General features: G+C 44.9%; 2 protein-coding genes across 4 annotated transcripts in view; both read right to left on the bottom strand.

The window, feature by feature from the left end:
• Positions 1 to 16,492, bottom strand: part of Cdk5rap1 (CDK5 regulatory subunit associated protein 1) — a 30,483-nt gene extending 13,991 nt beyond the window's left edge. The window contains exons 1-9 of one of the 3 annotated variants that reach the window (XM_028775277.1): positions 16,460 to 16,492; positions 14,045 to 14,364; positions 12,358 to 12,461; positions 11,750 to 11,784; positions 9,709 to 9,809; positions 4,520 to 4,730; positions 2,713 to 2,833; positions 1,805 to 2,035; positions 607 to 704 (exon numbers count right to left, since the gene is read on the bottom strand). In XM_028775277.1, coding sequence (XP_028631110.1) covers positions 607 to 704; positions 1,805 to 2,035; positions 2,713 to 2,833; positions 4,520 to 4,730; positions 9,709 to 9,809; positions 11,750 to 11,784; positions 12,358 to 12,461; positions 14,045 to 14,345 — 1,202 coding nt within the window. In that variant the 5' untranslated portion in view covers positions 14,346 to 14,364; positions 16,460 to 16,492. Of the gene's footprint in view, positions 1 to 606; positions 705 to 1,804; positions 2,036 to 2,712; positions 2,834 to 4,519; positions 4,731 to 9,708; positions 9,810 to 11,749; positions 11,785 to 12,357; positions 12,462 to 14,044; positions 14,731 to 16,362; positions 16,413 to 16,459 lie in introns of those variants that run through there. The other 2 variants (XM_028775278.1, XM_028775276.1) reach the window with 2 other exon arrangements.
• A 3,969-nt stretch (positions 16,493 to 20,461) lies between these two features.
• On the bottom strand, positions 20,462 to 51,020 carry Snta1 (syntrophin alpha 1). The gene is made up of 8 exons (XM_028775286.1): positions 50,624 to 51,020; positions 46,320 to 46,505; positions 27,098 to 27,302; positions 24,912 to 25,119; positions 24,680 to 24,810; positions 22,173 to 22,369; positions 21,154 to 21,341; positions 20,462 to 21,055 (listed from the first exon to the last, which is right to left on the bottom strand). The coding sequence occupies exons 1-8, from the start codon at positions 50,913 to 50,915 to the stop codon at positions 20,963 to 20,965; spliced, it is 1,500 nt and encodes a 499-aa protein (XP_028631119.1). The 5' UTR covers positions 50,916 to 51,020; the 3' UTR covers positions 20,462 to 20,962.
• Positions 51,021 to 71,535: the final 20,515 nt, after the last annotated feature.

Below are 71,535 nucleotides of genomic sequence, written 5' to 3'. Positions count from 1 at the left end.
GGCAGGGGAAGGCAGATCTCTATGAGCTTGAGGCCAGCCTAGTCTACAGAGTAAGTTCCAGGACACCCAGGACTACACAGAGAAACCCTGTCTTGAAAGACCAAACAAATCAAAACAACACCCTACCCCATACACAAAAAAATAAAATAAAATTTAAAATATGTCACCCAGTAAGCACTTATTTTAAAAAAATGTTAAGCAAATAGAGACTCAATCCCTATTCTGTTTAGTGGCTGTACAGCAGCAAGTTAAACTGTCCACAGAAGGGCTGGAGAGATGGCTCAGTGATTAAGAGCACTGACTACTCTGCTAGAGGCCCTGAGTTCAACTCCCAGCAACCACATGAAGGCTCACAACCATCTGTAATGGGATCTGATGCCCTCTTCTGGTGTGTCTGAAACAGCAACAGTGTACTCATATACAATAAATAAATCTTTTAAAAAAAAATTTTTTTTCAACTGTCCACAGATTTACTCAAACAATAATCACTTATTAATTTGCTTCTGTGTGTTATATACTTTATTAGGTCCTAGCAACAAAAGCAATGTATACTTATTCAGGAAAACTGGAAAGGTAAAGAATGCCCTCTTCCCAAGTAAGTCTGACCCTCTCCGCATGGCATCCAGTACACGGTTGCTTCCACTCTGGGCTGGCAGGTGGATCTGCTTACAGATGTTGTGTCTCTCACGAATCAACTGAAGAACCTGATTAAACAGAACACATTATGGGTTACCTAACGCTAACCAAAGAATCATGTAGAAAAACAATATTCTCTACATTCTGGGAGGAGGTTGCTGCTGTTTTGTTTCAGTTTTTGTTTTGTTTCAGTTTTTGTTTTGTTTCAGTTTTTGCTTTGTTTCATTTAAGACCATATTTCTCTATGTAGATAAGGCTGGCATCCAATTCAGCAATCTGCCTGACTCTGTCTGCTTCCTGAGTGCCGGAATTGAAGGCATGTAACACAGTGCTCAGTAGAATACTACTCTTGTTGTTTCTCCTCAAAGGCTAATTTTCCAGTAATTAAAAGTTTGATTGGCCGGGCAGTAGTGGCACACACCTTTAATCCCAGCACTTGGGAGACAGAGGCAGGAGAATTACGGAGTTCGAGGCCAGCCTGGTCTACAGAGTGAGTTACAGGACAGCCAGGGCTATACAGAGAAACCCTGTCTCGAAAAACCAAAAAAAAAGTTTGATTGGGTGCACACATTTAATCCCAGCACTTGGGTGACAGAGGCAGGCAGACCTCTGAGTTAAAGTGAGTTCCAAGACAGCCAGAGCTACACAGAGAAACCCTGTCTTGGAAAAGAAAAAAAAAAACAGAAGACATAGTCTTGCTAAGTTGTCCTAACTGTCCTGGCACTCACTATGTAGCCAAGGCTGGCCTGGAACTCATAATCCACCTGTGTCAACTTCCCAAAGCTAGGATTATAAACATGAATTACACACTGGACAGGAGCTGGGATTTGAGCCCAAGTGTGTCTCAGGCTTTAGTCTAGGTACATCACATTGCCTCCTTCTGTCCTCACTATATCCCTGCCACAATATCACTACCATGCAGCTGCCCACCCTGACAGAACAAGTGGTCCCAGCCTCCCATTCAAAACCATCCCATTGCCTTCCTGACCCTGGGGGACTTTAAAATCTTCCCAAAGGGCCAGTAGGTCTGCAAGGAGATATTGTAATGTAACATAGAATCCTCAAAGCAGAATTCAAGGTCTCTGCTGTATACTACTGGATCCAGGAAATAATATGCTTTAGGGCGCTGATAACATTTGTTACAACACTAAATATCATCAACACTCACCTCATCAGGAAAATCCTTGGGGTGAGGAGAGGTGAAACGGATCCTCATTTCAGGATCTATTCTTGAAACCTGATCCAGAAGGTGAGAAAAACGAAGCCCTCCTTGTTTGGGTTTATAGTTGGTGGTAAAGCCACGGCTGAGGCTGGCAGATCCTGCATTACTGAAATGGACTTCTGAATTGTCCCGAAAACTATTAACATTCTGACCAAGAAGTGTCACTTCTTTTAACCCCTGAGAACAGGAAAGATATGTTGAAAACAAGTTTAAAACTTAGTGAACAGCTTCATGTCAAACCACTGATTAAAACTTAGCTGAATCAGGAGCTGGAGAGACAGCTCAGTGGTCAAGAGCACTGGCTGCTCTTCCAAAGGACCAGATTCAAATCTCAACACCTGCATGGCAGCTGACAACTGTCTGTAATTCCAGTTCCAGGTTATCTGATACCCTCATACATGGAGGCAGACAGAAATGGAGTCAAAACACAAATTTAAATAAATTTTTAATAATATTAGATGAGCCTACCAAGAAACATATAGAAATCTATCTTTATTCCAATAATTTCACACCTGAATATCTTATCTAAAGACCGAACAACAGAATAAAACCTGCAGTAAAGAACATGCATGCCAGTAACCCCAACTCAGGAAGTAAACGCAGGTTTCTATCACCATCAATCCCTTAAACAGAATATATCTATCCTAAAGGAGTTTTGTACTATAGGGGAGTTGAAAATGGGAAAGAGGGAGATAAACTTAGTATTTGGGCAGATGAAAATAGGTTTTACAAGCTATCAGAGATGGAACTACCTGTGGATAGGCGGGGAAGAGATAACATAGGTACATAACTAGAAAAGTTGTCCTAAGCCTGGCCAGAACATGCTCAGCAGAAGAGAGCTTGACTAACTTCACCTGGTCAGAAAGCTTCCTCACTTCATCTAGAATGGAGGCAACCGGCCGACTCCTCTCCCTGCCACGAGTGAAAGGAACGATACAGTAACTGCACATGTTGTCGCAGCCCCGCATAATGGATCTAGGGAAGAAAGGATCAGGACACAGTTAACAAGGGGGCAATGTTGTCTTAGCACATTTCAAGCAATGGGTCACAGCTCTACAGTTGTCTTAAGTTTTTTCTTTGCCTCTAACGTCACACTATCCAATGTGACGTCTGGAAGTGTATAATCACAGACTATGAACCAGACTGGAACTGCTGGAACGTTGGTGAGGAAGCACAGTGGTAAGGGCTGACTCAGCACCTGCAGCGCTGCTGTCTCTTTTTTTTTTTTTGGTTTTTCGAGACAGGGTTTCTCTGTGTAGCCCGGGCTGTCCTGGAACTCACTCTGTAGACCAGGCTGGCCTCAAAACTCAGAGATCTGCCTGCCTCTGCCTCCCAAGTGCTGGGATTAAAGGCGTGCACCACCACCACCACCCAGCACTGCTGTCATTTTTTATAGGTATATTAGTATATACCTATACTAATATTGGAACTTTTACGTAGAAAACTGAAAACAAACTCTCTGTCTATACATGTTATAAAACAGACCCTGAATTTAAAATATAGCTTGCATTTCTCACACAATCTTTTTCTTTGAGATGGGATCTTATGTGGATCAGGTTAGATTTAAACTTGCTTTGTAGCAAAAACCATGGATGATCTTGAACTCCTGATCCTCCTGCCCCTATCTACCAAGTGTTGCATTTACAGATATGCATCACCATATCTGACTCCAGCTTTGCTTTTCTGAGTCAGGGTCTATCAATGGAGTCCTGAATTGCCAGACTGCCTTGAACACACAGCAAGCAATGCTCCTGCCTCCTGCTCCCAACTGTTACGCTTCTTCCCAGCTACTGTTTTCTAATTCTAAACAGATGGCTTTCTAAATAACAGACACTAGCCTGGAACATACAAAATGGCCACAAATTCACAACAATCTTCCTGCCTTGGCCTCAGATTGCAAGCATATATTACCCCAGCTTTTTTTTTTAAAAAAAAAAAAAAAAAAAAAAGGTTTTCTATCAAGAAAGCCCAAAATACTTCCTTAAGTGAAAATAAACATAAAACAATAACATTGAACTGGAGAGATGGCTCAGAAGAGCACTGGCTACTCTTCCAGTGGTCCTGAGTTCAATTCCCAGGAACCACATGGTGGCTCATAATGATCTGTAATGGGATCTGGTGCCCTCTTCTGGCCTGCAGGCATACATGCAAGAATATTTATGTTTTAAAAGGAGGATATAGAAAAGAATCCATATACAAGTATACAAGGAATAGTTATAGAAGAATTAAGCAAGAAAGGACAGGCTGAGTGGTGGTAGCATGCTCCTTTTATCCCAGCATGCAGGAGGCAGAGGCAGGTCTATCTCTGAGTTCAAAGCCAGCCTGGTTTACAGAGCAAATTCCAGGATGGCCAGAGCTACACAGAGAAACCGTCTTAAAAAAACAAACAAAAAAAAAACAAATAAAAAAATCAAAAGAAATAAATGACTGACATGGAAACCTTTGAGAAATGGCGTCAGAGAGCAGGGAGCAGGAATGATGAGTGTGGCAGGGATGACGGTGTAAGGGGTTTTACTGCATCAGAGGTTGGTTTCTGTATGTTGTACCATAACTGTGCAAACTGATTCCTTTTCCTATGCTCAACATAGTAAGATTAGCATGCTACTCCAAAAGCAAGAGAGAAGGGATGGGGCCGCTCACCCCCAGCTCTCAGTGACTCACACAAAGGCAGAGGTGGCACTGGGGCTCGTCTGGACTGGCATGATATCCGCGTAGGTCTCATCCAGAGAGAGAAGCACGTTTGCTGCTTGCTGACCTGACTCCACAACAGCCAGCAGCCGGGGAAGGTCTCGATAGGCATCTGGGCCAGCCAAGAGATCGACCATTTTCTCCCTGTTGAGGATCTCTCCCTTCAGTCTCTCAGCCATGCAGCCTAGGAAGCAAAACAAAGTAGCAGCTTTTCCCTGGCTCGCCTGTTTCCTGGCTTTTGCTCAGTGCACATGATTTATAACTTGCATTGAATACCAAAACACAGAAAACTATTTTAAGAATTTTGTATTACCCTTCAAACTGAGCCCATAGCACTGAACCCATCTCTTCAACTACAAGAACATCATAGAGCAACTCAATCTTTTCATCATTGCTGGAGATGGAACTCAGCACCTACATACTAACCAAGCTCACTGTAAATGACTGAGCAGCATTCTCTGCCCTTCAAAAGCTTCTCAAACAGAAATTGCTTCTTCCCAAAGTTAAAAATTAATTACCATTAAAATAAAAATATTTTATATCAGAAGCCTATTTCTAAGTTTACAACTACACTTACACTTTTTTCTCTTTAGCCCATAATATTTACTAAACCTGAGAAATGATATAATTATGCTGATATAATTCATAAACCCCCCCCAAAAAACATTATTTTATTAAGTCCATAAAACTTTAAAGTGAACTAGTGGCAGCATACACCTTTAACTCCTGACTCAGGAGTAAGAGGCAGATGGATCATGCCAGCCCAATCTATGGAGTGAGCTCCAGGGCTTCACAGGAAAACCCTGTTTGGGGGGGGGGTAGGGGGGAGGAAGAGACATCTTTAAAGTACACCCTTTACAAACTCCTTACACTGATTAGTTGTTTGGGGTTTCTTTAAAGATTTTATTTTTGTTTATGTAAATGTGCACCTGTGTATGTATGTGCACATGAGTGCAGTTGCCTGTGAAATTTACAAAAGGGTATTGAATCTCTTGGATCTGCTATTACAAGCAGTTGTAAGCAGCCCAACGCAGATGCTGGGAACCAAATTTGGGTCCTCTGTAAGAACAGTATATGCTCTTAACTGCTGATACACCTCTCCAGCCCCACAGTTTGTTTTTTTAAGATTTTTTCAAAGATTTTGTTTATAATTATTGGGGTGGGGATGCATGTGACTACAGGTGCCTGTGTAGTCAGAAGGGTGTTGGATCTCAGGGAGCTGGAGTTGAAACCAACTCAGGTCCTGTGGAAGAGTAATATATGTTCTTAGCCACTGAGCCATCTCCCCACCCTAGCCCCATTGTTCAAGCTGTTAAATTTACCCAACCTAGGCTTGCCTGGCGGACACCACACAGGAAGAAGAGAAGTGGGCAGGTGAGCTTCCTGGAGACAGGCCACTGTTTTGCACAGCTGCAATGGCTGTACCTTGAAGAGGCACAGTCCCAGGGGCTTCATCTCAGGACTGCTTCTTGCTACTGATGTGTCTTCTCATGTCTGTCATTGCTATATTCCTCATATATGTGGAATGGTGTGATTCGGTGTGGAGAGACCCTCATTGCCTACAGCCTGGTGTGACTACTTCCTGGGTGATAGCCCATTCTATCGGGCAATTTTCCTACAGGTCAGCATGAAGATGAACTTTTATGAGATAATGCTGTTTAGATGAATTAATGATTTTATGGAATTCTGATTTGACTTAAATAATTTTAGAAAGTTAGGGTAGTTGACAGAAGGTTTAAGGCGACAGTTTAAGTTGTTTTGCCAGAAAAATATAACAAAGTCAGAATCAAGAATAAAATGTGCTCCCTCCATGTAGAATAGTGAGGGCTGCATCAGGTAGAAAAGGAGTCCAGTGAGCTTTCATGCATTACAAGAACATAACTGTACTCAGAGGAGAAAAATAGGCTGGGGACAAAAAAATGACCAAAGAAAACATTCTTTCTAGGTATGGTCTGAGCTCCTGGGTCATGTGATCTAGGGATGTGTCCACAGGTTTTGATGTGTATCTGGAAAAGAGACGGTTATAAATAAAGATGAATAATTCTATTATAAGAGTAGAGAATAGGGGCTGGAGAGATGGCTCAATGGTTAAGAGCACTGACTGCTCTTCCAGAGGTCCTGAGTTCAATTCCCACCAACCACATGGTGGCTCATAACCATCTGTAATGGGATCTGATGCCCTCTTCTAGTGTGTCTGAAGACAGTGACAGTGTACTCATATACAAAAAAAAAAATGTGTTTTAAAAAAAAAAAAAAAAAAAGAGCCGGGCGGTGGTGGTGCACTCCTTACTACCTGCACTCAGGAGGCAGAGGCTGTGTGTTGGCATATTAAGAGTGATTAACTTAACCATACTACAACAGTCTGCTATCCATAAAGTTAAATATATTAACCAAAATCTGGGACAGAAAAAAATACAGTTTTCTTTTGATTAAAGTATTTTTTTACCTTTGTGTATGCGTGTGTGTGTCTGTGTGTGTGTACACACGTGTACACTCCGGGATACAGAAGACAAAGTTGGTTCTCTCCTTCTATCATAAGAGTTTCGAGAATCAAACTCAGATCAGCAGGTTTGATGGCAAGTGCTCTCCCACTGAGCCACCTTACCAACCCCCAGTCATTTATTTTTGAACTGTATCCTGGCTAGCAAGACCAGAACTGTCCAACAGAACTTCTAACACGGAGAAGGAATATGCTAGACGGAAACGACTGCAGGGGCTGTGGCCCCTAATCAGGTGTGGCTACTCAGAAGCTGAAACACGTCTGATGTAAAGGAAGAAGTGATTTTTCTTTTTTTTTTTTCTTTTTTTTTTGGAGTTTTTGAGACAGGGTTTCCCTGTGTAGTTCTGGCTGTCCTGGAACTCACTCTGTAGACCAGGCTGGCCTTGAACTCAGAAATCCACCTGCCTCTGCCTCCCAAGTGCTGGGATTAAAGGCATGCGCCACCACTGCCCAGCCAAGAAGTGATTTTTGAACTCTTATTTTAAATGTGACTACCAGCTACCATATTGGTCAGGACAGACCTGGATTTTCACTTGGGCATGTTCAGTATTTCACATCAAAGATAATTACACTGGAAACTCATGTTGTCCTCCAGACTCCAAGGCTACTCCTGTAGCCGTCACTGTATCACATACTACATCAGGCTAGGAAGCTCATCACTCTCTGAGCACCGACTGCTTCCCAGTATAAAAAGCTCCTGTAGGACCATCACCTCACTTAATCTTGTAACTCTATCATCAAGTAAAAGAGATGCATCGGGAAGGGAAGGTTAATTTATATACCCTGTGATCCAGGCCTCTAGAGCAGTGGGTCTCAACCTGTGAGTCATGACTCCTTGGGGCTTTCACAGGGGTCACATATCAGATAGCCTGCATATTAGATATGTACACTATGGTTCATAACAGTAGCAAAATTACAGTTATGAAGTAGCAATGAAAATAATTTATGGTTGGGGGCCACCACAACATGAGGAACTGTATTAAAGGGTCACAGCATTAGGAAGCTTGAGAGCCACTGCTCCAAAGGAAAAACTCTAGTGTCAGCAGCCTATCCCAGCACTGTTTCCTAAGGAAGGCAGCAAAGGGATACAGAGTAAGCGATCATCACGGCCAACTCTGCTTTATCTTTGGCAATTCTTCTATTTTTTAACTCTTTGCTATTCTGACCAGGCGGTGGTGGCACACGCCTTTAATCCCAGCACTTGGGAGGCAGAGGTGGGTGGATTTCTGAGTTCAAGGCCAGCCTGGTCTACAGAGTGAGTTCCAGGACAGCCAGGGCTACACAGTGAAACCCTGTCTCGAAAAAAAAAAAAAAAAACAAGAAACAAAAACAAAACAAAACAAAACAAAAAAAAAAAAAAAAAACCTCTTTGCTATTCTAAGGCCAAAAGCCTCTGGCTTCTGGCAATTATCTTCTGCTAGAAGCAGGAGGAGATTAAAAAAGAAAAATCTAAGTATTTGGGTTCTTTGTTCTTCAACTCATGGGCCCCTCACTGATCAGATGAGAGGCTTGGTGTTTGTTAAGACTTTATGAGCCAGCCGGGCAGTGGTGGCGCACGCCTTTAATCCCAGCACTTGGGAGGTAGAGGCAGGCGGATTTCTGAGTTCGAGGCCAGCCTGGTCTACAGAGTGAGTTCCAGGACAGCCAGGGCTACATAGAGAAACCTTGTCTCAAAAAAAAAAAAAAAAAAAGACTTTATGAGCCAGAGAGAAAAGAAGAGAAAGAAAGGGGGAATTCAAACACACACATAAACACACACAGACACACATAAACACACTTTGACTGGGCCCAACCACCTGTCTCAACAATTCCAAAAGTGTTCATGTATACTTACATAAAACACATGTAACTATACATGTATGTATGCACATATAGAGACAGTTAGACACATATACATATAGATATATTGTGCATACATACAGACATATATATACAAATATATATATACATTTGGTGGATGGGGCAGAGGCTAGATGCCACACTTTATTTCTTCTCTCTGGCCTTTGTATACCTTCTTAGGCAAAAGTTCTTTATAAAATTACCTCAGATAAAATGTTACATAAATGGGGGTTACAGGAAGATGTCTATAGTAAATTAGTAAGTTCAAAGCAGTGTTTCATTCTACAAGCTCATTATAAGTTCAAAGCAACAATTCACACGGCCTTGCTCTATCATAGTGCACACCTGTGGCTGCATCCTTGGCCCTGACCTAGAATGAATGTGTTTCCTTGATCACAAATCTGTCCCAAGCCCATTTTCTTATCCTAGTACAATTAGCCTATGACACATGAAGGTTTACAGAGCACTACTTGCTGCTTTTAGAGGGCTCAAAATTACTTGTATAAACTTAGGAATTATAAAATCATCAATTTGTCTACACAGCATTACTACATGAGAGTACAAATTCATGTTAATCTGCCCAATAGGGTGGGCTGATGCCCAGGAATTACTAGGTCATGTAACAGTGACAGGAAAGGCATATCAGCAGTGAGAAGCAATCCTGGGATGACATCTCATTTTTAGAGCTCACCTATCACAGGCCATCCAGAATGGTGGCCCATCTCCAGAAAAGTCACTTGCTAGCCTTGGCCCCACCTAGATGGCTTCTGTCACTCAAGTAACACAAGTCTCAAAACAGAATAGTCTGAAAATAACTGGATACCTAGAATCCCAATTCTCAGAGGTACTCGGGAGCGTGGTCGCTTTGTCTTCAGGACTTTCAGCTGATGTAAACGGTTCCAGATGGCCTGCTCAGCCTTCTCCCTGCAAAGATCCAAAGTAGTAAAAATGAGCCAAAAATAAACTATAGAGCAAGACAGGAGAACAGGACAATAGAAAGAAAATAAAAGCCATCTGAACCCTTTCACAGGTCTCTACCTTTAACTCAGGAAAACAAACTGGGAAGCCACCACTTGTTATCCTTCTCTTACCCTGGTGATAGCCTCCCTATACTTCTCAAAATCCAGACTAGCCTTAAACAAAACTCAAGAACCATGTTCTTCACAAACCCTTCCCCAGCTCTTCTGTGAGTCTCCTCCCTTCAAGCACAAGCCACCTTAACTCTGCTTCTCTTGACCTTGGTAATTTGTTTCTGTTGTTTCAAACATTCTGCAGCAGTCCATCTTCCTTGACCTCCCAAATACTAGGATTACAGCCATAAGCCACCACCCTGGCTTGCTTGATGTTTACTTAGTATTCTGTCAGATGTTAGTGGGCTACTTACAGATTTATCTTAGTCCCAATATTAAACCAAGCACTTTAAAGCCTGGATTTATGGAAGGTGCATTTCTAAATCTCTCCTAACAAACAGGTCAGTCAGTATCTTTCAACAGAGGCCCCATAAAAAAATATGTCAGATCAATAAGTTAATGTTAAAGGCAGGTATGGAAACACTAACATGCCTTGAACAAACAAACAAACAAACAAGGGTGTGTTTGCTTGTTTTTAATTCATTTCTTTAATTTGGTATGTATATGGGTATTTTGCCTACATGTATGTTTGTGTACCCAACAGCCATGTGCCTAGTGCCTGTAGAGGGATCATATCTGTAGGGGGTGATTCTGATGCTAAGGTCCTGTTCCCCAATTGGTTCTTGATCAATCAATAAAGATGCCAGGGACCAATTTGCTGGGTGGAAGGGAAAAGGGGGGGGGGGGGACTCCAGGTCCTCCCGGGAAGCTAGGATATACAGGAAGAGAAGGGAGATGTCACCATGCTTCAGAGGGAAAAAAGGTGACCAGCCACATGAGATCTCAGGCAAAGTGACGATAGGCCACTTCCCCAGGCAGGAGATTAGAAGCACACAGCAACTGAGCCAATAAGGCAGGTTGAAAATAAGTTAGTATCTGTGTGTGTATCTGTGTGTGTGTGTGTGTGTGTGTGTGTGTGTGTGTGTGTGTGTGTTTCACCCATGGATCCAAAAGAATATGGGCAGAGCTAGTAGCACAGTCTGCCAGGAGCTTAAAGCCAGATGCCCTGGAACTGGAACTAAAGACAACTGTGAGCTGTCTGTCATGTGGGTGCTAGAAACTGAATGAACTCAAGTCCTCTAGAAGAGCAGCCAGTGCTCTTAACTGCTGAGCCACCTCTCCAGGCTATCACTTTTGATGAATTTCTTATGATCAAGTTCTTCCTAGTCACCTCTGAAGATGCCAATCATCTCTTTTCAGAATTCTGTTTCCCAACCATTTGGCTACACATCAAATCAGGTTCCTACATTACAAGAATATGCCATTAGTGGCCAGAACACATCAGGAAATTTAGGAGCTCAGCACTTTTGGTTTAAAAACTCTATATAATGTATAGAGCTTGGTTTGGGCATTTTTGTGGCTATTCTTTGCATTTTAGGCAGATCTCACTGTGTAATCCAGGCTAGCCTAGAACTCACAATCCTCCTCCTCAACTTCTACAGTGCTAGGATTGTAGTGTGTACTACCAGATAACATGGGTTTTATAAGAGAAACAACCACTCAAATTGCTACTGTGAGAATTAAATTAATACAACCACGTATACTGTTCACATGGAACCCAACAAGCAGGACATGCTTAGCAAATGCCAGCCAGTTATATCAGGACTATCTCTACCACAGGAAAAACTCTTAACTCTCACTGACCTGTGGCCATTGGTTCATCTCCATAAGTAAGCCTCCTTGACACAATGATACACAATATATTCACTTCTTATGGAAAGAACAAAATTGTACCTGATAGAACACGTGACAAGAAGGATCACATCAGCCTAGTAGGGAGCAAGAAAAGAAACTTATAAACTTTGAAATTAGCTTTGCAGATTCACTACCATGCAGTCCACCTGCCTTTTTTCTATTATTACGATAAAACATACATAAAATAAATCTTATCATTTTAACCTTTTTTAAGGCTACAGAGCTATAACAAGAACACTTGAACACTACAATGCAACCACTACCACTGTCTCCTTTGAGGACTTCCCAATGAAAGTTCTTTATCCATTATCCATTAACTTCTTAAGCCTTACCTCCACTCTCCACAAGCAATCTTTCTCAAATTCTACATCCTCCTGCCTCCACTTCCCAAGGCCAGGATTACAGCCACATGCTACCACAAGTTTGGTAACTCCTTCCTCTAGATGAACAGTATCGTAAGAGCTCAAAATAGCTGAACTAGTATATGCCAGTCCTACAGTACATGTCACTAAAAGAAATTCACACATCACTCAAAGGAACTAACTAAGCAGGCAACATCCTCTTTCTGAGATATACCGCATCTAAGAACTTGCACCAAAGCAGAGGAGCCGAAGTCCAGGAAACAAGGAAGCAAGGAATTCAAGTACCTCTTGGAGGTTGCTGGTCCTCAAGTAGCCACTCTTCTGTAAAATGGACCAGGCTATCTCTGTGTCGTTCACATTCATCTGACAGCCATAGGTCTCGAGGTAGACTACAATGAAAAGCATAGTAATAGCCTTCCAGAACAAGGAAATACAACAGCATATACACACACCTATTCATTGTGTAGTATTTGAAATATAAGGGAAATGTACCCCCTTAAGAATCAAGGAAATAGGCCTATAGATGCAACTAAAACCATAAGGACTAATGATCATTTTTATTCATCTAAGAAAAGCCTAAATTCAACTTCCTGGTGTTATAGTTCTCCCTCTAAATAAAGTGGTTCTCTAGCCTCTGGAAAGAGCAGCATTCGCCAGAGGGTACACACTGCAGAATAAAAATAAAAAGACATGGTCATATTATGAAGTAAAAATACAAATTTACACAAAGTTCTAAAACATGAATTTCACACTTCAGTAGGCTCTTTCAAATCATATTTTAGTTACAACTCCATTATCACCAGCAGGCTATAATTCCAAGTGGAAGCCAGGCATAGTAGATCATACCCATATAGCCAACACATGGGAGGCCAAGGCAGGAGAATCATGAACGTGAAGTCAGCCTGAGCTACACAGTGAGCTCCAGGACAACCTGGGCTAAAGAGACAGATTATTTCTCAAAAAGTAAAACAAAAAAGGGGTACAGGAAACATCAGGGTTTTCGTTTTGTCTTGCCAGGGGTCTCACTATATAGCTCTGGCTAACCTGGACTCATTATGTAGACCAAGCTACCCCTTGAACTCACAGAGACCCCACTGCTCTGCCTGTCAAGTGCTGAGATCGAAGGTGTGTGCCACATGCCTAGCCAATTCTTTTATTTATATATTTTGGAAGACAGTGGGCACATATGCCATGGTACCAGTTCGGAGGTCAAAGGATAACTTGGGGCAGTCAGCTCTCTCCTTCCACCATGTGGGTTCCAGGGATTAAATTCACATCATCAGATTTGACAGCAGCAACTTTACCTTCTGAGTCATCTTGTCAGCCCCAAGAAAAAACATTCTAAATCAGAAGAGGTGGCAGACATTAGTGATTCCATCAGTTAGGAGCCTAAGGCAAGAGGATTATTCATTCCAGACTAACCTATGCTACACAACAAGACCTAGCTTCAAAAGATAGGAAGTAGGCTTGGCCAAGATGGCTCAGTGAATAAAGGCTTCTGCCACCAAGCCTGATGACATTTAACCTCTCAACTCACATGGTGGTGGGAGACAACCAAGACCCACAGGTTATCCCGACCTTCACAGCTGCCACACACTGCAATAAATGGTGTAATTCAAACGCAATCCTAAAAATTATAATTAAAACAGGGATTATAATATCTCCACACGTAAACAACAAGAGGACTGCAACTCATGTGTGCATGGCTTTGATTTTTTTCTTGAGGAAATGAGGATGCTGAGGACGGAACTCCCGCTAGGCAATCACCTCTCCACACAACTCTCCGCCAGCCCAGCCCTGGGGTTTCTTTAGAGTAATGCTACTTGGTAGGCTCTGATGATTTTATAGTAAGCAACCCTCCCACACTATCAACTACTTAAAGCCAACAATGTAATAAGAGAACAGTAAAAGCATTCAGGTCACAGATACTGTGGTAGAGCAAAGAAGCCAAAGGGAAAAAAATAAAGCCAACCTTTTCTCTGCCTTCCTAGAAGTTCATTCGCTGAGAGATAGGGAGGTGGGTCCTCCACTTCTGAAGAAGATGGTTTTTCTTGAGGAACTGAAGCACTTCTTAAAAAATGCTGGAAAGTTGGTCCAGTGGCTAGCCTGGAGCTGAAATCCTTCTGAACTCCCTCTGAGCGCCTCTCCTCTGGACTAGGACAGGAAGTGCTGGACACACTATGTGCCCTGCAGGTCCTAAGCAGCACCCAGCACATGGAAGTCAATGGTGCTGACAACCTCTGTGCTTGGAGGACACACTGTAAAGGATGCATGGCACTTGCAGTCCTAAATCTGTAACAGAATGAAACACACCAGGATTTCTGGAACATTCGATAAAGGAGCTGCTCTGGACACTCCTCCTGGCTAAAACAGAAGAAAGTATGCTTCTATCAGGGGAGCAGGATTCATAAGAGGTGCTGAGACTTAATCTCAGGATTATCTTGGGCTGACCTGGAACTCAACTCCCTGTGTAGTCCAGGCTGGGTGGATTGTGAGGTTATGTGAGGTTAGGTTTTGTTTGTTTGTTTGTTTGTTTGTTTTTTGAGATCTTCCCATGTAGCCCAGACTGACCTCCAACTCTCTTCATTCCTCTCACTTCAGTCTTCCAAAAGCCAGACTCACAGGCACATACTACCATACCCATTTCAAAGGTACTGTTGTTTGTTTTGTTTTGTTTTGTTTTGAGACAGGGTTTCTCTGTGTAGCCCTGACTGTCCTGAACTTGCACTGTAGACGAGGATGGCCTCAAACTCAGAAATCTGCCTGCCTCTGCCTCCTGAGTGCTGGGATTAAAGGCGTGCACCACCACCTCCCTTAAGGCACTTTTTGTAATAGTTTACCTTAATCCAAGCATGATAAATCTATATTCCCAGTAATTTGAGAGGCTAAGGCAGGAAGACCATTTGAGCCCAGGAGTTCCAGGACTGCCTGGACAGCATAATGAGGGCTCTTAAAATGTATTGTATCTCTAATTTACAGGTGAAAATAACTAAAGGAGGCCCAGTGACATGGCTTGGTGAGTGAAAGCACTTGCCAACAAGCCTGACTCCCTGAGAGCCACACAGTAAAGGGAAAGAACTTATTTCTATAGATTGTCTTCTAATCTCTACACACACTATGGCACACATTCATGTGTATAAGCACACAAACAAAAACCAAATAAGTAAAACATAATTTAAAAAAAAAAAACCTACTCAACTGTCAGAGACTTTTAGTTTGATTTTTAAATTTTTTTCACATTTTTATTCTTGTGCATGTATGTGAACCATCTTAACTGCCCAGATGTGAGGTTTCAAATCATCTACCTCTGCCCTTTAACTGCTGTGTGACCACGTTTTGGCTTTTTTTTTTTTTTTTTTTTTTTGGTTTGGTTTTTCGAGACAGTGTTTCTTTGTGTAGCCCTGGCTGTCCTGGAACTCACTCTGTAGACCAGGCTAACCTCGAACTCTCGAACTCAAAGAAATCTGCCTGCCTCTGCCTCCCAAGTGCTGGGATTAAAGGCGTGCGCCACCACCGCCCGGCCGTGCGACCACGTTTTACAAGTCAAATTCCCACCTCTGGACTACAAATGCCACATCAATTTTTTTAAAAAAGGAACAATAGGACCTTACCCTTTGCCAGATTGGGGGGTCGTAGAGATTTGGCTTAGTGGTTAAAAGCATTAACTGTTCTTCCAGGGGTCCTGAGTTCAATTCCCAGCAACCATTCACTAACAGCCCACACCTCTTTTCACAGCATGGACCTTAAGAATCAGAATGTCGCCGGGCAGTGGTGGCACACGTCTTTAATCCCAGCACTTGGGAGGCAGAGGCAGGCAGATTTCTGAGTTCCAGGCCAGCCTGGTCTACAGAGTGAGTTCCAGGACAGCCAGGGCTACACAGAGAAACCCTGTCTCGAAAAACCAAAAAAAAACAAAAAAAAGAATCAGAATGTCACTGCTGCCTAGCCGGCCAAGGCCAGGACCTGGGAGCCTTCATTTCTGAGTGTTAGGATGAACCTGGTGGGAGGATCAAACGCAAGCTCAAAGTTTTGCACAGCACAACACGGCAGGAACCACCTACCACATCCCAGAACGTGAGTGCTGGGCGTGGCGGCGGCACTGCGTGAATGCCCGCAAGTGCCCGTAAGAACCCGCAAGAACCCCATAGCCACCCAGCGAGGCCTATCAGACCCCCATCTCTGTTTCACAAGAGGAGGAAACGCTAGGGCTTGGAAGGACGCTGTAACTTGGCCAAGGTCATACAAAAGTAGGCAGCGGTCTTACTCAAGCCTAATACTGCCCAGTGATACCTTTCCCTAGCGCTTCTGGCTTTTCCTGGATGCTGCGAGCCCGCCTGCGCCACAGCAGGTCACTCGCAGGACACCATGTCCCTCTCAAGTCTCTCACCTCCCACAACAGTGATGTCCGCGTCCGAAACCGGAAACTGTCAGCCTGAGTGGGTCCCTACTCAGTAGTCCTCCGCTGCGCTCCTAGGCGTGCAACTTCTGTTCCGCCGTGACTTTCGCCCTCGGTGTTCTAACGGAAGTGTTTCCTGCCGGCCTAGAGTCCCAGGCCACTGGCTTTGAAAAAGAGACGTAAGACCCACTTCTTTAAATGCTAATACCTCCCCTCCCCCAAAATTAAACAAAGCTTAAAACCATGTGGTCAGTCTTAGAGTATCTGTCCTTGCCCCTAAGAGAGTAAAGGATTCTTGGGGGTGTTCTGCCCCTGGAAAATAGGAGCTCTGACTTCTCCCCATGCCTGTCACCGTTAGCTCCCTCATGTCTTATGTACTTTCCTTCCCACTCCGCACCAGGCTCTTTAAGAAAAGGGCCACCATGGGGCTGGTGAGAAGGCTCAGCGTGTAGGACACCTACTGTCAAGCCTGACGATATAATCCCCAGAATTCACAAGGTGAAGAGAGAACTGACTCCGGCAAGCCCTCTGAACTCCACAGATAGGCCATGGGACATGCAACGTCCTCTCCCCCACTCTCAACCCCTACACACACACACACACACACACACACACACACACACACACACGTCTCCCGACACGTTAGCACACTTCGGTGTTCTCAGGAGGCAGAGGCAGGCTGATTCGAAGCCAGAGAGAGCTACATAGTAAGATTCTGTAGATGATTCATAAATGATAGATAGATAGATAGATAGATAGATAGATAGATAGATAGATAGATAGATAGATAGATAGGAAGGACAGGATAGGATAGGATAGGATAGGATAGGATAGGATAGGATAGGATATATGATATGATAGAATAAGTGGCTAAAGAGGGGTCTCTGTGGCTAACTCTGAACATGCGTTTCCTGGATCTCCCAAATGACCCTGAACAGCCAAGTTGTTCCTCACCTCCTCTGTGTCCTATTCCTGTCACATTCCTGCCTTGACCCTCTCAGCCATTCTCCCTTCCCTGTGGATCATGACTCTAGCCAAGGTACCTCTTCTCCCCCAGATCTAACCCATAGTCCCTACACTCAGAAAAAAAGCTGAGAACAGGATTCTACAAGATCAGAGACCTGAGGTCAGAACCACCCTATGTAGCATAAGTGTTTTTCCAAGCTTCACCATAACACCTAGTTGTGTTTTTTTTTTGTTTTTTTGTTTCTCGTTTGTTTTTTTCCGAGACAGGGTTTCTCTGAGTAGTCCTGGCTGTCCTGGAACTCACTCTGTAGACCAGGCTGGCCTCAAACTCTCGAACTCAGAAATCCACCTGCCTCTGCCTCCCAAGTGCTGGGATTAAAGGTGTGCGCCACCACTGCCCGGCTAACACCTAGTTTTAAAATGTAAAATATTTGGTTGAAACAAATTGCATATGGACAGTTCAAATTTTACAAGTATAGTATGAGTAACAAAGAGGCGCCCCCTCCTGGCCTATTCCTGTCATGACTCTCATCAAGAGTGGACTTGGAGGGAAAGAGTGGGGCATTCCAACCTTTCTCTTTGCCAATGGGCTTTTGTTGTTTTGTTTTGTTTTGTTTTGTTTTGTTTTCATTTATGTGTTTATGTATCTGTGCAATAATCTGGAAGCACCTCTGTGTGGAAAGCCAGAAGCTAGAGCTGACTCAGCGTGTAGGACATTTCCAAATGAAGCTAGAGTTACAGGCAGTTGTGAACCACCTGATGTGGGTGCTCAGAATCAAAGTCTAGTACAATGCTCCAAAACCAGCTCAGCTGTCTCTCCAGCCCTCCAATGGGTTTCTTTAATATGTTACCTCTGCAATCTCTGTGTAAGACATTTTGGACCTCACTCTCTACCTCATTCTCCAGTTTGACAGTCTCAGTGTGGGTGTCCCCCTCAAATCCACACAATGATACCATAACCTTCAAGAAAGTGGAAATAGGAAATAGGGTCTTTGCATAGTGATTAGGTCATAAAGGTGGTACCTCATGGTTAGCTTATTTAAAAGGCTCTAAGCTGGGCACAGTGACACATACCTTTAACCCCAGCACTCAGGAGGCAGAGGTTGGTGGAACTCTATAAGTTTGAGGCCAGCCTAGTCTACGAAGTGTGTTCCAGGACAGCCATGACTACACAGAGAAAGAATCGCTGTCTCAAAAAGCAAAAACAGCTGAGCAGTGGTGGTGCAAGCCTTTAATCCCAGCACTTGGGAGGCAGAGGCAGGGCAGATTTCTGAGTTCAAGGCCATCCTGGTCTACAGAGTGAGTTCCAGGACAGCCAGGGCTACACAGAGAAACCCTGTCTTAAAAAAGAAAGAAATAGAGAGAGAGAGAGAGAGAGAGAGAGAGAGAGAGAGAGAGGCAAACACAAGAAGACAGAAAAAGAAAAAAATCCTAGCAGATAAAGAGGGAACTCTATGAGTTTGAGGCCAATCTAGTCTACAGAAAAGGTTTCAGAACAGCTAAACAGAGAAAGAGAAACCCTATCTTGAAAAAAAATTTTTTAAGATTAACTCATTTTACCAACTTAAGGGTGAGAATACGAAAACAGTCATATGCAAAGGCTCACGAAGCTCACAAAGAGCTGTGCTGTCCTTGGGATCCACCCACAGTTCAGTCTGATGCCAAAGCCCTATTCTTAGCACTAACTCAACCTCAGGCTGGCTGGGTTCCCTCTGGGGCTGTGCTGGTTGACAGTTGAATAACCGTGGCCAACTAGTGACTCCTGACTGCATTCTCCATGCCTGTAGCGTGGCAACTGTGTAGTGAATACATTGCGGTGTGGGGAAGAAACAGATAAGGAGCGGGGCCCAAGTATCATAAAACCACACTGGGGCTGTGGCAGTAATCCACTGTGGCAGTAGATCGACTGTGGATTCCCGGGCTAGTGTGGGATTAGGGGTGGTGAAGGTCGAAAAAAGAAACAAACTCCTCTGATTCCAGGAGCTTGGCAACCCCGTGTTCTGCCTGCTTTAGGACCTGAATGTTCTACCCGCCATGATCATCTCTTTCATCTAATTCTACTAGTCGGTGGAAGCCCCCATCGTGAGCACTCACTCCCCTCCACCCCACTGTGAGTGAACGTAGTTTCTCTTCGCCACTGTCGGGCAGATGACCTGAATGGCCTATGTGATCAACTGTTCCTTGCATTCCACAGACCTACTCATACAGCAAGCATGCCCTAGGCCCAACCAGCAGCCTAGAACAAAAGTACCCTGCCCAGTCCACTTTTAAGTAGTAAAACTGTCGATGCACAGGCCAGGCTCATGAAAGTAAATGTCTGTTGTTGCAGGCATGGAGACTGGACTGGGTTTGCCCAGGGTTGGTGTCACAGTACTATCGCAGGAGAAGCTGATTGAAACATGCTTCTCTACACTGCAGCCACTTCAGTGTCTCCTCCTGACAGAAATGAAACCAGGCAAGGGAGGTCCCACTGTCCTCTCTGCTAACTCCCTGTGTCTGACCAATTGGAATCACACATTTGATTGCAGGAGATTTTGATGGATTTCTTCCTGCTGAGGATAAAGACCTGTCAACGTTGCTCTCAACTACATCACTGAGGACTAGGACAGATGTATCCTAGATGCTTCTGGATGAGCTATTGGTTGGTGGATGCATAGGTGAGATGAATGGGTAAGCAAGACTATAAAATCTCCACTTAACCATATCTCCCCATTTCTTATTGCCTAATTTTCTAACCAAGCTAATTAAGTAACTTCATGGGACAGTTTCCTCATTGGCTGAAATTTCATAAGAGACCTCAGACAGGAATACATCCAACTCAGCCATTCTCAAATTTCTGACCCACAGAATGGAAGACATGATGAGCTGCTAGACTTGTAGGGTCATTTGTCACAGAGCATACATAAAGCCAGTATTCACTTGGAGACCCAGTTCTCCAGGAAAGGGGTCTTACATCTTGTTCTGGTTCCTCTGGGACTACAGAGCCACATCAGAGTCCCAGTGTAAAGACACAACCACAGACATGAATCCAGGCTGCCTATGTGCTCACAGGCTGTTTATTATTCAAGATGAAGGAGGAGAAAGGAGGAAGAGAAAACCCAGACGCCCCACGGGGCTCAAGGGAAAGTAGACAGAAAGGCTCCTCTTCTTCCTCTTGCCACTGACCCAGAAGACTCCAGCTGCAGAGATCTCAGGGTGGCTTAGGGGCCTCCAGGAGGCCTGGCAGCTCTGCTGTTGGCTGGGGACAGGATCCCCACAGGGTCAGGTCCCAGGCTCGGAATGGCTTCTGTGTACACAAAATATCTCTCTTCAAAAGGCACTGGTGGAAGTGGGCAGTAGGAAGGCTACCCCATTACAAGCCAGACTCGCTGTCCCAGGTCTGAGTTCTGCTTCCTCAGGCTGGTCTCTGAGGCCCTAGTACCCCTCCTCTCCCTTCCCTCAGCCCACAGATGAGCAGGCAGTCAGCAGAAGGACAGGTCAGGCCACAGGATGAGCGATCCTCTTCAGGGCTAGTGCATCTCACAACTTCTAGGCCAAGAGCCCCAAGCGGGTGACCTTGGCGGACAGGAAAGAGTGGATGATAAAGACCATAGTTTTGGGACACGAATGCAGGTCCAACTGCTGCAGAATGGACAGAGAGAATGGTCAGAGATTCTGTCCAGACTGGCCTCCAGGAGAGCATCCCCACCCCCAAGATGCAGAGGTGGCCCTCCACTTACGATCTCTCCTTCAGCACCCCCAAAGTCCAGGAAAAGGAGACTCGTGCCATCATCTGATGACATCTGAAGTTTCTCGAAGGGCTGTCGGAGCAGCACGGCTCGGGCTGCTCCTGGCTCAGCTGCCCACAGTGTGAAGCCCTTGTCAATGTGCACAGATAGGCTACAGGGACGGCCATTCCACGTGCAGGCTGCAGGAGAGCAGTGAACACAGACCCCAGCACCTCAGTGATCACAAGCCCCACTCAACTCCTAAGGCAGCTCCAGAACCTGGCTGTAACTCCCCCAAGGATAGGAGGCTCACTCTGTCATGACACCTGAACAATCACTGGCCCAGTCACCCTACCCTAAAACACAGGCAGGCCTTCAGAGGATCTATAGCTGCATCTGGCCATCTAGCTTTATTTCTAGCAAAGCCATGTATGTTAGGGAAGCTTGGGCCGGAGTGTGGCTCAGTAGAAGAGTAGAGTTCGGAGCTATCATGTACAAGGTCTTGGGTTCAATTCTCAGCACAATAAAATAAATGGGAGTTAAATTCTTTGACGCACACAATGTTTATCCCATAAAGATACAAGATCAGCAAGTTAAATATAAATTTCGTATAACTAGATCATTTAGATTGACATAAGAAAGTATTCACTGTTTATCTGAAAATCAAATCTAACTGGTGCTCTATCTTACCTACAGCCTCACCCTCAAGACAGGGTCTCACTGTGTAGCCCTGGCTGGCCTAGAACTTGCTATGTAGACCAAGCTGGCCTCAAACCCACAGAGATCCACCTGCCTCTGCCTCCCCGAATGCTGGGATTAAAGGTGTGCACCACCACGTATTCTTACCAGCAGAATCACAGAGATAACATAAGAAAAGACACCAAGAAAAAAGTCTCCCTTCCTCCTGGAGCACCTGCATGCCCCAAATAGGGGCCTCTGAAAAAGCCCAACCTCCATTTGCTCTCTCCCTCCAGAAGCACCAGAGAAGAAACTTGACCGCCTCTCGACACAAGAGGCACCACTTGGCACACCTGTGGACACTTCCTGCACGCCTTCAGCAGCCCGGTGACAGCCGTCCACCAACTGTCGGGTCCAGGCTGCAAGCTCTTGCGGCGACTCCACACTGAACAGGTGAGTGTCCACACCGTGACGTGTACCCGTGCGCAGGGCAAAGGAGAGTTCTGCATCATAGGGCACTGAGCCCTTGGAAGGGCCTGAGTGCACCAGCCTGTGTGCAGAGCAGAGGGCCAAGCATGAGGCCTGGGAGTGGGGTGGGGCCGGGACAATGACCTGCATCCTTCAGTGTCTTACAAGGGACAGGAGTTGCAGGGGGTTCATCTTCTCCATCTTTCTCTGATGTTCCTCACACATGTGCTTTCTCTAACTAAATATTCACGATTTCCCACTGGCTCGGCCTCACTTCCTGTTCAAATATCCCCTCCTCCGAGAAGATCCGTCTAAGGAGTTCCTTGGTCACTACCAGCCTTACTTCTCACCAGGAGTGCAGAAATTATACACTCTGAATGCTTTCTTTGTTTGGACAGGGTTTCACTGTGTCACCTTGGCTAGCCTGGAACTTGCTATGCAGACCAGGCTTGATTCTTCAGCTTCTGCCCCCTGAGTTCTGGGATTGCAGCGTATGTCCCCACACCCAGCTGAAATTATATGTGTATGTATATAATTTAGCCCAGCCAAAATGATACATTTTACTTATTAGTTTCAGAAGGCTCTTGGCTGACCTTTTCACTAGCTAGACTAAGGTAGAAGTTCTTGTCTATTTTATACAAGACTATATTCCCACCGATTTAAACTATGGGCACAGACTAGGTGTTTAATAAGTACTTGTCTGAATTAACAAGTCACTTGATTAGACAGACAATCTAAAACCTGTCACTTGTCAGCTGGCCCAGAACTCAGTCCTGAGAAAGGAGTCGTGGTAACAAGAGCCCCAGAACCCGCAGTTTGATTCTCATTTGCAGTATGGCCTTGAGCAGCTCACTGTCCCTCTCTGGCCACCAAACCTCTAAGTTCTGGCCCTGAGCCCCTCTGTTCCTCACTCCACCTACTTTCAGTTTCCCTTGGGAGTGTTAGCTGAAGCTCCACATCCCAGCCGTGAACCTCGGACCCACCAGCCCGCAGCCTTCTGAGCCACATTCCCTGTGTTTCCCACATATGCTCTAGACATGACTCAGCATCTCCGGAACCTCCTCTATAGACACCCCAACTCCAGTCCCACTGCCCCTACCAACACACACACACACACACACACACACACACACACACACACACTGAATCTCCTACTCACCCATGGCATCTCCTGCCCATCTGGCAAGCACCAAGCCTGTGAGCTCCCACCCATGCACTTTCTACTGAAAATGTCACTGTTCTCCATCTGTGTCCCCACCCACCTGCTCCCCTCAGCCTCAGGTCTCCCTGAGCTATGGCAGCCTCCCAGCTTCTGCCGTTCCCTTCCAAGTGAATGTTCTCTGTGGCAGTCACGGGGCTTCCTCTACAGCACAGCCCCAGCCTCCTGACTCCCCAGCTTAACCCCTCTGGCACACCCTGCCACGAGTGTTAAGACAGTACTGGGGCTGGGGAGACGGCTCGGTGGTAAAAGTGCTGCCCAAGCATGGGGACTTGAGCCTGGGTCCCCGGCAGCCATGTAAAAGCTGGGCCTGCAGTAGACATCCGCAGTCCCGGTGCTGTGAAAAGCAGTGGAGACAGGGGCCACTGACCTCTCCTCTGCCTGTCAGTCTAGCCAAAACAGCAAGCTCTGAGTTCAATGAGAGACTCTGTTTCAAAAAGAATAGTATGAAGTGGCAGTGATAGCACATGTCTCAATCCCAGCAGTGAGAGGCAGAGGCAGGCAGATCTCTGCCAAGTTCAAGGCCAATTCAGTCTGTGTTGCAAGTTCCAGACTAGCCAGGGATACATAGACTCTGCCTCACAAAAATTGTGGGTATGTGTGTGTGTTGTGTGGGTGTGGGTGTATGTGTGTTGTGTGTATATGTTTACCACATATATATATATATATATATATATGTTCATGGACATGTTCTAGCACTTCATGCCTCTGTACCTCTGACCACACCTAAAACCACCCTTCCTCAAAAGACCCACTTTTGATTCACTAAAGTCCATGTTAAATGTCACCTCCTCCTTATGTCTTCCCTGGCCAAGCCAGTCAGTTAAATGTCTCCTATAACCTTCAATGTAATGGCTCTTCTGTGCCTGTCTCCCAACTCTGGATTCTCCCTGAGGGTAGTGACTGGCCCCTGAACCATGCAGTATAAGATGTAGGTGTCAGTAACTGAGTGACAGTTGTCACGTCACATTTTTCTGTTCTGAGCCTCAACTTTATAAATGAGGAAAGTGTAGCCCAAAAGGTGCAGAATGTGCTTCAGAATACCTTTGAAATTCCCTTTGGGGAATAACTAGAGGCAGAACAGGGCTAGCTACGGTTTGGGGCATCTGGGGCCCTTCTGGAATACCACCTTCCCAAGTCTGAATGTAACATAGTTCCCCTGCTCCTTGGTACCTGGTGGCAATGAGCGGGGCAGTACGGGCCGGCCTGCTCAGGGCCTCTCGAGTCTGAGGGAGAGAGCAGTAGAGGAGCAGCTCCTTCTCAGTCAGCAGGGCCAGGGTTGGTGCTGTACCCCCACTGGATAACTGCAAGCAAAATGGTAATGAGGATAGTGGAAAGGAAGAGATCCCAGGGCCAGGAGATAATGGGGAGATAAGGGGTACCAGAAGTGGGGCCCAGCAAGCACCTGTTCTGTCAGCCAGCCAATCTGCTTGATGTCCTGGCTCCCAGCTGTACCTGTGGCTGTCAGCAATGCCTGTAGCTCATCCTTGACCCAAGGTATGAATGTGCTGATCTGGGCCTGGATGGCACCTGCCCATGACCTTGCACTGGCCTCATCCTTGGCCCTCAAGAAGAGAGTGTCCTGGCCATCTGCTGCACAGATCTCCAGATACCTGAAGGCAAAATGGGATAAAAGGCAAGACATGTCAGTAGTCAGCTATCCAGCCTAGACATGTGGCCCAACAAACCCACTCACTGCCAAACTAGAGGAAAAAACACAGGGCATCCATGAGAGGTAAGAACTGAGTTTGTTGCTAGAATCTCAGCCAAAGGTGTTAGAACCTAGCAGGATATAGAGACAAGAAGCTACAACATACACATATACACACAAATTTCTATACAACCACTCAAACGTGTGCTAGGGGCCACAATTATGGTATAGAGGCCTTTCCTCCTGGTTTCTATGAAACTGAGATAACTTTCGAGTCGTCCCTGTTGTCTAGACTCTAATTCATCTACTAAGGGAAATATATTCAAATCTTAAGACACAAAGTTTACTTATAATAAAGACAGGACAAGTGGTATACAAGTACCAAGTAATCAAAGCACTATTGGGCTAAGGCAGGCAAGAACACACTAAGAGACTCTACCCCTGCCCCAGAAATAGCCAGGTCTGGTGACTCACATCTGCAACGTCAGCACTTGGGAGGCTGACGCAGAAGGATCCAAAGTTCAAAGTTATCACTAGGGCAGTCAAGATGACTCAGTGGGTAAAGGCACGTGCAGCCAAGCCTAACAATTCCTGACTCCTGAGACCCAAGTGGAAGAAAAGAACTAATGTGCACACACACACACAGAGAGAGAGAGAGAGAGAGAGAGAGACAGAGACAGAGACAGAGACAGAGACAGAGACAGAGAGAATACAAAGAAATACAATAAAAATTTAAAAACTGAACTATCTAGACTATATGAAACCCTGTCTCAAAAAGAAAAAAAAAAGTTGGGAAAAGAGAAAGTGAGTAGAGAAAAAACAAAGTCCATGCCAGCAAGTAAGAAGAGTTCCAGGGGGTAGCAACAGTGATGCTGGAAAGGATTTCCAAAATGTTTTGGGTTACATTAAAGATTCACTCCCTTTGGATTTCTGTACTATATGGAATAGGGCAGAAAAATGAGGCTGGCTCCCAACACCTAGGCCATCCACCTTTACCCCTGCCTTCCTCTACTGCTGAACTAGAAAGCAAAGTACTTGAATTTATGGCTTCCCTTGCAGCTATGCTTGTCACATGATCCAAGTCTAACCAACAAAGTATACAGAGAAATCTCTGGACATGAGGTAAACTTTTCCTAGATGATAATCTCCAAAGACAGGCTCCACCAAATCTACCCCTTCCTACAGATATAGTCTACTTCTCCCAGCAAAAGTATAAAATTCAAAATGCCAGAAGTGGTGTTACATACCTGTGATCCCATCACTTGCTAAGTGAAACTAGGAGGATCAGAAATTCAAGGTCTTCCTAGGCTATACACCAAAATAAGAATACCTTCACCTACTAGAGATCCTTCCTTTAAAAAATAATTACTGGGGCTGGAGAGATGGCTCAGGGGTTAAGAGCACTGGTTGCTCTTCCAGAGGTCCTGACTTCAATTCCCAGGAACCACATGGTGGCTCACAACCATCTATAGTGAGATCTGGTGCCCTCTTCTGGCCTGCAGGCATACATGCAGTCAGAATGCTGTATACAAAATAAATAAATAAATCTTTTTTTAAAAAATTATCAACGAGAAGCCAGGGCTACTCCCTAGACCAAGTAACCAGGCAGTGGTGGAACATGCCTTTAATCCCAGCACTTGGGAGGCAGGTGGATCTTTGTAAGTTCAAGGCCAGCCTGGTCTGCAGAATGAGTTCTAGGACAGCCGAGGACACACAGAGAAACCCTGTCTCAAAAAGGAAGAAGAAAAAGGAGGAGGAGGAGGAAGAATAAGAAGAAACAAGCAATGTATATCATTACCCCATAAAATCACTCATGCATCCATGTGACCCAGTTGTTAAGAACATGCTACATGCCAGCATGGATGCTGGTATTATGTTCATCACTTATATACATTACAGATATCTTTTGTTTGCATTATGCCCCCCTATTCTAGCCTCACCTGGGCTCCGGGTCAGTGGGAGTACACCTCCTTGAGACATACGCCATCTTCAAAGATATGTGTTTGGCCTCACTGAGGTTCCGGGGTTGAGGGCCAGGGGAAGAAGGCTGCCGCTGAAGAGGTGAGGCAGGAGGTGAGTCCCAGCCAACAGAGGTCCCACCAGCAGAATTCTTGAAATACGGTGAGACTTCCTTCATGTATTTAACTGGTCAGGAGAGAGGTCACCTGTTACCACTGTGGCATGAACTCCATGTAGCAAATATCACAATTGTCACTAGCTAAGTAAGAGCTTAATTTATGACTACTATTCTACGTTTCTAAGCGAAAACCTTTGGTGTGACAGTGGGGTAGAAATATTGGACACATGCAAGTACCCATCTATTCATTTAAGCTGGTTGATGGACACATGACTACCTAGAACAAAGACTGCACTTTCCAGCTTCCTTTGCAGCAAGGTATGGCCAAGTGATAAAGTTCTAAGCAAAGAATCAAAAAGTTTGGGACCTTCAGGTGGCCTTTCAAGAAAGAAAAAACAGACCACAGAGGCAATGGTGGCACATGCCTATAATCTCAATCTGTACTAAGGAGTGATGTAAGAGAGAGCAGGAGAAGGATAGGAAAACAGAGACGAGGAGGGGAGAGAGGAGAAAGGGGAGAAAGAGGTGGGGGGGGAGAAGCAGGGATGGGTGAGAGAGAACAGTATAGACAGGCTCAGAGCACCAAGATGGAAATCAGGATGTGTGGCTGCTAGGCACTATCCTGGTACTTGCTTTTACCTCTCTATATTTCTTATCTGCCAGAAGACAGAATGAGATACTTCTATGGTAGTGTTCATTACTATCCTCCAAAATATTAATAGCCCCTTAAGGACTTCATTTCCCAGGGTCTTTTGCACTTATAAATAGCCATGTTAGTAATTCTGCCCAAGAGCATGAAAGGAGAATAAAGTCTGTGAATAGCAGACTTCTACTGCTAAGGGAAAGTGGTATCCTTTCCTTTCTCCTCTATTTCCTCTTCACTGCCCAGATGCCAGATTGATAGGGTACCATCTACAACATGAGGGTGTGAGCCATACTCTAAGGAAACCCAATTAAAGTAGAGATATTAGGAGGCTGGAAAAAAAGCCTAGCCATTAAGGGTACTCGCTGTTCTTACAGAGGACACAGGTTCTATTCCCTGCACCAGCATGGCAGCTCACAACTGTCTCTAACTCCAGTTCCAAAAGATCCAATGGCTTCTTCTGACCTCAGTGGGTCATTTGAGCACATGATACACAGACACATATTCAAGCAAAATACCCCAAAACATAAAATAATAAAATGAAACTAATTTTAGAAGTTAGATAGTACAGTACAGTCCCAAGAATACATAAACAGATGCAATTATCTCAGAATTACTTACCTAAACATTACATTTGGGCCATCAAGCATAACATGCAAACACTCACACACAAATAAATATTTAAATTTTTTAAAATAATTTTTTGCAGCAAAACATCTACCAGATATGGTGATACCAGCTGCCTGTAATCCTAGCTATACAGAAGGCTGGGAGAGAAGCATCACCAGTTTGAGGCCAGCCTGGCTGACTTGGTCAAATTTTTAAAAAATCAAAATAGGCCACATGTGTATCACATGACTGTAAACCAAGCATTTAAGAGATAGAAAAAGGAAAATCAGAAACTTGAGACTAGTCTGAGCCACATGAGCCCATTTTTACAGAAAAAAAAAATCAGGCTGGGAAGACAGCTTGCCAAGCATACATAGATACTGGTTTCATCTCCCGCACCAAAGAAGAGAGCAGAGGGGGAGGGGGAGAGGGAGGGAGGAGAATTACAGAGGGAGGTGTGACTCCAGTAGAATACTTGCTTTGCATGTTCAAATCCCTGTGTTCAATCCTTGGTACCACAAAAAAAGAAGGAAGGAAGAAAAGAGGGGAGAAGAGATGGAGAGAGAGAGTTGGGCACAGTGGTTTATACCAATAATCCCAGCACCTGGGACAGGAAGATTGCCAAGAATTGGATGCTATAGAGTAAGTTACAGGCCAGCCTGCGCTACAGAGTAATACTCTGCTAAAAATAAACAAAATAAAAAAACAGAAAGGTGAAAAAGAGGAAGATAAAAAAAAAAAAAGCCAGGCAGTGGTGGCGCACATCTTTAATCCCAGCACTTGGGAGGCAGAGGCAGGTGGATTTCTGAGTTCCAGGCCAGCCTGGTTTACAGAGTGAGTTCCAGGACAGCCAGTACTACACAGAGAAACCCTGTCTCGAAAAAAAAAAAAAAAAAAAAGAAGGAAGATGGAAAGAAAGGAAGAACAGAAGGAGGAAGGGAAGGAGGGAAAGAGGGAAAGAGAAAAGGAAAGGAAAAAAGAAAGAGAAACTTCTATTGCATTGTTGGTCTTTTAAATTTTCTTTTTAGATTTATTCATTTATTTTATTTTATGTATATGAAAGTTTTGCTTGAGTGTATGTCGATATATCACATGTGTCCCTGGAGTCCTCAGAGGTCAGAAGAGGCTCTGAGTGCCATGTGGGTTCTGGGAATCAAACCCAGATTCTCTGCAAGAACAATAAGTGCTCTTAACCACTGAGTCCTCCGTCCAGCCCTGCTGATGGCCTTTTTGAAACAGAGTCTCTTAGAACTGGCCCAGGCTGACTTAGAACTCAGTAAGTAGCCCAGGCTGGCCTCCCCAACATTGGAGTTGAGGCATGTGTGATCATGCCCAGCCAATTGTATTACCTTTAAGGCACAATCCTTTATGGTTCTGCTTCTTACATGGGCAGTCAGTGGCTTAAGTAGTATATGTGCCCAGGGGACCCTGGCAGGTCACCCCAGTATCACTGAGCAGGTATAATGGACCTTCTCTGATAGGAATGTGTGGCAAGTGCTCTGTACAGTAGGGTCACCAGTGGCACACATAGCGATGAACACATAAAATGAGACTAGTACAAACCAGCTGAATTGTTTGAAAGATTGATTTATTTATTATTTTGTGTGGATGGGCACCACATGGATGCAGATACACACACACACCAGACACAGACACACACACACACACACACACACCAGAACAGGTAGTCAGATCCCCTGGAGCTGGTATTACAGGGAGTATTACAGAGATCCATCTGATATGAGTGCTGAGATCTGAACCCAGCCCCTATACAAAAACAACAAGTGCTCTTAACCATTGAACTATCTCGCCAGCCCCTAGACAGAATTTTTTTTAAATTTTATTTCATTTTATTTATTTAATGTATGAGTGCTCTGCTGCATCTACATCCACAGGCCAGAAGGCATACATGCAGGCAAAACACTATACATAATAAATAAATCTTTTTTTAAAATTAATTTTAAGCTAGGCAATTATGGCACATACCTTTAATTCCAGCACTTAGGGGGTGCCACATGGTACTGGCTTTAGAGTCTAGAACAGAAGGGACTATTGATGCAGGTTAGCTAAAGCTAAGAAATTAGTGGTGACTAAAAAGAAACCAATATCACTGAGGTGAAATCTTCTGAGAGTGTTTTCTGAGAGTCCCCCCTCACTGATCACCAATAAAATTAACTTTAAAAACCAGTGTGGTAGCACATACCAGTAATCTCAGCACTCAGTAGATAAAAGGTCATCCTTGGTTACATGAAGAATTCAGGGGGGGCTGGAGAGATGGCTCAGTGGTTAAGGGCGCTGGCTGCTTTTCCAGAGGTCCCAAGTATTTGCTAGCATACACATGAGAGCTCACAGCTGTTTGCAACTTCAGGATCTGACACCCTCACACGGACATACATATAGGCAAAACACTAACGCACATAAAATAAATAAATAAATAATTTTAAAAAATAATTCAGAGCTAATATGGGCTACATGAGACATTGTCTTTAAAAAAACAAAGAAAGAAAGAAAGAAAGAAAAAAAAAAAGCCAGGGCCAGCCCAGCAAGATGGCTCAGCAGGAAAAGGCACTTGCCACCAAATCCAACAACCTGAATTCCATTCCCAGACCTACATTGTGGAAGGAGAGAACCATTTCCTAAAGGTTACCCTCCAATCTCACACAAATGCTGTGACATGCCCCATTCCCACTTACCACTAAATAGTAAATGTAAATAAAACTATTAGTCAGTTGTAAGTAAATTCACATAGAGAGCGCTAACGGCAACCACAAAGGACGGGACGGTTCTAGACTATCAACCTAGATCTATTTCTCCATCCAACTCACCCACAAGGCCCTGCTCTGACCTGTGACCCCACCCTACCAGCTATGCTAGGACAGGAAAGAATATCGGACCATGACATTCTTTCCAAAAAGCTCCTCGGACCATGACTCAGAGAGCCTATACTGGGGGGTGGATACAGGAGGATCAGAAGGTTAAGATAATATTCAGCTCTGAAGCAAATTCAAACCAGGATGCCTGAGACCTGCCTCCAGAGAAACAGAAACAGAAGCTTGAGCATGACCATGCATGAGGAATTCAGAGTTATCCTTGAGTACACGGGGAGTCTGAGGTCAGTCTGGCCTATTCCAGAGAGAGACAGAGACAGAGACAGACAGACAGACAGACAGACAGACAGACACAGAGAGACAGAGAGACAGAGAGACCAATCCTGAGAAAGCATTGTGGCTCATACCTATAATCCTAGCACTTGGGAGAGTTTAAGGCAATTAGGTTGCCAAGAGTTCTAGGCTAGCCTGGGTTAAAAAATAAACCCCCTGCCCCCAATCTCAAATGACTGAAACAAAATAAAAAGTTAAGGAAGTAGTTCGGGGGCTATGTGTGACACTAGAATTTGGGCCTTACACTTAGCTTCTCCCTCACAGCCTCAGAATGGCTGCCATAGCTCAAATCGATCATTCCTATGTCACAAAATACAAAGCAAAAAAATAGAAGTCAAGCAGAAAAATGACTGCCTCCTTGCACCTGTCTAATGTGCCTAGAGACCAGAGGTGTTGGATCCCCTGGAGCTGAAGCTACAGGTGGTTGTGAGCTGCTTTACATGGGTCCTGGGAACCCAAGTCCAGTCCCCTGGGGTCAGTGACCCCACCTAGGGAGAACACTGTAAGGTCAAGAACTTCATGAGACTCATCTATGCCCTCAGAGCCCAGCAGGCTTCTCATATGCTACATGCTCAGCAAATGAACATTTGTCAACTCTGAAGCCAAAGAAACTGCTCCCTGAGCCACTGCTCACCCGGCTGCCCCAGAACCAGGTCATCTTTCTCCCTTCCCACAGGAATGTCCTATAAATGAGAAGTGCTCCAGCTAACTGGTGCCAGAAACAGGGCTTGGATTTCACAGGCCAAGTGACCTCCCCCTGAGTGAGGGTGGAGACCTGGGGGCCCCAGAGTTTGGCCATAAATAGCCCAGTTTCAAAGTTGCCCCACCCCCATTTCTGCTTGACTCACTGGAGCAGAGAGGGTGGGACTCTGGCCTCCAGAACTGAGGGCATGACCGTGGCCAGTGGTCAAGAGTTTGGAATCTACAAGGACAGGCCCAGCCAGAGTCCACATTCTCCCCAGCCAAGCCTCTGGTCCAGCAGCCTGGTGAAGCTCGGGAAGCTGAGGCTAGTGAAGGAAGCCGGAGGCGAGCCAGAGGCGAGCCCCAGCTCCCTGATGCAGGAGTAGATTCCACTTGAGGCATTCCACTAGATTCCACCACAGAGCAAGGCCATACCCCTGCCCAATTTAACTGAGGAGCACCGGGTCTCATGTGCCTTACTGAGAGGAGTCACATTGTTTTTGGCTCAATGTAGAAATTTCCAGAATACATCCCAGGGCTCAGTAAATGTCTGTGACTGAATGTCCTGGCCTGGAATCTTGGAAATCTGTTGGCTAGGCTCAAGCTGTTCCCTGTCTGTCCAGAGTGGGTGTTTGCTTCCCCTGTAGAAATCATCCCATGAATTCATCTTTTCACTAATCTGAGGCCTCTCTAACCCAAATGTCAATGCTGTGAACAGAGGAACCCGTTCTCATTTGCCGGGGCACACCCAGCTTCTACTATAGCACTTGACCTATACTAGGTATCAGGAAAATAACACAAACTAAGTGTGGTGATGCTTGCCAGCAATCCCAGCACTGGTGGCTGAGGCAGGAAGAACAAATCAAGAACCATATAGGGGCTGGAGAGATGAATTCGGCAGTTAAGAGCACTTACTGTTCTGGTTGATGACACAGGGTTGGTTCCCAGCACCAACATGATGGCTCACAACTATGCTTAACTCTAGTTCTTAGGGCTACCCCCATCCTCTGAGGCTACCACACACACACAGTACACAAAAATACATGCAGACAAAATATTCATATACACAGAGTAAAAACAAATGCCTTATTTTTATAATGTCCTATATAGTCTTTAAATATAGGCTACATGAGAATCCCTAGTATTGAACAATGACAAAGACACTTGTTTAGTGATGTGGCTGAGGACATTACTCATTGGTGAGGCACTTGCCTAACACACTTAAGACCCAAGGGGAGGAAGAAAGGAAGGAAGATAGGAGGAGTATAAGAAGTTGGGGAAGGCGACATTTGTCAAAACAAAGGGTATTGAAAGGCCTAGAATTTGTGGGCTGGAACAAGGACATAAATGTGGTCTCTGGTGGCTTGGTTTAATGTCTTTATGACATAGCATCGATGATATTTGATGTACTTTCTTTTCCCTGGACCTGCCTTTCTTCCTTTCTTTTTCTCTTTCCTTCTTTCATTTGTAAATGAGGTCTCATGTGGCTGAAGCTGGCCTCAAGTGCATTATGTAGCTGAGGATGACCCTGAACCTTTGATCTTCTTGTCTCTACCTCCTAAGTGCTGGACTTAGAGGTGCAAGCAACCAGGACTAAAGGCATGCATCACCACTGCCTGGCAAAAGGAATTATTTTTATTAGGAGTGGAGAGATACTCAGTGGTTAAAAACACTTGCTGCTGCTGGGCAGTGGTGGCGTATGCCTTTAATACCAGCACTTGGGAGGCAGAGGCAGGTGGATTTCTAAGTTGGAGGCCAGACTGGTCTACAGAGTGAGTTCCAGGACAGCCAGGACTACACAGAGAAACCCTGTCTCGAAAAAGCAAAACCCAAACAAAGCAAATAAACAAAAAAAAAAAAAAAAAAAAACACTTGCTGCTCTTGCAGAGGACCCAGGTTTAGTTCTCAGCGCCACTCGGCAGTTCACACCCTTCCATAATTCCAACTCTAGAGATTCCCACACCATCTTCTTGCCTCTGAGGGTGGCCATGAAGGTGCACTTACAGACATGCAAGCCAAACACACAAATAAATTGTATTTTAACTCTAATTTTTAATTTTTATTATTTTTAAAAATGGCATAAAAGGTATGTGCACCAGAATACAGGTGTTCTCAGAAGCTAGAGGCATTGGGTCTCTTTAGAACTGGAGTTATAGGCAACGTAGGCTGCCAGGGTGGGTGCTGGGAACTGATTTCAGTTCCTCTACAAGAGCAGCACACATTCTTTTAAGTCTTAACATATCTCTCCAACACCTATTTTTCCCAATTTTTTAAATTACTTCATTTTTATTTAGTGTGTGTTAACATACACATATGCACGCTGTGTGTGCCATAGTGCACATGTGGAGGTCAGGGGACAACTTGTGGGAATTGGTTCTCCCCTTCCACCATGTGGGTCCCCAATCTTCGGGCCTGACAGCAGATACCTGTACCTTCAGACTCATCTCTTCAGCCCTTAGTTCCTCATTTTTAAAGGGGGACTAATACGCAACTGCCCTGCAGGATGGCAAAGCCACTGTTTGCCTGTCTACCTTAGGTCTTCCATAGAGGTGTGGTTATGATTCTGCTGCTGTTCTCAGCAGAACAGAATAAGGAGATGGCCAGAGTGGTGACACAAGACAAGAATATGAGTCCTTGTCACTGGGTCTGTGGCCTTGATATCCCTCAAGATCTCCCTGAGCCTGTCACTTTTACTATTTAATGGGCACTAATATGCTAGTTCTCTCAACAAGGCCCTGTGAGGATTCAAATTCCCTGACCTTACATCAGTGGAATAGAGAAGACCTGAGATACCAATAGGCCTGCAAGGACTTTAAGAACCTGCTAGCTTAGCAAGGCTGGACTGAAAATAGTTTCTGGACCCCTGCACACTGACTGACCAGCGATACCCCACACTACTTTGAAGAACACAATCTTATTTTACTTCACCTGTACTACAGATGAGGAAGGGAAGTCACATTTAGTAAGATTCTGCAGGCATCTGAACCCTTTCTTCTAACAGTAGCCCTCTCAGGAACCACACTCCAAACATTTATTCACAGGATCATAAAAAAGGCATACCAGGGCTGTGTAGGATACAAGAGCCCATGACAACATATGTGTCCACAATGATCATTTAACAGCACAAACCAAGATGTGAGCCCCCTAACTGTCGGACACCATTCTGCCCCGGTGTTTGCATCCAGTCCTGGACCCGAAAGAACTCAGCAAATATTTGCTAGATGAATGAATGAGCTAAGCAGGGTAGAGCTTGCCTGTAATCAGGAGGTTACAAGCAATTACAAACCAAAGAAGATGGCAGAGGGCCAATGAGATGGTTCAGTAGACAACAATGTTTGCAGTTAAGCCTAATATCTGAGTACAATCCTTTGGACCCACACAGTGGAAGAAGGAAACGTATTCCCACAAATTGTCCTCTGACCTCATTCATGCTCAGTAATACAGATGCACAAACATCACACACACACACACACACACACATAAACACATGAAATAAATAAAAATGTAATTTAAAAATTAAGAAATGCAGGGTGGTAGTGGCACACGCCTTTAATCCCAGCACTTGGGAGGCAGAGGCAGTCGGATTTCTGAGTTTGAGGCCAGCCTGGTCTACAGAGTGAGTTCCAGGACAGCCAGGACTACACAGAGAAACCCTGTCTCGAAAAACCAAAAGAAATAAAAATAAAAATAAAAATTAAGAAATGAAGACAGTGGTAGTGCACACACCTTTAGTCCCAGTGCTCAGGGGCAGAGCCAGGTAGATCTCTGTGAGTTCAAGGCAAGCCTGGTCTACAGAGTGAGTTCCAGGCTACAAAGTGAGACTCTTTCTCAAAAGTAAATAAATAAAATGAAGATAAATTTTGAGCCTAGATCTCTTAGCAGCAATGTTCTTAAATATTCCCACTGCAAGGCATATGACCTAGTTATGGCAAGATATCCATCACTATGTTATAACAAAATAAATAAGCCAGGCAGAGTAGCACGCTCCAGAGACAGCAGGATTGCTACTGAGGCAGCAGGATTGCTAAGACCAGCCACATAGGATCACACAGGGATAACCAAGGCTACATAACAAGACCTCTCCCATCTCAAAAAGAGTTACATATGTCCTTAACTTATTAACTAATAAGCACAAGCATAAAAAGTACCCTGGGAACTGGAGAGATGGCTCAGTGGTTAAAAGCACTGACTGTTCTTCCAAAGGTCCTGAGTTCAATTCCCAGCAATCACGTGGTGGCTCACAACCATCTGCAATGAGATCTGATGCCCTCTTCTGGCCTGCAAGCACACATGCAGGCAGAACACTATATACATAATAAATAAATAAATCTTTAAAAATAAAAAAGAATACTATGATATAAAAACATCAACAGTGGTTACCACTGTTAAGGGGAAGGGGTTGTTGGTTGTCTTGTTCTTGTTGTTGAAACATGGTCTCATGTAGCCCAGGCTGGCCTCGAACTCACTCCTTCTCCTGCCTCTACCTCTCAAGTGTTAGAATTACTTCTGTTTTGTTCTTTTCTACTGATGGAACGAACCCAGGGTCCTATGTATCTCAGCAAGGACTCTACCACTGAGCTATCTCTCACCCTGACTGTGAGGTGATCACATTAACTCCTTGCTGTTTCATTCTGGTGAGTACATGTTGACTTTTTAATTTTTAAAGCACCAATTTTATTTTTCAAAATGTATCATTGAGCTTTGGAGATGATTCAGCAGGTAATGATGCTTACAGCCTAGACTGATAATCTGATTTCCAAGTTTGTCCTCTGACCTTCACATGTGCACCATGATGCAAAGGCATATATATGCATGCACACACACAAAATATATAAAGAAATAAAGGTTTTAAAAATCCACAAATACGCCGGGCAGTGGTGGCGTACACCTTTAGCACTTGGGAGGCAGAGGCAGGCAGATTTCTGAGTTCCAGGCCAGCCTGGTCTACAGAGTGAGTTCCAGGATAGCCAGGGCTACACAAAGAAACCCTGCCTCGAAAAACAAAAAACAAAAAAAAATCCACAAATAAGGCTACTTTAAACTCAGAAATCCTAGATTCTGAGTCCTAGATTCTTTTAATGTAATTTTGTGAAACAGAGATAGAAACTAAGATGTTGGGAGGCAAAGGCAGGCAGATTTCTGAGTTTGAGGCCAGCCTGGTCTACAGAGTGAGTTCCAGGTCAGCCCGGGCTATACTGAGAAACCCTGTCTCGAAAAACCCAAAAAAAAAAAAAAGAAAAGAAAAGAAACTGAGATGTTTATTTGTAAAAGAGTTTCACTCTATAGCACTGGTTAGCCTGAAACTCACTATGTAGACCAGGCTGGCCTCAAACACACAGATATCTGCCTCCTTAGTGCTGGAAATAAAGGTGTGCACCACCACTTCCAACAAAAAGGTTTATTGATATTGATTGTGTAGCAAGCACCAAGCCCTACTCTCTCACATACTTTAACCTAATGTGATAGCGAATGTTGACTGTCAAAACTGACAAGCCTCTGGGCACATCTGTGAGGAACTTTCTAGACTAGGTTAATGAGGTGGGAAGACCCACCCTTGATGTGGCTAATGCCATTCCAAGGACTAGGGTCACACATCTACATAAATAAAAAGAGAAAGAGAGCTGAACAGCAGCATTCATCTCCATCTGCTTATGAACTGTAGACGCACTGTGACCTGTGACCTGTGACCTGTGACCTAAAACCCTTGCTGCCAGAACTTCAGGATTTCTGTGCCACAGTGGACCGTACAGATCCTTCCTTAAATTGTTTTTTGTTTGTTTGGTTGATGGGTTTGGGGGTTGGTTGGTTGGTTGGTTGGTTGGTTGGTTGGTTGGTTGAATGAAAGAGATTAAAACCCCTTTGTAATGAATAAACTAGACCTCAGAGAGCCAATGTCTTGCAGTGGGAATGTTTAAAAACATCACAGGAAGAGGGGTAGGAATTGCACACACCTTTAATATCAGCACCCAGGAAGCAGAGGCAGGTGGATCTCTGAGTTGGAGGCCAGCCTGGTCTACAGATCGAGTTTCAAAAGAAGATTGCTTCTGAGAAATCTGGGTTCAATTTTTCATGTACATTAGTTTGTTTGTTTGTTGTAAGAGTCTCACTTTGTAGCCTGGAACTCACTGTGTAGATCAGGCAAGTGTGACCTTAGGCAAGTAATCTTACCTTTCAGTGTCTCCATTTGTATAGTAAGATTAACAGTGTGTCTTATTCAAGGGGGTGGCCTTGGGAAAGCAATGAAATGACACAAGGAAGGCACAGCACAGTGCCCAGCACATTGGGGGAACTCAATAAGCAGTGGACACTGCTTATTGTTTTTATTTCCATTGTTTTGTTTTGTTTTGTTTTGGTTGGTTGGTTGGTTGGTTGGTTGGTTGGTTGGTTGGTTGGTTGGTTGGTTGGTTTTTCGAGACAGCGTTTCTCTGTATAGCCTTGGCTGTCCTGGAACTCACTCTGTAGACCAGGCTGGCCTCAGACTCAGAAATCCACCTGCCTCTGCCTCCCAAGTGCTGGGATTAAAGGCGTGCACCACCACTGCTTGGCTCCATTGTTATTTCTTCTCTCACCACCAGCAGGAGGCCATCACAGGAATGGGCCTCAACCTGTGTCTAAAGACCCACAGGCAGTTTTTTTAATGTGTTTGTTGTATTTAGAGGAGATGACAGTGTTTGGACTACTCCCTAGCCCTAATTCTTTTTATTAAATTCTATATATTGTATGTGTTTCTGTATAGGAACAACACAAGTGTGCAGAGGTCAGAGAACAGCTTGCAGGAAATCAGTTCTCTTCCTCCAGCATGTGGCTTCTGGAGATTGAACTCAAATCATTAGGTTTGGCAGCAAGCACTTTTACCTGCTGAACCTTGTCACTGGCAACAGTCACAAGCATTTCAATGGAGTTCTGCAGATCAGGCCAGCACTAGGTCATGTCAAGTTTTGTCTGTGAGGAGTCACATGATCCAAGCTTCTGTGTGTGCAGCCAAAAAAAGTCTCCTTAAGAACAATGGTCAAGCCGGGCAGTGGTGGCGCACGCCTTTAATCCCAGCACTTGGGAGGCAGAGGCAGGCGGATTTCTGAGTTCGAGGCCAGCCTGGTCTACAGAGTGAGTTCCAGGACAGCCAGGACTATACAGAGAAACCCTGTCTCGAAAAACCAAAAAAAAAAAAAAAAAAAAAAAAGAACAATGGTCAAAATAACAGGTCTTTGCATTCATGGGAGACACAGACAGGGATCCCATTCATGCTTATTCCAGGCACAGAAGTCCCCCTGGCACCTAAGGGGCACAGAACCCTCAGCTCAGCAGAATAGGTCACCCCAAATTAGCTACAGCCACTTTAAAGCTGTCAATGCATGAAGCCAAGTCACATGGGACACGGTGTTGTCTATTTCCCAGAGGAGGAGCCAGAGGTTGACTGGCCTCAGAGTTCCAAGGACCCATAACAGAAAAGCTCAAAGTTCACCAGCCAGAATGAGCCTAGAGACCTTCTTAAAGATTTAGGAAAGTAAAAGAAGCCAGAGATATACCCTATTGATTGATCCTCAAACACTCTCAAGATTCAAGATGTGCAGAGCTCAGTTCCAGCCTTAGATGGGGCAGTAGAGCTCAGAAGTATACAGTGGCTTCTGTTACCAGAAAGCTTCCAGGTTGGAGGTATAGCTCAGTGGTACAGTTCTTGTCAGCCATGCATTAGGCCCTTGGTTTGATTCCCAGCACCAGGGAGGGAGGAAGAGTTTCTATTCTAGACACTTGAAATGCGCTGTCTCATCCTAATGAATGGGCTGCCCATGGCTTTACGTGCATTATTCTTTACTCTTGCAGAAAACAAAGCATGGCAGACAGTATCATCCAAGACTGGGACAATCATGGCCTCTGTATCCAGATAGAAATCAGTTCAGTTGTAGTCAGAATCTTCTTAGCTGTTTAACTTTTAAAATAAGTAACTTGCTAGTATAAAAACCAAATAATAATAGCAATTCTTATTATTCTAGACTATCTTTTATCATGAACATTTATTATGTGCTAATGTATACTTATGCCTTTTCTTCTCCTTTGTTTCCTTTGGTTTTCTGGTTTATTTGTTTTTTGATTCAGGGTCTTACTTATCGTTCAGGTTGGCCTGAAACTCATAGTAATCCTCCTGCCTCAGCCTCCTGGGTGCTTAGTATTAAAAGTATGTGTCACCATGCCCAGCCTTTTACTCTTTCTTCTTTTTGTTTTCTTATTTAAAATAAAAAGATTTATTTTTATTTACATCTGTCTGCATGGATGTACACCATGGTCTGTTGGTGCTCACCAAGGCCAGAAGAGGGTGTCAAATCCCCTGGAGCTGGGTTCATAGGCAGTTGTGAGCCACCCCAATGTGGGTACTGGGACTAGAACTCAGGTTCTCTGAGCATTAAGCACACTCAGCCATCAAGCCATCTCACCAGCCCCTCCAAACAGTTTTTTTTTTACATTTCTCTACATTTTATTTGCCAAACCTAATAAAGAAAATGTCTTGTACTTTTCAACTGGGAGAAACTCTAATAAAGTAATTCAGAGTTTTAAAAGAGACCTCCTTGAGAGCAAAGACTTCGCTTATATAGGAAAAGGATTCTTTCATCATGGTCTCCCCAATGCAACATATTTTATTTTTAATTCCTCTAGTCACTATCATTAAATTTTTCAGAAGCATATCAGCTCTATATTTTTTTAATTTCATACATGAATACACTGTATTTATATCATTCCTACCCCACCAACTATCCTCATGTTCCCTTCCAGTATATATATCCCCTTCAGAAATTCATGTCCTCTTCCTCTATAATTACTTTTGTTTGCACACACACACACACACACACACACACACCAGTGAGTCCCATAATGGTTACCCATATGTACACGGGTATAGGACTGACCACTTCAGCTTGGGTGACCTATCAGGGGGCTCATCCCTAAAGAAAACTGACTGTCCTTTAGTAGCAATTAACTGCTTATAGCTCTTCAATAGGATAAGGCCTTCTGAACCTTTCCCCAGTCACTGTTGGCATGTCAACGTGGTGTGCTCTTGGGAGGGAACCATATTGTTGAGAGTTCACGGTTACAACATCCCTATCACATCCAGAAGACTATCTCTGTCCTCGGGCTCCAACAAGCTTTCCACCACCACCACCCCTTTCTCTGTGTCCCTTAGTCCTGGGTATAGGGTTATCTTATAGGTGTCCCATCTGAGGCTGGGCACACCAATGTCACTCACTCTCTGTACCTCGGCTGCTGCGGTTCTCTGAAATGGCCCTTGACCATTGCAAAAGAAGGTTTTTAAAGAGCGATAGGAGCTGCACTGAGAGAGCACATGAATTTGGCATCCCCTCTTTGTATGTTCTTAAGGAGAAGTCTTACTGTGTTGCCCAGGAGGACCCTGAATGTCTGAGCTCAACAGATCCTCTTGCTCCAGTCTCATGAATACCTGAGATTACAGGTTTGTAATCTTTTTTGACCATCTTTTTTAATATATATCTTTAAAAATCATAATCTCAGTGGAGTATGGTAGCACACACCTTTAGTCCCAGCACTTGGGAGGTGGAGACAGGTAGCTCTCTGTGGGTTCCAGGACTGCCAGGGTTACACAGAGAAACTTTGTCTTGAGGGGCAGGGGAATCTCTGCATGACATGTAACTTTCCCACTTGGAATAAAGCACTTAGACTAAACTTTTCTTTATTAGCTTTTACTGTGCCTTAGTATTATTTTTCATTGCACAACAGATTCACTGTCACTGTCAGTATGTTCAGCCAAATTGGAAAAGGGATGAAAGAAAAAAGGGCATTTTCCTTGCAGGCATCCCTCCCTCTCCTCCCCAGCCTGGTAGCAAAGGGCCCCGGCTAGTTCTGGCATTAGCTTTGCACACACAATGGGCCTCTCTAAGCAGCAGACAGAGGCGTGCTGGCTGCCAGCTTGCACCCAGCTCTAGTCACAAACATATCCCTGTGGCTGAGAGCAGGCTCAGAAGATTTGTGCAGATCCTTGACTTAGCAGAAAAAAAAAAAAGTTCTAGGAGGCAAACTGGGGTGGCTGAGGCCTAGCTGAGCCCCCAAGCTTGGGCCAGGGAAAGAGGCTTATGGGAACTGCCTGGAGTTCACTGGTGACACTTGTTCTTCCAGGACATTCTCCGAATTCTATATCCACCAAGCTGCCTTGCCAAGCATCTGGATGACAGGCCTGCCTTCCACGGCTTGTCCAGGTAATCTTAGGAGAAGGCTGAGGCTGGGGAAGTTCAGAACAATGTGACCAGTGATCAGGCTTGCAGGAAACCTTGACTCCAGAAGCTCCTAAGAGTCCTGGTTACTACTTGGGAAAATGGAGTGCCTAACCCAAACAAACTTCTCAAAATCTCAAGGGACAAGCACAACTCAGCATCCTCCTGTCCTCTAAGCTGTTCAAATCACTCCTGCACTAGGCTTTTGAGCCAGGTTCCTCACCCGACACCCCTCCCTCCATACCAGCCTGTTGTGCTGCCTTGAGGAGGCCTCCCCTTTCCATGAGGCAGCTGGCCTAGAGACCAGATCAAAAGACTTCAAGGCTGTGAACAGAGCTAAGTGGTAGAAAAGCACCTAATGTGTGTGACTCTTAAGTTCAGCTCCAGGTCTCTCAGTACCACATCAACACTAAAGCAAGCGGGGGAGAGGGAGGGAGAGAGAATGAAGATTCAAGTAAGAAAAACTGGAAAGCAGAACACAGTGATTAAGGTATATAATCCTCCACAGACAATGGTGGCACACACCTTTAACCACAGTGCTCAGGGGGAAGAGGCAGGTGAATCTCTGAGTTCAAAGCCAGCCTGGTCTATGGAGTAAGTTCCAGGACAGCCAGGGCTACACAGTGAAACCCTGACTCAAAAACAAACAAACAACAACAAACAAGATATATAATCCTGACAGTCAAGGGGCTGGGGCCCGGGATAAACAGTAAGACTACCTCAAAAAAAAAAAAAAAAAACCTAAAAAGAGCCAGATATGGCTGGGCGGTGGTGGCACACGCCTTTAATCCCAGCACTTGGGAGACAGAGGCAGAGGCAGGCAAATTTCTGAGTTCGAGGCCAGCCTGGTCTACAGAGTGAGTTCCAGGACAGCCAGGACTACACAGAGAAACTCTGCCTCAAAAAAAAAAAAAAAAAAAAAAAAAAAAAGGTTGTGTGTGTGGTTTGCCCGGGTTGTTTCTTGGTATGTCTGTGTCTATATGTGCCACATATGTGAGGATGCTCATAGAGGCCAGAAGAGGGCATTGGATCCCTAAAGCAGCAGTTATAGGTAGCAGTAAACCACTGATCTTGGTGCTGGGAACTGAACTTGGGTCCTGCAAAAGAGCATCAAGCAGACAATGAACTGTCCCTCCGCCCTCTCCCTCCCCTCCCTACCAGACCCAAGCTAGCCTAGCCAAGGATGACCTTGAAGTTCTAATCCTCCTGCTTCTACCTCCCACCAAATGCTAATCACCCATCCTTCTCAGAATGACATATGTGCTACAAATAAATCGTTCTCAACCTAAAGACGAGAGGGTATGGATTGGGAACATAGCTCCAGTAACACTATGTCATCTGTCCACTAAGATATCAAACAGCAAGTCACATGATATGGCACATGTCTTTAATCCCAGCATCTGGAAGCAAGAAGCAGGCAGATCTCTGCGAGTTCAAAGCCAACCTAGTTTACATAGTGAGTTCTGGAACAGCCAGGACTAAATAGAGAGACCCTCTTTCAAAACAAACAAACAAAAAGAGTTGCAAACAACAAAAACTAAAGGAGCTTTAACATCAACTGCCATGTAATCCATCTAGATGTGAACAGTCCCATACACGCTCCTGCTCCCATAAACCCAGCCACCTTCCTGCCATTTCTTCCTTTATTCTATCAAACCATAAGCTTACAATAAATCCTACCCCCTTAACAAATACAATAAAATGTGACATTTTGATGAATGCCACTTGTTTTAAATCACATCACTGGCTATAAATATTAAAATCATAAGAGGTCTGAAAGGAAAAGTCTCTCTCCTATCCATAAAGTGTAGGATGCTATTTGTTGACTCTTCTCTTAAGGTACAATTGATAGAGGCTGGGGATATAGCTACTGGTAGAATGCTGCCTTTAATTTTCTTTTTATTGATTTATTCATTTTTTATTTTTTATGTGTGTTTTGCCTGAACATACGCATGTGTACCACTTGCATGCCTGGTGCCCCACAGAGGTTGGGAGGGTGCTGGATCCCTGGAATTGGAGTTTCAGACGACTATGAATCACCATGTGTCTCACTAGTAACTGTAGTTGACCTAGAATCCCCTATGTAGAACAGGCTGCCCTTGACCTCACGAAGATCTTCCTGCTTCTGCTTTGTGAGTGTTGGTTTTTACTGCCTCATATCTCTCTCTCTCTCTCTCTCTCTCTCTCTGTGTGTGTGTTACATATAAAACTGATATACATATATATGTACATATATGTGTGTGTGTGTGTGTGTGTGTGTGTGTGTGTGTGTGTGTGTATTTCCATACCACATGTACCAGGCACAGTGGTACACACTTGTAATCACAACACTCAGTAGGTAGAGGGAGGAAGAGCAGTTCAAAGTCACCCTCAGTTACATAGGGAGTTCAAGGCCAACCTGAGCTATATAAAACACTATCAAAAACCAAACCAGACAAAACAAAACCACTGTACACAATGAAATAAATAAAATGTATCAATACTAGTTATAGATATGCCTAAAATGTAAGATAAAACAAAATTGAACTGGAGTTGAGGTCTTGGACCACAAGAATGGCAAAGGTGAGGGTCTGGGGCAATAGCTCAGTGGCTAAGAGTGGGTCAAAAGGCCAGGCAGTGGTGGCGCACACCTTTAATCCCAACACTTGGAAGGCAGAGGTAGGCGGATTTCTGAGTTCAAGGCCAGCATGGTCTACAGAGTGAGTTCCAGGACAGCCAGAGCTATACAGAGAAACCCTGCCTCAAAAAAAAAACAAAAAAAGAGTGGGTCAAAAGAAGACCCAGGTACTAGGCACACACATAGTGCACAGATATACAAGCAGGCAAAACACCAATTTAAATAAGATCAAAATTTATCTCTAAAAGTGGCAAAGGTCACCCAGGGTCCCAAAGCCTCTTTATGCCTGTGTCATCTTAGAGACCCTTTGGGGAAAGCTGGCAGGATTGGGGTTTGGGACTGACCTCAGCAGCTTTGCTAGCTATGGCATGGTTCGTCAGCCTCCACCATCTCTCTGTTCCTATTCTGGGCAAGAAGCCAAGGATACATTCCTCAGGCCCCTGCAGGCTGGAGCTGACACAGTAGAGTTCGAGGAAAAGGCTGAGCAAAGCAGAAATCTCCTGAGAGTGTCAAAAGGCAGATAACCACATCAGGAGGCTTTTTGGGGTGGGGGACAATGGAAAAACTGAGAACCAGAGAAAGTGAGACTCTTCAAGACCACACATGAACAGCTTTGCAGAGAGTCACCCAAGTAAGGTTCTCCTCAAAACACTTCTCTAATCTTCACTGTATGTGATAGGACACTACATCTGGTCAAATCTCAGGATTTGAGGGTCCCTGGATGCTAAAAGAGCCTGGGATTAAAAAGCCCCTGTGGCCCTTCAGCAAAGAATCTTAGTTTTTCTTTCTGGATCCTCACTCTTTGATTTATCACTCAATGGGTGGCACATCCTAGTCACAACCCAGAGAGCTGGGAGTTGTGTCCCCATTAAAAGAGGAAATTAAGGTTCATAGAAATGAAGTGATTTGTCCATGACCACACTACTAGTGTGTTAGAAACAAGAAATACAAACCAGACCTACTTAGCTCTGTGCCTACTCTCCTTCCAGCAGCCCACACTGAGCCCAGGTAGGATCTGATTCTATTTTCATGACCACATCTCCTTAAGGCCAGACTGGAGCCACTTGGGGCCTTAGGGAAGGAGGAAAGAAATTAAAACAGTCCTTCACAGCCTCTGGGTTCTGTACCCCAGTACTTACCCTCCAACACAACTTCCTTGCCTGTCTTCTTGAGGGCCTGTACCGCTTCATCGTGGGTAGCAGAAGACAAATCTTCACCATTCACAGACAGAATGGCATCCCCAACAAAGAGGGCCTCTGTCTGGTCTGCTGCCAGTCCCTTGAAGATCTTGGAAATGAGAATAGGCATCTTGTTTTCCCGGCCCCCTGTACATAGGCACAAAACAAAGAGGAAACCGAGGCAGGTGCTTCAACACATTGGAAACTTACCAAGGCAAAATTGACTCAATGCTGGGGAAGGAGAGATGGGTGAATCATGGGAGATGAAGGTGAACTGTGGCTACAATCTCAGCATTCAGGGGGCTTAGGTAGGAATGGACTGCCTTGGATGCAGAGCCACACAGAGATATAGCAAGACAGGCTAATAATATATCTTCTGAATCCATAATACTGTAGTTTGGCTCTGGATCTTTTGTTTAAATGTTTTGTGTGTTCGCTGCTTTATTGATTTTTTAATGTTTTATATTTTAAGCAGTTTCCCACAGTATGAGAATTTATTGATAACCCCCAATCTGGAATTAAGAGGAGTAGTGATGTTATGGCCTGGAAGGCTCTCTTCCATAACCAACAATGTTTAGAATCCAGAGCTGGGTGTGGTACAGAATACCTGTTATCTCAGCACTAGGAAATAGGGCTGGAGGAGGGGGACTGAGGCCAGCCCAGATATATAAGGCCATCTTAAAAAATAATTAGGGCTGGAGAGATGGCTCAGTGGTTAAGAGCACGGACTGCTCTTTAAGAGGTCCTGAGTTTGATTCCCAGTAACCACATGGTGGCTCACAACCATCTCTAATGGGATCCGATGCCCTCTTCTAGTGTGTCTGAAGACAGCTGCAGTGCACTCACATACATCAAATAAATCTTTTTTTGGTTTTTCAAGACAGGGTTTCTCTGTGTAGTCCTGGCTGTCCTGGAACTCACTCTGTAGACCAGGCTGGCCTCGAACTCAGAAATCCACCTGTCTCTGTCTCCCAAGTGCTGGGATTAAAGGCGTGCACCACCACTGCCCGGCTAAATAAATCTTTAAAAAAAATTAATTAATTAATTAAATGGGCTTTGTTAACCCAGATTCACACTAGAAAGGAAGGCTTTAAGTTCTAGAAATTTGAAAAGCACATCTGAATTTCATCTCTGATATAAGAAAGTAATACATTTTACTGGATTACTTTACTATTAAATCTTAAATGCCATTTTAAATTTTTAACATGTATTTACTTATTTTGTGTCTGAATGTGTGTTTTCAAGTACACATGTGCTATATATAGCATACATGTGGAGATCAGAGGACAAACTTGTAGGAGTTGGTTCTCTCCTTCCACAGTTGGGTCCTGGGGTCAAACTGCTCATCAGTCTTGGCAGCAAGCACCTTTACTTCTGAGCCAGTGGTTTTCAACCTGTGGGTCTCTACCCCTTTGAGAGGGGGTCAAACAACCCTTTCATAGGGATTGCATATCAGACGTCCTTTATATTGGATATTTACACTATTATTCATACCAATAGCAAAATTACAGTTATGAAGTAACACTGAAAATAATTTCATGGTTGGGGATTACCACAACATGAGGAACTGTATTAAATGGTCACAGTGTTAGATAAGTTGAGAACCCCTGCTTCTGAGCCATTTCATCAGCCCTCAGGTGCCTTTTGCTTGTTTGTTTGTTTGTTTGATACAAGATCTCACTATGCAGCCCTGACTGGCCCAGAACTTACTATGTCCAACAAGCTATTCTGAAACTCAGAGAGATCCACCTGCCTCTGCCTCTAGGGTGCTAAGACTAAAGACATTTGCCACCACACTCAAACCAAATGTCTTTTTAAAATAGTCAGCTGGGCTGGGCATGGTGGTACTTGCTTGTAGTCCCATCACTGAGGTGGCGAAAAAAATAAAGGATTACTGCACATTCAAGACCAACCCTTTATTTTTTTTTTTTTTTTTTGGTTTTTCCAGACAGGGTTTCTCTGTGTAGCCCTGGCTGTCCTGGAACTCACTCTGTAGACCAGGCTGGCCTCGAACTCAGAAATCCGCCTGCCTCTGCCTCCCAAGTGCTGGGATTAAAGGCGTGCGCCACCACCGCCCGGCAAGACCAACCCTTTATACATATGAAGTTTCAGGGCAGCACGCACTGCACAGCAAGACAGTCTCCTAAAGACTCAAGGCAGACCCTTGAATGTCATAGTCCTGGCCCATCCTCAAAGTACTGATGACGAGAGATTAGTGCCATAGAGCAATAGGTCATTGTCTCGAGGTTATATAAGTCAGTGACATTTGAGCCTGGAAAATCTCTCCCAACCCCACCCATGCCCGACAGTTGCTTGTGGCACTGCACGCACAAAGCTTGAGGCCTAGGAGAAGAAGGTGTTTCTATTTATATCTAGCCTCCCCCACCTAAAAGTAGGGACTTCAGTTCCATTTGAAGCTATGACCATTCCCAGCTGCCTCATGGACTCAGCTGGACCCCAGAAGGGAAGTTACCATGGCAACAGGAGCCCAGTCTTCAATCCAGGAAGAACTGATTGAAACTGTTACTTTCCCTGAAGTCCCATAAAAATGTCCTTCCAACACCTGGAAGGACAGATTTGGGTTGTGACCCTGCTCCTCTGAGAGTCGGTTTGTCTGTCTGCAAAGTGGAACTTTATAAAACTCTAGTTCCTTCCTGCTCTGACACAGAGTGTATTTTCTTAATTGGTTTCCTGGTTTTTAAACTGTTTCTGGGCCTGTCCTAGAGTTTGGGATGAAAGCTGGTGCCTGCTCTCTGTTTTCCATTCCCCGTTTAGACTCATGGGGTTAGCTGCCTGGGAAGGGCGCTCCAAGTACTGATTCCCTGGACAATCTTTAGGGCAACAGTGGCTCTGTAATTAAGATTTAAATCATGGTTCTGCCATTCACTGACTGATCCTGGGGAAATTGGTTTTCCCTTTTGAGTCTGAGTTCCTTCACCTGCAACAGTGGAGATTAAACTCACCACTGATGATCAAACTCACCTTTCACCACTCTTGGTCAAGATGAAATAGACCATGAGCTAAGTGCAACCGCCACAACACCTAACACACAGTGACATTCACCACCATGCTCATTCCCTAACCTAGGCCAAAGGATCTAAGAGAGGTACCAATAAATACAGCCATATCCTAGGAGGCCTGGGGATGTATGGATACTTTCAATCTGATAGACAGGGGGACAGGAATGGTGAACCTAGCAGCTGGGTATGAACATAGATTTTAAGCATCACATTTAGTTGCTTTGAGAGTCCCTTCTGGCCTCTCTCACACATGCTGGCAAACCCTGCCCTCAGAAACATCCTCATCGTAGAGTACCAAAACAGACTCAGAGATGGGAAGTGACTTGTGGAAGTTCCCAGAGTTCTGGAACTCTAATGGCAGTCTAAATGAGCTGGGAAAGTAGTCAGTTGGTAAAGTGCTTGCCCAGCATATATAAAGCTCTAGGCTTGATCCCCAGCACAACATAAACCTATTTTAGCAGCACATCCCAGTAATCCAAGCACTCTGGAGGTGGAAATAGGAAGATTATATTCGGTGTTCTCCCTTGCTACATAGAGACTATAAGGTCAGCCTGGGATGCATGAGACCCTGTCAAACAATTGTCAGTCTTGGAAACTAAGAATCCTTAAGAAGGAACGGCAACTCTGGGTTCACTCTGTCCATGTACAAATGGGCAGATGAGGAGACTCAAACCTAGCCATCAGGACTCCCAGCCTAGGCAAACAGCCTCTGGGGCCCAAGATGTCTAGGTCCTTACTGGGCCCCTCTCTGTTACCATGCCTGTGCCTCTTACCCATCTCTGCCACCCATATTGAGCTCCCAGACTCCAGGCCTTCACCCCATCCGCCTAGGTTGTGTCTCATGACTTCCCCCTTTTTGTCCTAGCAGTGCCCCAGGCCTCAATTCCCTTTCCTTTCGCCGCCTGCGCCGCCCCCGTCTGTCTTCCCGAGGACCCTCCTGCCCTTGGTACCCATAGCTACCGTTTTTTTGCTTCAAAACAGAACTAAGCACCTATGTCCTTGGTGTGCCCCCATCCTTCCACACTTGAGTCTTCCGAGTCCCCTATAAAACACTCAAACTCCCCAAGCCCCTTCCGACCTTGGTGCTCTTCCCTCACTCCGTTCCTTCTTCCCCCGGAGACTCCGCTCCGCCGTAGACAGGTTTTCAGTTACCCAGTCTCCGTGCACAGCCAGCCCCCGTGACCCCTGAACGCTCCTCAGCGGCACAGACTACACAACCCCGTGCCCTCGGTGCCCCGCACCTACCCTTGATGCTGATGCCCAGCCCGCCGGCGTCGGCCTTGCGCACCGTCACGCGGCGCCGCTGGAGCAGCAGCGCCTCTGGCAGCTGTGGAGGCGCCGCGCCGGGCTCCGCGGCGCCGTTGAGCTGCGCGGGCTCGGGCTCCGGGCCGGGCTCGCCGTCGGCGGGGCTCACGGTCAGCGTGTCCTCCGCCAGAGTGAGCAACACCCGCTGCCACCGCTCACCACCAACCCCGGAGCCTGCCCCGGAGCGCAGTTCCAGCAACCAGGTGCGCGGAGCGCGCCTGCCTGACGCCATCTTCGCCTCGAAGTCCCAGTACGCTGCGCTCGCCCGGTCCCGCTGTACCCGGCCCGCTCCGACCCAGAGCCCAGGGCAGAGGGCGGCGGGGCAGCAGATCCAGCCGCCACCTTACCCCGGGCCTCGGGGGCGGAGCTTCGGAAGACAGGCTGTCGGGGGCGGTGCTAAAGGGGGCGGGGCCCGGGAATGACTGAAGAGACTCTACCGGGTAACCTAAGGATGCGAAGCGCGATCACTTGGGAGTGGATCAGAACCGCGTTCCCGCGAGGCCACAGTTGGAGGAGGTAGACGGTGGGATGCTCTGCAGGAACATAAAGGGGCTGGGCTCCGTGGATGGGGCAACACAAGGATCCGATTCTGTGCACCGTCGAGGATTGAACTGTAGCTCGGTGGAAGAAGGACAAGAAAAAGAATCAAGGATCCTGGGGCAGGGCTACCTGTGGCAGGACGGTAGGCTCTAGGGACTTTGCAGACAGAATTAACTGGTAACGAGCTAAAGAAGAAGATGGTTTCCCACGTTTTGTGTGCCCTGGGGAGAGGGTACCAGAGGAGGTCTGTGGGCGTGACTCAGCTTGAGGGAGCAACCTCTAAAGAGGTAAGCTTATCCACCAGGAGGAGAAACGCCACTCCTTTGAGGGCTTGGCAAGTTTGAGTCCAGTCTAGGCTACATGAGACCCTGCCTTTTAAAAAATACAAAAGACATCAAGAGATAGAAAGCTCAGCAGTTAAGAGCATGTGCTGCTCTTACAGATGACCAGAGTAAAATTCACAGGACGCACGCTGGGCAGCTCGCAACTACTTGTAACTCCAGCTCCATGGAGATCTGACACCATTCTTGGGAACCTGTATTCACATTGCAAACACCTACACCCGTGCACACAAAAATAATGAAAATAAATAAAAAGACGTGTTATATACATACATACAATACACGTATGTCACTAATTCAGTGTTTGCATGGCACATGAGCTGGCTGATCTATGCTATCATTTGTGAGTGTGTAAATCCTGCATAACCAATACATTGTTGCTACTTTATTGATGAGGAAACTGAGCCACAGGATTACTAAAAACAGACCTCTCTTCTAACCTGGTTCTTTCCAGCTTCCAAGCCGATATCCCTCCTATTTCCTTGTGCTGCATGGATAGCAGCAGGAGATAATTTCACTATTCACTAATTGAGCACTGACTGGACCAAGCAAGATGCCATACATCTGTAATCACAACACTCTGGAGCCTGAAGCAGGAGGATCATGAATTAACTCTAGGCTAGCTAGAGTTCATAGCAAGTTCCAGGTTATACTTTTTTAAATTGTTTTAATTTTTACATGGATTGATGTTTTGCCTTTGTGACTGCCTGTGCTCCACATAGAGTCTGCAAGGACCAGAAGAGGGCCTCTGATCCCAGAAACTAGAGCTAAAGATGGTTTTAAGCTGCCATATATGTGCTTGACATTGAACTCCAGACTTTAAGTTAAATATTGAAGGACAAACTAGCCCTACTGAGGAAGATCTGTAATCTCAGATACTCAGAAAATCTGAAGCAGGAGAATCACAAGTTCAAGGCTGGCCTGGGTAACTGCGGGAGACCCTGTTTTAAATTTTTAAAATACAGCAACAGGTGGTAGTGGTGGTACACACCTTTGATCCCAGCACTCAGAAGGCAGAGACAGGTGAATCTCTAAAACTGTGGCCAGCATGTTCTACAGAGTGAGTTCCAGAAGAGAGAGAGAGACAGAGAGAGAGAGAGAGAGAGAGACAGAGAGAGAGACAGAGAGAGAGAGACAGAGAGAGAGAAAGAAGACCACCAGGAACTGAGGCCCTTTCCCAAAACCAAGTCTAGAATTAGGTCCTTAAAAGTCTCCCCACGTATTGCCCTGCTTAATGAAACCCAGACAGACTTTCTGGGAAGGAACCTTAACAGAGCACTCCTCCCCTAGGAAATGTTCTCTGTGGACAGAGCTGAGGAAAGGGGAAGTGGGCAAGTAGGCATCTGTATACCAAGCAGCTAGCAGAGAAGGAGAAAGTGCAGAACCAGACAAGTATGTGTAGTGTATGTGTGTGTGTGTGTGTGTGTGTGTGTGTGTGTGTATGTGTGTCCAAGATCACACAGCACCAGTGATGCCAATCATCTGCTTCCCTGCCCTGCCAGCTACCTCATCAATGTGTAGCCAGAGGAATGCTCTACTCCCCCACTTAGTCAACTGTAGCCAGAAATTGACCATACACAGGAACACACACACACACACACACACACACCTGGCTACTTACCAAACCCCTGGGCAAAGCTCCCAGAGAAAACTGGTTCACTCCAAAGAGATAGGAGGAGGAGCTGGGAAAAGAAAAACCACAAGGGAACTGCCAGCCACTGAAGGCTCTACTGGCTCAGGCTATGAAAGCAAGTCTGAAGTCCTAGTCAGACAGTGTGTTTCCTCTGCACAGGCTCCAGGACAAGGAGCAGGCGTTCCTGTGCTCCCAGCAGTCATGATGAGAACCACCATGACTGAGTACATCACCCAGTAAGTGCTTTCTATGGTCTACACTCGGGAGGCTGAGGTGCATTTCCAAGTTTAAGGTCATTCTACATACCAATTGTCTCAAAGTAAAACAGCAAAGCAATAAGCCTGGCTCCCTCTTTGTGAGCTTGCACAGTAGAAATGGCTATTAACTGGATGTGGTATCTCTTGTTGAGATCAATGATCATAGGCTAGAGACGCAACTGTCCCAAGCACTACAGAGGACTTTAGTCAGGTTAGGTGGCACTGAAGAGGTAGAGGCAGAAGGATCAGGAGTTGGATAGCAGCCTGGACTCCATGAAACTCTATCTCAAGAGAGAGAGAGAGAGAGAGAGAGAGAGAGAGAGAGAGAGAGAGAGAAACACGCCTTTAATTCCAGCACTTGGGAAGCAGAGGCAGGCAGATTTCTGAGTTCAAGCTACATAACAGAGAAACCTTATCTGAAAATACAAGACTAAATGTTACTGTGTAACCTAGGCTTGCCTCAAACCCACAGCAGTCCTCTCTTGAGTGCTCTGATTATAGAGATTAGTTACTGAGCTTCATTGAAGCAACTTATTCTGGGTTCCAAAGCCTTTAGTCCTTTTCCTGAACTACTCTAGCAATTTCCTGGATTCAGATATCTCACATGCTAGAGAATTCGAACTGTAGACTTTAGAATTTGGTGTAAAGGAATGTTAGCATCCTAAATCCTGACATTTAGAAAGCAGAGCCTTCATATGTTACCAGATCCAATTGATTTCAGCTGACCTTAGGCAAACTACCCTAAATTGAACTTACTTTCTTTATTTCTGTCTGTCTGTCTATCTATATATATGTGTGGGCCATGGAGTGCTTGTGGAGGTCAGAGGACAGCTTCTGGTTGGTACTCTCCTATCTGGTGGGTCATTAGGCTTAAAGACATGTTCCTTTATTTATTTATTTATTTATTTATTTATTTATTTATGGTTTTTCAAGACAGGGTTTTTCTGTGTAGCTCTGGCTGTCCTGGAACTCACTCTGTAGACCAGACTGGCCTCAAACTCAGTGAGATTTGTCTGCCTCTGCCGCCCAAACGCAAGAATTAAAGGCATGTGCCACAACTCCAGACATGTAAAAGCCTGTCTTAAAAACAAACAGCCAGGCAGTGATGGCACACACCTTCAATCCCAGCACTTGGGAGGCAGAGGCAGGCGGATTTCTGAGTTTGAGGTCAGCCTCGTCTACAGAGTGAGTTCCAGGACAGCCAGGGCTACACAGAGAAATCATGTCTCAAAAAAAACCAAAAAAACAAAAACAAACAAACAAACAAACAAAAACAAATAGGGCTGGAGAGGTTAAGGCTCAGGGATTGAGAGCACTGACTGCTCTTCCAGAGCTTCCAAGTTCAATTTCCAGCAACCACATGATGGCTCACAACCATCTGTAATGGGATCTGATGTCCTCTTCTGGTGTGTCTGAAGACAGCGACAGTGTACTCATATACATAAAACAAATAAATAAATCTTTAAAAAAAAAATGTCGGGCAGTGTTGGCACACGCCTTCAATCCCAGTACTTGGGAGGCAGAGGCAGGCGGATTTCTGAGTTTGAGGCCAGCCTGGTCTACAGAGTGAGTTCCAGGACAGCCAGAGCTATACAGAGAAACCCTGTCTCGAAAAAAACAAAAACAAGACCAAAACAAAACAAAACAAAAGCAAACAAACAGAAAGTGGGCAGGTAAGTTTGCTCACTGGCTGGAGAGGCTGTGTACAGACCTAATCACTCAGTTCACTCCACCAAATCCCACAAGGTGGCAGAAGAGAACCAACTTCTGAAAACTGTCTAGCATTCACACAGATAGACCTCACACAATGTTTTTTTTTTAAATTAAGGTTTCAAAAAAGAAAAGAGAGCTGGCAGATGGCTCAGAGGGTAAAGGAATTTTGTATACAATCTTTGTGTCCTGAGTTCTATTCCTTGGAACCCATGTGAAGGTGGAAAGGGAACTAAGTCCAGAGTTGTCCTCTGACTTCCACATGTGCCACGGTGCATACTTCTATACACTCATATCATGCATATCATTCGTACATTCCTGTGCTCAACTGCGCGTGCGCACACACACACACACACACACACACACACACACAGAGTAATGTAGTTTTCCTTAAGGGACTAGAGAGATGTCCCTGAACACTGGTCATTCTTCCAGAAGGCCTAGATTCCCAGAACTCACATGATGGCTAACAACTACCCAGTTCCAGGAAATCCAACACCCTGTTCTCGCTTCAGTAAGCACCAGGAATGCAAGTGGTGCTGCTGCGGTGCACAAATATATCTGCAGGCAAAAATAATAAATAAATAAATAAATAAATAAATAAATAAAACAAATAAATGAATAAATCTCAAAAAAAAAGTAAGATAAAAGGGTACCAACAGTTGGGAGGTGAAGGGAGGCAGGGTAGAGCTTTATGAGTTTAAGGGCAGCTTAAGTTCCAAGCCAGCAAAAGGTACATAATAAGACTGCCTCGAAAAAAAGGAGGGGGAAGTAGAAGGAAAGGGAAGGAGGGCGAGAAAAGGAGAGCAGTTGGGACATGGTGAAGAATTCCTATACTACCAACACTGGAGGTGGAAGAAGGAAAAGCAGGAGTTCAAGGCCATGGTCTACGTAATGAGTTGCAGTCAGTATAGAATACAGGAGACCCTTTCTCTAAATATAAAAATGAGCTGGGTGGTGGGGGCGCACGCCTTTAATCCCAGCACTTGGGAGGCAGAGGTAGGCAGATTTCTGAGTTCGAGGCCAGCCTGGTCTACAGAGTGAGTTCCAGGACAGCCAGGGCTACACACAGAGAAACCCTGTCTCAAAAAAAAAAACAAAAAACAAAACAAACAAACAAACAAAAAACCCTGTCTCAAAAAAAAACAAAAAAAAGAAACCCAGTATCATGTACAATTAATATATGCTACTTTAAAAACCATTTAAGACAACTGTGATGGCACAAGTCTTTAATCTCAATACTCAGGAGGCAGAGGAGAGCCAGACTGGTCTATATAGTGAGTTCCAGGACAGCCAGGGTAATGTAGAGAAGCCTTGTCTACAAAGAAACAAACACATGAATGAACTGGGAATAGTAGTGCCTCCCTATAGTCCCAGCACCTGGGAGGCAGAGGCAGGAAGATGACCACAGGTTTAAAGTTAGCAAGGTGTATATCCTGTGTCCCATACTAATAAAGGTTTCTCATTTAGATCCTGTCTCAAGAGAAGAAGAAAAACAGATAAACCAATCAATTAATTATGTAAGTTTATATAGGATATAATTATATAAGTTTAATTAACCAAAGGTAGCTCAAAGTCACCTCAGCATCTTTATGGAAAACATACCAGAATGAATTTGCAACAGGTGATCTGTTTTACCATAATGGACTGTGTACTGCTTTTACCTGTGTTTAAAGGTTATGTCATGGGCAACTGTCTGATGCCAATGGCACAGGCCAATATTCCTAGTCCTGGGGAGTTGTGGTGATGTTTAACCTGGGTTTTCACAATGCTCGAGTATTGGTTCCACTTTTTATGATGGAGTCGATAGAAGCCAGGAAGGTGTTCATCATTCAGGCTCCTGGTCTAAGCAATTCCAGTTAGAACAATACTTCAAACATCCTTGTCCCTCTGGCCCAGGAGCAGTCACTGGGAAAAGGCCCTGTTTAGGCTCCAGACAGACTAACGTTGAATTCAGGACACACAGCCTCTGCCTCCAAGGTCCACATCTCAAAACATCAGCTGGGCAGCACAGCCTGAGTTCCTGGGGACCAGTATCCTTTTTCTACACTCTCTTTCTTCCAAATTAAAACTTTTGTCTTGGGGTGAAAGGAATACCAGCAGGGGGCAGCAGACAACCAGGACTGCCTGATACAGGGTCCTGGCCTGGTCTAGAACAACTCCCTTTGAAAACAAGAGAATAAGTAACAAAGAAGAAAAAGAGTGGGCTTCTCCTTCCTTCTTTTTCTCTCCTTCCTCTCTTCCTTGTCTCCCTCACCCTCTTCTCCCCCTTTATTTTTTGTTTCTCTCACAAAGGATCTACCAGCAAAGCCTCAAACTGGAAAACCTTCCTTCCTTAGCCTACCAAGTTCAGGAATCACATGCCAATGACATCTCCCTTGGGATTTTTGTTTGTTTGATTGGTTGATTTTTGGGTTTTTTGTTTTGTTTTGTTTTGGGGGGTGTTTGTTTGTTTGTTGAGTCAGAGTTTTTTTGTATAATTCTGGCTGTCCTGGAACTCACTCTGTAGACCAAACTACAAATTCAGAGATCCACCTGCCTCTGTCTCCAGAATGCTGGGACTAAAGGCATGTGCCCACTGCCCGGCTATCTCACTTGTTTTGGTTTCTTTCCTGAGACATAGTCTGACAGTGTAGCTCTGACTATCCCGGAACTCACTTGTAGCCAGGCTAGTTTGGAACTCACAGAAATCCACCTGCCTTCACCTCCTAGGTGCCAACATCAAAGCTGAGTGCCACTAGCCCTGGCTTTTATATTGTGGAAGGTGAGTGTGGATTCAGGGGTGGTGTTATGTCTGTGTGGGTGTCCTCAGAGGCCAGAAAAGGGTGTCAGATCTGGAGCTAAAGTTACAGGTGGTTGAGAGCCACTTGAATAGGTACTGGGAACCAAACACATCTTTTGGGAGAGCCATCCTTCTGGGATTGTCACTATTTATCTACCTACTCCTTTGTTAAGTCACCATTTAGTGGTCCTGAAGACCGAATCCAGAGCCTTGTACATTCTAGCCAAGGGCTATAGAGATGGTTACTATTTTTTGATTGTTTGTTTTTGAGACATGTTCTCATTCTATAGACCCCGACTGACCCCTGAACTCAGCTGTGTAGCCCAGCCTGGTCTCACTCATTGAAGTCTCCAGGCCTTGACTCTTGAGCATGGGAGTTGCAGTGTGGGTCTGCTGAGATTGTTGGTTTTGAAGAGCTTTCTTCTCTTCTCCGTGAGGATTATACATCCATCTAATCTATCATCATCATCATCATCACCACCATCATCATCATCCTATCTGCCCATCCTACCTCTATTCCCCCTCAAGGACATGAACTGGGACAGTAGAAAGAAAAAAAAAAAAACAATATGGAGAGCAAACTGACTAGGATTACAGCCTGGTTTTCCATTGACAGTGACCTCAAACAGAACATTTGTCTCCTTAGTTCCACTTTCCACATCTGTAAAACAGGATTAGGAAGATGAAAGTTGCTGGGCAGTGGCAATAGGGGGGCAGAGGCCACTGCATCCCTGAGTTTGAGGACAGCCTGGTCTAGAGAGCAAGTTCCAGGACAGCCATGGCTACATAAAGAAACACTGCCTTGGGGCTCGAGAGATGGCTTAGTGGTTAAGAGCACTGGCTGTTACTGAGTTCAATTCCCAGCAACCACATGGTGGCTCACAAACATCTATAATGAGATCTAATGCCCTCCTCTACATTCATACTTAAATAAATAAATCTTTCTTTTAAATCCTGTCTTGCAAAAAACAAAAATAAATTAATTCAATTAAATAAATAAACATAAGCCTCAGAAGGAAGGAAGGAAGGAAGGAAGGAAGGAAGGAAGGAAGGAAGGAAGAAAGAAAGAAAGAAAGAAAGAAAGAAAGAAAGAAAGATCAACCTGAAGGATGCTGTGGAAGAATTGAGTTGGGTCTGTGAAGAGCCTGGCATAAGAGGAAGCTTCCATACATTTTAATTCCTGCCAAGTGTACTGGGAAACATTTGTAATCCCAGCACTTGAGAGACTGAGGCAGGAGAATTAGCATGAGGTCTAGGCTACCCTGGTCTACATAGTAAGTTCCAGGGCAGTTTGGGCTACAGAATGAGAACTTACCTCAAAAAAAAAAAAAAAAAAAGTTGAATAAAATTGGACCAGGGAGGTCAACCACTCAGTGGCTAAAAACCTAGCACCAACATGTGCACTATCATCAGACCCACCATGGAAGGAGAGAAGCAAACTGGCTTGTCCTCTACACTCACACCCATGCAGAAACAATAAATAAATACTAATAGCCAGAGGTGTAGTGTTAGAACTGAGAAAAAATTCCACAACTGTCTGATTAAAGCAAACTGTATTTAGAAGTATACATGGGACTGGCTAGATGGCTTCCTCCCCCTAAGTCAGCCTCTAACTGGCTTTTGAGATCCCTTTTCAAAAAAAAGATTTATTTATTTTATGTATATGAGTACACGATAGCTCTCTTCAGACACACCGGAAGAGAACATCAGATCCCATTACAGATGGTTGTGAGCCACCATGTGGTTGCTTTAGAACTGAACTCAGGATCTCCTGGAAGAGTAGTCTCTCCAGCCCTTGAGATCGCTTTTATAGGGCAGAGTTAGGGATGACAGAAAACAGCTGTTGAGATCATTGGCTGTTAGCACCTGCACAGAAGAGTGAGGGACTTGGGGCCCAAGGCTTCCTGTGGGGTAGATAAGAGTGAAAATGTATCCTGTGGAAGTTGGGTCATCACAGGTGTTTAGGAGTTTAGCGAAACGAGCTCAACATTTGCTGAACACTTAAGGCTTAGGAAACAGAAATGTATCCTTGTAAAGTTTGGAGACCTAACAATGGCTTCTGGTGAGGTTTCACGGTAGGTCAGTAGGTGGAGTGCTACTTTAGCATGCACGGAGCCCTGAGGACAACCCCCAGAACATACAAAAATAAACAGTAAACTAAGTGTAGTGGTACATGCCCCTAATCCTAGCACATAAGAGACGCAAGAGGATCAGAACCAACCTCAGCTACAAAGCCCGCTAAGGTGAACACAGGCTACATGAAACTCTGCTTTAAAACAAACAAACAAAAACGAACAAACAAACCAAAAAGGGGGGGGTGCTGTGACAGAGCTCAGTTAAGGAGTTCTTGCTCGGTATGTAGGAAGCCCTGGGTTTAATGCCCCCAAACTGTAAGCGTAAACTAGGTGAAGCAGTACAGTCTGGTAGTCCCAGCACTTGGGAAGTAGTGCAGCAGGATCAGAAGTTCAAGATCATCCTCAGGTACATAGTAAATAGGAAGCTAGCCTTAGATACAAGAGGCCCTATCTCAAAAAAGTATATAATAATGGTAATATTTAATTTAAATTTCTGTTGCTGGCTTGAGGACTGTTTTATTGGGGCTATATTGTTTATTTTTAAAGATTTATTTATTTATTTATTTATTTATTTATTTAATGTATGTATGTGAGTTCACTGTTACTGTCTTCAGACACACCAGAAGAGGGCATCAGATCTCATGACAGATGGATGTGAGCCACCATGTGGTTGCTGGAAATTGAACTCAGGACCTCTGGAAGAACAGTCGATATTCTTAACCACTGAGCCATCTCTCCAGCCCCAGGAACTGATATTATTATTACTATTTTTTAAGAACTTGCCATTTAATTCAGCAAGAAATTATTATTATTTTTTTTTTTTTGGTTTTTCGAGACAGGTCTGTAGACCAGGCTGGCCTTGAACTCAGAAATCTGCCTGCCTCTGCCTCCCAAGTGCTGGGATTAAAGGCGTGCACCACCACTGCCCGGCTTTAGAATCTTTTTAAAAATAACTTATTTTTATTTTGTATGCATTAGTATTCTGCCTGCATGTATATCTATATGAAGGGGTGTCAAATTCTCTGGAAGTGGAGTTCCAGATGGTTGTGAGCTGACATGTGAGTGCTGGGAATTGAACCCAGGTCCTCTAGGAAGAACAGCAAGTGCTCATAAACACTGAGCCATCTCTCCACCTCCACTTTGTGCCAACATGCAGGAGCCAGAGGCAGGTGGATCTCCATGAATTTGAGGCTGGCTTAGTCTATATCACCAGTTCTAGGCCAGCCAAAACACCATAGGGAGACCATGTCTCAGAAAGGGGAGCAAAAAGGGGTGAGGGAAATAAAAGGCTAATCCTTTGGGTCCAGAACTTTCCTTTCACACAAGAATCTACTGCTTTTCGCCACCCAAAGCAGGGATTTCCTGAAAGCCTGCGGCTGGTCATGCATAGCTCCTCTTTCTGCAGTTTCTCCGGACATCCTTACCACTCACACTCAAGCTTCAGACAGAGCAACTCTTTTTCTTTTTCTCACAGATGTTCACACGGCCTCTTTTTCCCTCAGAAATTCCCTCAAAAGCATTCACTGGTAATTTTTCCAAAATCACAGTAATTACCTCATTACTTTGATATTAATAGACTTCACTTGGCACCAGGGAGCCAATTGAAAGCGCTCAGGCCCTGGGTGAGGGGTGGAGAGAGATTCTGAAGAGCAACCTTTCGTGAGTGCTGGCCTCCGGACAGCCTTTGCTTGCCTCTCTCCCGAGTTATCCTTCACCTTTGCTCCCACATGTTCTGATTGAAATTAAGAGAATTCTGGAACTACAGGCTCTTGAGAAATGGCAGATGCCTGAACAGGGAAAGGAAAGAAGAAAAAGAAATAGTGGAGTCAGAGTCGTGTGCTCTCAAAAGACCTAGGGTCTCACAGCAAAGGAGAAGCAGATCCTGGAAGGAGCCCAGGGCTTCCGGCTACCCTAGGCAGCCTCCCCCCTCTCTTCCCTCATCTATGCCCCAAGGCAGGTCTGAATTAAAAATCTTTTTGGAGCTCAGCCTGAAGGGCAACTCCCCAGGCCCTTTATTGGTTTCCTTACAGCTCTGTTATTCAGTATATCACCTGGTCAATAATTTATTTATTCCTCCCTACATTCTTAATTATTATTTTCTAATAATATGTAGGCCTTTAATTTCAAAATGCTTCTTGAATAAAATGAGGCAACTGCTGTCATTGAACCCACTTTACAGATGAGTAAATTGAGTCAAGGCAAGAACACAAGCTTGTAGCTGAGAAGTCCTCGGGATTCTGGGTCTGAACGTACCAGCTACAAATAGATAGGATTTCTTTCTCTCCACCTGGAGGCATTCTTACTTCTAGATCTGCGCGTTCTCCCTAGCTATAGAAAAATGGTGGATTGAACCCGCATGTATTATTGAGTGCTTCTCTATGCTACATTCCGTCACTGCACTCTGTAGACTATGCAATGAGATCTCAGGTGATCTGTCCAAGAGTGTGAACTCAGCAGCCAATGTGGATTGACTAGACTCCCAGGCTTATTCTCTTCACCTTAAGACTCTTTTGCAAGCCTCTCCCTCTCACGGCTGTCCAGAACAATCTCTGAGAGCACTGAAGAAGACACACCGAATGTCAGTTTATAGAACCGTTTGCCCCAACTCCTACCTGGCCTTCTCTTGCATTTTACCCTATCACCGCCTTTGAATCAGCAATGGTTGTGACCATATGGCTGGCCACACTTTGTTGGCCACACTTATCCACTCTCGGATTGACAGATACGTTTCCAAGTCCAAGGCTCTCCAGGAACACTTCCTGGGAAGCTTCCTCCATAAACGAAATGGGAAGAGTGATAGTCTCAACAGAAAGCTAGAGCTGAGAGTGACTGGACAGCCAGAGACTTGACTGGCTGAGCTAGGAGGTGGGAGGGGGCAGCATAGAGAATCCTTTGTTAGGCCAGAAGCTACAAAGCTGCCCCATCCCCACCATCTGGCTCCTGCTCCAACCCAGTGATGCATGATGGGGAATATGGGGGGGGTGCTAGGGGCTACCCACCTGCTCTGCCTCCTGGGATAAGCTGATCCAAGACCTCCCAGGTCCATCTGGTCAACACATCCCCAGGCCCTGACCACCCCTGGGACTCCTTTAGACAGACTGAAATTGGCCAGGAGTGTGGCCAGCCTGTCAGGGTCACAGGTCACCGTTAATCTGCCAGAACAAGAGAGGACAGGCAGGTGGGCAGGCAGGCAGTGTGGGCAAGGCTCTGGGAGTTCCTGCTGTCTTCTCTAGTGATCACAGAGGGAGGGTTTCCCCTTCTGGGAGGCAGGGAAGAGGTTATTGGACTCCAGGGAAATTGCTCATTCTCACACCTACCTAGCTGTTCCAGTTCCAGATGGGAACCCTGGAAACTCTCCCTAAATATGTTCAGGGTATCACTGCAACAATGTTTGAGACAAATCATGGGAGAAATGTAAGTTCTTGTCAACAGGAACTGGGTTAATCTGAAGACTGAGACTATCTTCAATGTTACCCAACTTCTGGGCTAAGAACTGAGGTCTCTCTGTCAACTGACTCTTTGGGAGTCTCTTGTCTGGAAAGATAAGACTGTAAACCAACAGATAGATCACCTACTGTTTGTTCAGGGAGTTTTTGCAAATCAATTTCTTTGGGCAAACAATTTGTTTGACTTGGCCAATACCTCTTTTTGTCAGACAACAGTTTAATTTTAATATATTTGGAGCATCTTCTCAGGATCCTGACCTGTCTATGCGTGGGCTTGCTCTCAGGATTCCACCTGGACTCAGGTTTGTGACACCCAGCTCTCTCCTTTGAAGCTCAGCATGTAGACTGAAGCTCCAGAATAAAGCTGTTCCCCTTTTTAAGTTCCTTCTGGACCTGAGCACGCATGGAATCCTCCATTCTATGGATCAGTAGCTCAACATCATATTAATTCACATGTGAGTCACAATGCCTCATGTTATCATGAAAAACAACTTCATCTGGGACTCGGGAGTTACTCGCTACAATTGCAGTGTGTCAGGAGGACAAACAATTGCACCTGCCTTTCTCATTTCTTCCCTGGAAGCTATGCAAATTTACTAGACTATTCCTTAGTCATTTAGGAAATGAAAGAAATCTGTTCCCCCATTGGAAACAAAATGTATTTTTATCTATCTATCTATCTATCTATCTATCTATCTATCTATCTATCTATCTTTTTTTTTGAGACAGGGTATCTCTATATAACCCTGGCTGTCCTGGAACCCACTATATTGTCTAGGCTGTCCTTGAACTCACTGAGTCCCACCTACCTCTGCCTCCCAAATGCTGGGATTAAAAGCATGGAACACTACACATGGCAACATTTATGATTCTTTTTTTAAAAGCCACTTTTCAGATGTAACAGTCCTAAACTATTAAATCACAAAAGTTGCTCAACACCTCTCAGTTTTCTGCCTGAAGAAATCTGGCCAATGAGATGGACTCAGCAATTAAGAAGATGTGCTTGTCATGTAAAGGACCCAGGTTCTAGTACCAGCACCCACATATTGGATCAAAACTACCTGTAACTCTAGTTCCAGAGGATCAGATATCTTTTCCTGGATTCCATGGGCACCAGACACAAGAGGTACACATGCAATACATTCAGACAAACACTCATACACAAAAACATAAGGGGGAAAAAGGAATGGTGTACACACTTGTAATCCTAGCATTTGAGAGGCAGAGGCTCCAGAGAATCAGGAGTTTATGGCCAACCTCAACTACATAGTGAATTCAAGGACAACCTGGATTGCATGGGACTCATCTCATAAAACAAAAAATAGACCACGTATAGTGGCTTACATCTATAATCCTATCACTGGGGAAGAAACTGAAACAGGAGCATTGCTGAGATGCTAGCTAGGGAGGGTTACACACAAGATCCTGTTTAAAAACAACATCAAAACTCATCAGATCCTCTTACTTCATAAGTATTCTTCTTTGTAGCCTTTGGAGGCACTTCTGAGACACAAGAACCTGCAGGGGCTAATACTGCTGACCCAATTCAGTGTATCAGTGAGCTATAGCACCCCTCATTCTATTTTAAATTAACTTATCTTTGAGACATGGTTGAATGTAGCATAGGCCTTGACCTCAGTGTGTAGTCAAGAATGACCTTGAACTTCTGATCTTCCTTCCCACAACTTCTAAGTACTAAGAGTTACCCTCCTGTACCACCATGCTCAAGGAGGATAATTTTATTTTGATTTTTAATAACTTGTATGAGTGTGTGAGCAGGTGCCCATAAAGGCCAGAAGAGGTGTCAGATTGTCTGTCTGGCAATGGAGTTGCAGGCAGTTGTGAACTGCCCAGTATAAGTGCTGAGAACAAGACTGGAAGAAGAGCAACAGCTGAGCCATCTTTCTGTAGTCTTGAGGCTACTTGGTCTTGTTCGTTGAGACAGGTTCTCAAGTAGCTCAGGCTAGCCTTGAACTTGCCATGTACAGCAAAACTGGCCTTGAACTCCTAAGCTTCCTGTTGTCTAGGTAAGTTTTCTGGTTGACTAGAATGCCAAGACTTCAAAGTTTTATCAGTTAAAATTCCACAACTAGAGAATGTTTTCGATGATGGTACTGGAGAAATCCTGATTAGCATTCCACCACCACAGACGTTTTTATTACTGAGGTCTCATGACTGGAGAGCTCTATGGGTTTGACTTTCACGCATCTCAGTGCTTCAGCCACGCAGGCTTCTCCACCAGGATGACTTGGACCTCTCGCTCTAGTCCCTGGAAGGCCTTCCCTAAGCTATTTCTGTCTACCTGCCATTTCTTTAATTTTCTCCATCCTGTTGATAAACACTTAAAAATATAACACATGTGTTCCTTCCTGGCTCCCTCACTACAATGCAGGAAGCCACTGGGTTAGAAACTTACTTGGGAATTTGTTTCTTGGGGACTGTGTGTCATGTAACTAGATAAGATGGCCTTTAACTGACTACTCTGCCTCTCTCGGCTTTTGTTTGTTTGTTTTTGAGACAGGGTTTCTCTGTGTAGTCTTGGTTGTCCTAGAGCTCTCTCCGTAGACCAGGCTGGCCTCAAACTCAGAGATCTACCTGCCTCTGCCTCCCAGCTGATGGGATTAAAGGCATGTATCATCACCAATCAGTTACTCTGCCTTCCTCTACCTGTGTTCCTCTATGTCCAGTTTATTTGGTGGTGGGACTAGAACCCAGGGCTAACTGGAAGCATCTCATCTTCCTAGATCTCCAATGTTACTATTACCTTCTCCAGAAAGCTCCCCCAGGTGGCCAGGTTTATTTGCCCCCATTGTCAAATATTGTTTAAGCTCCTGTCTGTTCATAAATCTCTGTCTTACTTCTATTTAAGATAGATGCTAGCTAATATTCTGTCTCTCTCCCCCTCCCTATCTCTGTGACAGGACCTCACTATGTAACCCAGGCTAGCCTGGAAACTATCTTTCTGTCTTTGCCACTTGAGTGTTGGGAATCATATGCCACCAATACCAATCAGCAGCTGGCTGATTTTTTTTATATTTGCAGAGAGTCCATTTACTTTATACTGCCTGCCCAAACCAGTGCTTGACACCCAGTAGCACAATACCATATTACACTCTTGCAAGCAGAACGGAAAGATTTGTTAGGGCTAAGGGTCATCAAGAATCAGAGGATGCTGCCGGGCAGTGGTGGCGAACGCCTTTAATCCCAGCACTTGGGAGGCAGAGGCAGGCGGATTTCTGAGTTCGAGGCCAGCCTGGTCTACAGAGTGAGTTCCAGGACAGCCAGGGCTACACAGAGAAACTCTGTCTCGAAAAAAACAAACAAACAAAAAAAATCAGAGGATGCAAGGAGGAGGAGGATCATAAGGAGCCAAGACTGTGGGGTTCACAGCCCCCTTCTGAAGAAGGCAATGAACAAACTATTTTTCATTTTAAAAAAAACTTTTCTTTTTCTTCAACAGATATGAATGTTTGCTGCATGAGCCTAGTACCCATAGATGCCAGAAGAGGGCACCAGATCCCCTGAAACTGAAACTACAGAGGGTGCTGAGCTTCCATGTGGGTGCTAGAAATTGAACCCAGAGCAGCAATGGCTCTCACTTCACAAACGTCTTTTGTTATTATATTGTTGTTGCTGTTGTTTCGAAACAGAGTAAGCTCTGGCAGGAACTCACTATGTAAATCGGGCTGTAAGCCGGGCTGGCACGGAACCTTCAGAGGTCCATTTGCCACTGACCTAGCTTCTTAACTGTAATATAACAAAACCTGTCATCACAAAGGGCCTTCATGCCCAGAATAAATTTTTTTTCTTAGAGTATTACGCTAAAAAATAAGCCATACCAGCCATGTGGTTTGTGGTCCCTCTGTATCACAGCTGTCAGACATACACAACATGAGCCATAGTCAGTAAATGGAGCTTGTGGAAATAAAGTTCTTACACTAACAAAAGTTCGACTTTTCCTTAAGCTCTCCCAGGCACAGAAAGGTCTTGGGACTCTGCAGATAAAGCTTCAGGAAGTGGGAGACTCAATTAGAGTAGGAATACTTTTTTCCCTCCAACTTCAGTGATCTTGTGAAGTCCCTGAACTGTTCGGAGCCTGGGGCTTCTCCTTTGCAAAAGGGCTATAATAAAAGACCTTGGCTCCCAAAGCGATCATGAGGATTAGCTGAGACAAGCCTTCAACTCCATGGGGGCGGGGGGCGGGGTGTCTGCCTTACACGCCGTATTGCTATTGTTGATAATGATTATTATTACTATGACCAGGGGGACTTTGGGAGTAGCAAACGGAAGGATATATGCAAATCCTCCGGCGCAATGTCTGTCACACTGGAGTCCTTCATAAAGGCTCCTAACCGCCCCGTTTTACACCCTCATCCCCCCCTCCACCCCCATCCACGTCCCAGGCCATTTCACATAGGTTTTCCCAGCATCCTTCATGCCTTTCTCCCCTGCACCCTCAACCCATTGCGTGATCTTCTCGCCCCACAAGCCTCAGCAGAGACCACAGAAAGTGCCCACGGCAGCTGGCCAGGGTCCGAGAGAGGACCCGGCGCCAAGGGAGGCAGGTTCCGGGCAGACCCCCACCCATTGTCTCTGCTCGCCAGCCCGCCAGCCTGCGGGCCCGTCAGCCAGCTGATGTCTTGGGTCGCCGACACCAGCTGGTTAGGCCCCACACCACCTCTAAACGTCCTCCTCCCTGGACTCTCCCAGTCTCTCAGCTTGCCCCACAACCGCCCCGTAACTCGGAGAGAATCCGAGTGCGAACACAAGGCCTGGGCTTTTGTCCTTCAAATGAGTGGCTGATTTGCATTCTTTACAATTTGCATAGCCCATTCTTTTGTAAAGAGCTAGGATTCTGTTAAGCCCGCCTGGTCCTTTGGGTTTGTTTTATTCCCGTAACTCTATTTTTGTAACCCTGTCTGACTTGGAACTCACTATGCAACTCCTGCCTCTGCCTCCAGCTATCTGCGACAACGAGGAGCACTATCCAATAATGGAGCCACTAGGCACGTAAGGCTATTTAAATTAAAATTAAATAATCTTAGTACTTTGGTGCCTCAGTTATCGGCAACAAACACACATATCGTTTTTTTTTTGTTGTTATTGTTTTGGTTTGATTTTAGATCTTAATGTAATCCTGGCTGGCCTTGAGTTTTGCACTGTAGTTTGAACTCCAGATCCTCCTACCTCTACTATTTGGAGTGAAGGGATTACAGGCTTGCACCGTCAGACCAGTTGAGCTCCATCTCTTGTCCTCCAGGCTACCAGCCACATATTAAATGCTAAGGAGGGTAGCTGGGCGGTGAAGCACTTGCTTCGTATGTACACAGGCCCTGAATTCCATTACCACCACCACACACACACAAAGCTAGATTGCTGGTCATGCAGGTACACACCTGTAATCTCAGCACCTGAGAGGCCACAGTGGTTTGCATAGTTCATTCCAGGCTAGCCAGGACTTTATAGTGAGACCTGTCTAAAAATAAATAAGCAAGCAAACAAACAAACAAACAAACAAACAAAGCTAGACCTATTTAAGGACTCTCACACTAAGCAACTAAGCAGTCAGCATTGGTATAAATCACCATCATAGAAACTTCTGCAGGATTTGACTGATTCAAACCCTTTAACTCAACTAGAACTCTTTTTTTTTTTTTTTTTTTTTTTTTTTAGGATAGAAGTCTTAAAGAAAAAAAAAAGAATAGAGGTCTTCCTTTTCCAGCCCTTCTCCCTACCCCCATCAAAGTAATGACCTTGGTGAGTAGGTGTTCTTTTGTTCTCAGAAAGCCTGCACCTGGGCAGAGGGTGGAGAGCAGGTGTGCAGCTGTGCCCGGGAGCACCAAAGAGGTGGGCTCAATTGTTGTTCTAAAGCAAACAACTGCACCCAATCTTGTCTTTGGCTTCAGCTGGAGCCTCCATTGCCTGGAGGTGAACTGAGGGATGAAAGGCTTGGGGAAACTGTGAACCCTGTCTCCACCACCACCACCACCCGGAGCTTAAGGTCATTCCTCCTCCTGGGATGAGAGGTTTGTAGCACAGCTGACACCTGGAGAAGGTGTGCCAGACGGAATGCCCTTTAAGGAGGCAGGGGGAGGGGAAGGACTGGCAATCTGCCAGAGGTTGAGGCCCAGCTGCAGCACCGGCTGTAGAAGGTTTGTGTGGGTCTTGTCTAGCCTACTTCAGGTTATAAGTATCCCACACCCACTGAGGTCCTACCTCACCTCTGGAGAGAATCAGCAGTTTAGTAAGCACAACAGTAATATTTTTATAGCCGTGTGGCTGTCTTGCCATCCCAAAGTGTACACCCACACCTAAACTGGTGCTTCTGCTAATCCTACAGCTAGTGTGGTCTCAGTTGATGTGCCTAGTCCATCCTTCCAAATAGTAAGGCTTCCAATCTTTTGTTTTGTTTTGTTTGAGACAGGGTCTTGCTGTATAGTTTTTAGCTGGCTTCAAGCATACTGGGATCCTTCTGCCTCAGTCTCCTGACTGCTGAAATTATAGGCATGAGCTGTCATGCCCAGCTACCTTTCTGGTGCCCCACGAAGAAATCCTTGGGAAACTCTGCTGCCTCTACCTTCAAAATATATCTGGAATCCACTCCCTTCTCAAGTCTCCACTGCCTCCATCCGTTTTGAGTAATTACCCTAGCAACATTCCACCTTTGCCTTTCTCCTGTATGCTCTCTTTCCTCTATAGATCAAGATCTCAGAACTGTTTGGTGGCTGCAAAATTGACCTAGAACAAAGCCATAGTCAGTCTTTACTAAGGTCCCACACACGCTCCAGTCCCCTTCTCTCTCTCTTGTTCTTTACCAAATGTTCCTGTCTGGAGGCCTTCATTTCCTACTACCCTCTCCTTCATTCACATTTGGCAGCTCTTTAATGTTCCTCAGGTTTCAGTGGTATAAATGTCACCTTCTTAGCCAGGTGGTGGTGGTTCACACCTTTAATCTCAGCACTCCGGGAGTAGAGGCAGGTGTTTCTCTGCATTAGAGGCCAGCCAGATCTACAGAGTAGATCCAGATCAACTTAATGAAAAGCTGTTCTTGCTTGCTTTGTGACAGAGTCCCAAGTAGCATACACTAGAATCAAACCCAGTAGTACTAGAGGATAACTTTGAACTCCTGATCCTCCTGCACAAACACACGTGGCAAAGGCTTTCTCTTTGCATGGTTCCAAAGACTGAACTCAGGTTCTTACGCATGTTAGGCAGGCAAGCGCTCTACCATGAGACTATCTCTGCAGCCTCTAATTTGCTCAATAGTCTGGGCTTCCTTTAGTTTTTCTGACCATTGGCAAACACAGATTTTTCCGATCTTTTTGTTAATTAATTAATTAATTAATTTTGAGACAGAGTCTCTCTACCTAGCCCTAGCAGTCCTGAAACTCACTATGTAGGCTAGGCTGGTCTTAAATTCACAGGGATCTACCTCTGCCTAACAAGTGATGGGCTTAAAAGAAAGGACAACCCACCCAGTCCAATCTTAATTGTTAACATTAATTTTCAGATCACATACTATCACAAGGATACATACATTACAGAATGGCTAAGAACCTGTTAAAGAGCCGGGCAGTGGTGGCGCACACCTTTAATCCCAGCACTTGGGAGGCAGAGACAGGCAGATTTCTGAGTTCGAGGCCAGCCTGGTCTACAGAGTGAGTTCCAGAACAGCCCGGGCTACACAGAGAAACCCTGTCTCAAAAAACCAAAACCAAAAAACAAAACAAAACAAAAAACAAAAACAAAAAAAAAAACCTGTTAAAGAGGCTACAAGGTTCAAAGGTGCCTGCTAAAGGCAGGAGGCAGGGAGCTAATACAGGTAGATTCTAGGAGAGTTACTGCAGGTGCTTAGATTAACATAACAACCCGATGTTGGTACAGATCCAGCATGGGCTAACTGAAACTCCAGGGTGGTTCCAGGTGCAAAATTGAGCGGGGTGGCAGTGTTTCACATCTGAAATTCCAGTATTTGCAAGGCAGAGGCAAGTGCATCAGCCTTGCTGGATCATATAGTTACTACCTGGCCAGACAAAGCTACATAGGCAGGTTTTGTTTAAAAGTAAAA

This window comes from Grammomys surdaster, unplaced genomic scaffold (assembly GCF_004785775.1).
Source record: "Grammomys surdaster isolate TR1022 unplaced genomic scaffold, NIH_TR_1.0 254, whole genome shotgun sequence".
NCBI lineage: Eukaryota > Metazoa > Chordata > Mammalia > Rodentia > Muridae > Grammomys > Grammomys surdaster.
This window is presented reverse-complemented; position numbering and strand designations above follow the sequence as displayed.

What these genes read in the sequence shown, in the direction of transcription:
- Snta1 (XM_028775286.1), bottom strand. Translation starts at nt 50,915, where the DNA reads ATGGCGTCAGGCAGGCGCGCTCCGCGCACCTGGTTGCTGGAACTGCGC. An exon ending in TTGGCTGGCTGACAGAACAG is followed by an intron (nt 24,811 to 24,911) that starts GTGCTTGCTGGG and finishes TTTTGCTTGCAG; the next exon opens with TTATCCAGTGGGGGTACAGC. An exon ending in CGTGCAGGAAGTGTCCACAG is followed by an intron (nt 21,342 to 22,172) that starts GTGTGCCAAGTG and finishes GCTCTCCTGCAG; the next exon opens with CCTGCACGTGGAATGGCCGT.